Raw genomic sequence first — 72089 nt, forward strand, 5'->3', positions numbered from 1 at the left:
GTGTTCCACCTGCTCGTTCCACATTGTGCTTCAAATATTTGCAATAATTACTGATCAACAATGTACCACAGATAGACACAAAGTGCTGGAGAAACTCAGCAGGTCAGGCAGCATCTGTGGAGAACATGGGTAGGTGACATTTCACAGAGCACTGGAGTAAGTCAGTGAGTCAGGCAGCATCTGTGGAGAACATAGGTGATGTTTCACAGAGTACACAGAAGCAGGGGGATTTATTATGGGGAACAAGGAAATGGCAGACGAGTTGAACCGGTACTTTGGATCTGTCTTCACTAAGGAAGATACAGACAATCTCCCAGATGTTCTAGTGGCCAGATACCCTAGGGTGACAGAAGAACAGAAGGAAATCCACATTAGGCAGGAAATGGTGTTGGGTAGACTGATGGGACGGAAGGCTGACAAATCCCCAGGGCCTGATGGTCTGCATCCCAGAGTACTTAAGGAGGTGGCGCTAGAAATTGTGGACGCATTGGTGATCATTTTCCAATGTTCTATAGATTTAGGGTCAATTCCTGTGGATTGGAGGGTAGCAAATGTTATCCCACTTTTTAGGAAAGGAGGGAGAGAGGAAACGGGAAATTATAGACCAGTTAGTCTGACATCAGTGGTGGGGAAGATGATGGAGTCAATTATAAAAGACGAAATTGCGGAGCATTTGGATAGCAGTAACAGGATCGTTCCAAGTCAGCATGGATTTACGAAGGGGAAATCATGCTTGACTAATCTTCTGGAATTTTTTGAGGATGTAACTAGGGGGACTGACAGGGGAAAGCCGGTGGATGTGGTGTACCTCGACTTTCAGAAAGCCTTTGACAAGGTACCACATAGGAGATTAGTGGGCAAATTTACAGCACATGGTATTGGAGGTAGGGTACTGACATGGATAGAAAATTGGTTGACAGACAGAAAGTAAAGAGTGGGGATAAATGGGTCCCTTTCAGAATGGCAGGCAGTGACTAGTGGGGTACCGCAAGGCTCCGTGCTGGGACCGCAGCTATTTACAATATACATTAATGTATATTGGATGAAGGGATTAAAAGTACCGTTGGCTAATTTGCAGATGATACAAAGCTAGGTGGTAGTGTGAACTGTGAGGAAGATGCTATGAGGTTGCAGGGTGACTTGGACAGGTTGTGCGAGTGGGCGGATGCATGGCAGATGCAGTTTAATGTGGATAAGTATGAGGTTATCCACATTGGTGGTAAGAATAGGAAGGCAGATTATTATCTGAATGGTGTCAAGTTAGGAAAAGGGGACGTACAATGAGATCTGGGTGTCCTAGTGCATCAGTCACTGAAAGAAAGCATGCAGGTAGAGTAGGCAGTGAAGAAAGCCAATGGAATGTTGGCCTTCATAAAAAAAGGAGTTGAGTTTAGGAGCAAAGAGGTCCTTCCGCAGTTGTACAGGGGCCTAGTGAGACCACACCTGGAGTACTGTGTGCAGTTTTGGTCTCCATATTTGAGGAAGGATATTCTTGCTATTGAGGGTGTGCAGCGTAGGTTTACTAAGTTAATTCCTGGAATAGCGGGACTGTCATATGTTGAAAGACTGTATGCACTGGAATTTAGAAGGATGAGAGGGGATCTTATCGAAACATATAAGATTATTGAGGGGTTGGACACGTTAGAGGCAGGGAACATGTTCCCAATGTTGGGGGAGGCCAGAACCAGGGGCCACAGTTTAAGAATAAGGGGTATGTCATTTAGAACGGAGATGAGGAAAAACATTTTCACTCAGCGAGTTGTAAATTTGTGGAATTCTCTGCCTCAGAAGGCAGTGGAGGCCAATTCTCTAAAAGCTAGATAGAGCTCTTAAGGATAGCGGAGTCAGGGGGTATGGGGAGAAGGCAGGAATGGGGTACTGATTGAGAATGATCAGCCATGATCACATTGAATGGTGGTGCTGGCTCGAGGGGCCGAATGGCCTATTCCTGCACCTATTGTCTATTGTCTATTGTCTATAGTACTGGAGTAACTCAGCGGGTCAGGCAGCATCTCTGGAGAACATGGATAGGTGACATTTCACAGAGTGCTGGAGTAACTCAGCAGGTCAGGCAGCATCTGTGGAGAACATGGATAGGTGACGTTTCACAGAGTGCTGGAGTAACTCAGTGGGTCAGGCAGCATCTCTGGAGAACATGGATAGGTGACATTTCACAGAGTGCTGGAGTAACTCAGCAGGTCAGGCAGCATCTGTGGAGAACATGGATAGGTGACGTTTCACAGAGTGCTGGAGTAACTCAATGGGTCAGGCAGCATCTGTGGAGAACATGGATAGGTGACGTTTCACAGAGTGCTGGAGTAACTCAATGGGTCAGGCAGCATCTGTGGAGAACATGGATAAGTGATGTTTCACAGAGTGCTGGAGTAACTCAATGGGTCAGGCAGCATCTGTGGAGAACATGGATACGTGTTGTTTCACTTAAGGGGACGAAAGGCATTTTAAAGGCATGCTCAATTGAGATCAGATCGGGTGATTGACTTGGCCACTCAAGAATTGACCATTTTTTCATTTTGGAAAACTCCTTTGTTCTTTAGCAGTATGTTTGGGATCATTGTCTTGCTGTCGAATGAACCGCTGGCCAATGAATTTTGAGGCATTTGTTTGAACTTGAGCAGTGTATAGCAATTCATTCTTCCCTCGCACAATTAAAGCATGGATAGTTTTCACCCTACTATAGTTACTCAACCAGACGCAACTAAATGTAAGGCAGCTCTTCTTCTCCAAGAAGCTCTTCTTGCTTAAGTCCATACTCCACCACCTCCAGTTTAAATTCCATTTGGAATATTTTGGAGGACCAAGAACCAAGAACCAAGAAAGGATGTGTCTATACACTTCAGAATTCATTATGCTACTACCATCAGCAGTTGTATCATCAATGAAGATAAGTGAGCCAGTACCTTCAGCAGCCATACATGCACAGGCCATAACACCCCCACCACCGTGTTTCACAGATAAGGTGGTATGCTTTGGATCTTGGGCAGTTCCTACTCTCCTCCATACTTTGCTCTTGCCATCACTCTGATATAAGTTAACCTTCTTCTCATCTGTCCACAAGACATTTTCCAGAACTGTGGTTGCTCTTTTAATTATTTCTTGGCAAACTGTAACTTGGCCATCCCATTTTTGTGGCTAACCAGTGGTTTGCATCTTGCAGTGCAGCTTCTGTATTTCTGTTCATGAAGTCTTCTGTGGACAATGGTCATTGACAAATCCACACCTGACTCCTGGACAGTGTTTCTGATCTGTCGGACAGGTGTTTGGAGATTTTTCTTTATTATAGAGAGAATTGTTCTGTCATCAGCTGTGGAGGTCTTCCTGGGCCTGCCAGTCCCTTTGCGATTAATAAGCTCGCCAGTGCTCTCTTTCTTCTTAATGATGTTCCAAACAGTTGAATTTTGTAAGCCGAAGGTTTTGCTAATGTTTCAAACAGTTTTATTCTTGTTTCTCAGTCTCATAAGGGCTTCTTCGACTTTCATTGGCACAACTTTGGTCCTCATGTTGATAAACAACAATAAACGTTTCCAAAGGTGATGGAAAGACTCGAGGAAATATTAGGTGCGAGAGCTCTCTTATACCAGAATCAGAATTACCTTTATTTGACATCCTAAAAACAGGTCTTTTGGACGAGATTTCGTCACCCACAGTCCAACAATAGAGCAATAAAAATAAGCAAATTACACAACCCCAACCAAAACAAAACACAAAACAAAAAGAAACATCCATCACAGTGAGTCTCCTCCAGTCCCCTCCTTACTGTGATGGAAGGCCAGAATGTAATTTCTCTTCCCCTGCCGTCTTCTCCCGCGGTCAGGCTGTTGAAGTTGCCACGTTCCAGGCCGCGCCGGCCGACCCAAGCCCCGCAATCCAGTGCGGGCGAAGACGCTGCCGCTGCCGCTGCTGCTGCACGTCGGGGCGGTCGTGGCTACCGACATTGAAGCCTCCGCCGAGCGGAGAAAAATCCCGCGGCCTATTTCAGGCCGCGCCGGACGGTGAAATGTCCACGGTGGACGGTGAAATGAATACCTGCATTAAGAAGCAATTAAACACAACTGAGCAATTACAAACACCTGTGAAGCCATGTGTCCCAAACATTATGGTGCCCTGAAATGGGGGAACTATGTTTAAACACTGCTGTAATTTCTACATGGTGAAACCAAAATGTATAAAATGGCCTTTAATAAAATCTGACAATGTGCACTTTCACCACGTGTGATTTTTTTCGATTACAAATCTTAAATTGTGGAGTACAGAGGCAAATAAATAAATGATGGGTCTTTGTCCCAAACATTATGGAGGGCACTGTACCTGTCCAAGCGTCTTTTAAATGCTTTATCAGGTTTCAGAGAGGCCTCTTCTCTCTCTGGTTGCATTCTGACTGTAAAATATCTTTAGATTCTCCTTAATATTGTCTGTCAGAGCTATCTCCTGCCCACTTTTTGTTCGTCTGATTTCCTTCTTAACCATGCTCAGGGATATAATTTACTTCATCCCAGCTGCCTCTATATCTGCTCCATGCATTATTTTCTTGACCAGAGCCGCGATTCTCTCTCTCTCGGTTTCCTTGCTCTCAGCTGCCCTTCACTTTATCAGGAACATGCATGCCTGAACATCACCATCGCACTTACAAAACACTTTCCAGAGACAACCTTCTCCAATCTACTTTAGCAAATTCCTGCCTAATACCATCAATGTTCGCCTTGTCCCAATTCAGAACTGTAATTTGTGGGCCCACCCTGTCCTTATCCACAAACTATTAAAAAACTAATAGACTGTAGTCGCTGCTCACAAAAGGCCCTCCACAGACACTTGAAAAACACGACAAATTATAATCTGAAATGCTTTACCTCAAAGCGGTGGGTAAACAGATTAAACAATAACTTTCAAAGGAAGTGGATATGTGCTTGAACAAGTGAAATTGCAGGGGAGTGGAGCTGAGGAGTGGGGCTGAGGATTGGGACTGAGGAGTGGGGCAGTGGAGTAGCGCTGACGAGTGGGGCAGAGGAGTGGAGCTGCGGAGTGGAGCTGAGGAGTGGGACTGAGAAGTGGAGCTGAGGAGTGGGGCTGAGGAGTAGGGCTGAGGAGTGGGGCTGAGGAGTGGGGCTGAGGAGTAGCACTGAGGAGTGGGGCTGAGGAGTGCGGCTGAGGAGTGGGGCTGAGGATTGGGACTGAGGAGTACGGCTGAGGAGTGGGGCTGACGAGTGGTGCTGAGGAGTGGAGCTGAGGAGTAGCGCTGAGGATTGGGGCTGACGAGTGGCGCTGAGGAGTGGAGCTGAGGAGTGGAGCTGAGGAGTGGGGCCGCGGCGTGGGGCCGTGGGGTGGAGCTGAGGAGTGGAGTTGAGGAGTGGGGCTGAGGAGTGGGACTGAGGAGTGGGGCTGAGGAGTGGGACTGAGGAGTGGGACTGAGGAGTGGGACTGAGGATTGGGGCTGAGGAGTGGAGCTGAGGAGTGGGGCAGAGGAGTAGCGCTGAGGAGTGGGGCTGAGGAGTGGAGCTGAGGAGTGGGGCAGAGGAGTAGCGCTGAGGAGTGGGGCTGAGGAGTGGAGCTGAGGAGTGGGGCAGAGGAGTAGCGCTGAGGCGTGGGGCTGAGGAGTGGGGCAGAGGAGTAGCGCTGAGGAGTGGGGCTGAGGAGTGGAGCTGAGGAGTGGGGCAGAGGAGTAGCGCTGAGGAGTGGAGCTGAGGAGTGGAGGTGTGGCACGGAGCTGTGGGGTGGAGTAGTGGCATGGAGCTGCGGCGTGGGGCTGCGGCGTGGGGCTGAGGAGTGGAGCTGCGGGATGGAGCCGTAGCGTAGGGCTGCGGGGTGGAGCTGTGGCACGGAGCTGTGGCGTGGGGCTGCGGCGTGGGGCTGCGGCGTGGAGCTGCGGCGTGGGGCCGCGGCGTGGAGCTGTGTTGCTGTGTTGCTATTGAGGGCGTGCAGCATAGGTTTACTAGGTTAATTCCCGGAATGGCGGGACTGTCATATGTTGAAAGACTGGAGCGACTAGGTTTGTATACACTGGAATTTAGAAGGATGAGAGGGGATCTTATCGAAACGTATAAAATTATTAAGGGGTTGGACACGTTGGAGGCAGGAAACATGTTCCCAATGTTGGGGAGTCCAGAACCAGGGGCCACAGTTTAAGAATAAGGGGTAGGCCATTTAGAACAGAGATGAGGAAAAACTTTTTCAGTCAGAGAGTTGTGAATCTGTGGAATTCTCTGCCTCAGAGGGCAGTGGAGGCCAATTCTCTGAATACATTCAAGAGAGAGCTAGAGCTATTGGAACCTAATCAAATGTACAGCACTTTGGTCAACGTGGGTTGTTTTTAAATGTGCTATACAAATAAAATTGACTTGACTTGACTTGACTTGACTTAAGGAGAGCGGAGTCAGGGGGTATGGGGAAAAGGCAGGAACGGGGTACTGATTGAGAATGATCAGCCATGATCACATTGAATGGCGGTGCGTACAGGCTCGAAGGGCAGAATGGCCTCCTCCTGCACCTGTTGTCTATTGTCTATTGTCTATTGTCTTGGAGCTGTGGCGAGGAGCTGAGAACTTGCTTCCTTTCAGCATGATTCTGCAACTTGACCAACTCTCTGTTCCAAATAATTTTGTGTTAAATTCCATACAAATGATAACATTAAGCTTTTTAAACATTAATTATGCAATTGAGAATGAGGTTTATAATGGAACTCCCCTTCAACTGAGTAACTTCTTATTATCACAACTATAATCCCTGGGATGGCGGGACTGTCATATGAGGAAAGATTGAAAAGAGTAGGCTTGTATTCACTGGAGTTTAGAAGGATGAGAGGGGATCTTATAGAGACGTATAAAATTATAAAAGAACTAGACAAGCTAGATGCAGGAAAAATGTCCCCAATGTTGGGCGAGTCCAGAACCAGGGGCCACAGACTTAGAATAAAGGGGAGGTCATTTAAAAATGAGGTGAGAAAAAACTTTTTCACCCAGAGAGTTGTGAATTTGTGGAATTCTCTGCCACAGAGGGCAGTGGAGGCCAATTCACTGGATGGATTTGGGAGAGTTAGATAGAGCTTTAGCGGCTAGTGGAATCTAGGGATATGTGGAGAAGGCAGGCACGGGTTATTGATTGTGGACGATCAGCCATGATCACAATGAATGGCGGTGCTGGCTCGAAGGGCCGAATGGCCTCCTGCACCTATTTTCTATGTTTCTATGCTGGGTGGTTGGGAAACCTTCGCTTGGGAAACTTTTCACGGACATTCAGGAGTTTATGTCCATTGATAACATAATCTCACAAAATGGCCCGTCAGAATCCTACAAATAAAATCAATCAGTTCTCACCATTTCAAACCAAGACATGGGCCTGAATCACATAAAACATAGCACAAAAAGTAAGGACATTTGTGTTTGGTAGATTATTTCTTTGTTGTAACAATGCTTCTTGGCAATAAATCTTATACCATTGGAAAGCCTGTTTATTTCCCTTTTAAATGGTGCCACATTTGTAAGGAACATGCATTTGTGGGATGAGCAGCAGAGCTGAGTATGTGGGTTGCGCCCATGAAAAATCTGCCAAATCTTCTCTGCCAATGCCAAACAGCTTATTCTGCCATTGACTCTTGTTCGGTGTTGTTTGGTGGATTGGATGATTGAAGTCTGAAGAAACAAGACATATTGGCAATTTAACAATTTATTCATTTAATAAACAGGAGTCTCAGTAGCGTGTGGAAGAACCATACACAGCCACAACAGCCTGGCACCTCCTCCTCATGCTGGTCACCAGCCTGGTCACACACTGTTGTGGGATGGCATCCCATTCTTCAACCAGCATTTGTCGCAAGTCAGCCAACGTGGTTGTGTTGGTCACTCTGGCACGAACAGCACGCCCAGGCTGATCCCACAAGTGTTCAATGGGGTTGAGGTCAGGACTGCTGGCAGGCCATTCCATCCTCTCCACTCCCAAATTCTGGAGGTAGTCTCTGAGAAACCCTGCTCTGTGGGGGCGAGCATTGTCATCTTGGAGGATAGAGTTCGGTCCCAGACTGTGGAGATATGGGATTGCCACTGGTTGCAGAATCTCATCTCAATATCTCTCTGCATTGAGATTGCCTCCAATGATGACAAGCCTCGTTTTTCCAGTGAGGGAGATGCCGCCCTACACCATCACACTGCCTCCACCAAAAGATGTTACTCTATCGGTGCAGCAATCAGCATAGCGTTCTCCACGTCTTCTCCACACTTTGACCCTATGATCCAACTGCCGTAGGCAGAATCTGGACTCATCGCTGAACATAACATTTCTCCACATGATCAGGTTCCAGTGCACGTGTTGCCGACACCAGCGCAAACGGGCCTGATGGTGAAGGGCAGTCATGGCAGGCCTCCTGGCAGCCCTATGAGACCGGAGATCGGCTGCGTGCAGTCTGTTCCGAATTGTCTGGGCAGAGAGCCGTCGGCCATATCGTCCTGCAAACCTTGACTGCAAATCTGTAGAAGACAGCCTACGGTTCCTAAGTGCTGACAGGGTGAGGAAACGGTCTTCTTCGGGTGTCGTCTTCTTGGGACGCCCACTTGGGACGTCTGTCTCTGACATCCCCCGTTATATGGAACTTGGCCTTCACTTTGGAGATGGTACTAGGGCTCACTCAAAATAATGCCGTAACTTGGTTTTGCGGAACACCAGCTTGAAGTTGCCCTATCGCACGGGCCCTATCCAGATCAGTCAAACGTGGCATGCCGATTCTTGGAGCAGACACCTACTGACCACTGTAGCAGGGCCCATACTCACAGATGCTGCCAATCAGGTGCCAATCAGGCACCTGATTGTCAGCACCTGGGGGTACCAGAAGCTCAAAACAAGAGTCAATAGCAACAGCAGAATAAGCTGTTTGGCATTGGCAGAGAAGATTTGGCAAATTTTTCATGGACGCAACCCATATACTTAGCTCTGCTCCTCATCCCACAAATGCATGTTCCTTACAAATGTGGCACCATTTAAAAGGGAAATAAACAGGCTTTCCAACGGTATAAGATTTATTGCTAAGAAGCATTGTTACAACAAAGAAATAATCTACCAAACACAAATTTCCTTACTTTTTGTGCTATGTTTATATCAGCATGATCATAAAAAATGGTCAATAATTCCTTCTAATAAATTATTTATAGCTAATAAATTTTAAAAAATCTTTATAAAATGGTCCAGTTATCGTATGAGAAACTGTAGCCAAATACTATAAATGAACTGAATCTGATCTCACTGTGGCAACAATTGGGTTTCCACATCAATACTTTCAGAAAATAAATCAACTTCCGCCACAATGTGGGGCAACATAATAAAGATAATACTGCTGTCACAATAAGGAGGACAAGAGAATGGAGTGTGTTTAGCAGCCGCTCTGGTGAAATGGCCACCGGGCTGGGCTCAGACAGGCTGGCTATTCTGAACACACGGTTGTGAGCGAGAGCCTTGCTGGCTACCCTGCACGGAGGAGGAACATGCCTGCCATGTTGGTGGAGGACCCTGATATCGGGGCGTCAGGTAGAAAGAACGTGCAAAATTGTTGACCACACTGCGGCTGTCATGTTCCTCGATGAGCAGCAGTAGGAAGGCGATGGGTAGATTACAGAGGGGAAGACGCTGTCCCTGAGTCTGGTGCTGTGCACTTTCAAGCTTCTATACTTTCTGCCAGATTGAAGCGGGGAGAATGAATGGGAGGGTGGGACAAGTCTGCCTCATTCACCATGTCCACAGTCCAGCCAAACGTGTAATAATTTAAAAACATGAAGATGTGTAGGTAGAGTGAAGGGGAAGATACAGAGTGCAGAATATAGTTCTCAGCATTGTAGCCCATCAGTTCCACAGACAAAGTCCAATGTCTGCAATGGGGTAGAGGTGAATTGGACAGTACCCTAGCTTATGGAAGGACCATTCAGAAGCCTGATAACAGAGGGGAAGAAGCTGTTCCTGGGTCTGGTCATGCGCGCTTTCAAGCTTCTGCCAGGGAAGCTGGGAAAAGTAATGACTGGGGAGGGACAAGTCTTTGATTACGTGCAGGAAAGAAGTGCAGATGCTGGTTTATACCAAAGAAAGACACAAAATGCTGAAGTAACTCATCAGGTCATGCAGCATCTCTGGACAAAAGGAATAGGTGATGTTTTGGGTCGGAACCCTTCAGGTCTTTGATTATGTTGGCTGCTTTTCTAAGGCAGCGTGGTGTAGATGGAGTTAATGGTGTGGTATGTGTGATGGACTGGGTAACATTTACAACTCCCTGCAATTTCTTGCAGTTTTGTGTAGAGCTGTTCTCAAACCATGATGTGATGCAAACCCAATGATATATTTTCTATGGTGCATCTCTAGAAGTTTGTAAGAGTTATTGAAGACATGCTGAATTTCCTCAATCTCCTCAGGAAGTAGAGGCATTGATGCGGTACCTTGGCTATCACATGTGGTTTGTCCATGACAGATCATTGGCAATATTAACGGCCAGAAACCTGATGCTCTCAACCATATCCACAGCACCATTGGTGCTGACTGGGCCCTTTACTCTACCACACTACCTGGTCAATAACTAGCTCCTTCTCCTTACTGACATTGAAGGAGAGGTTGTTGTCCTGACACTACATTACAAGGTTCTCTATCGCCTTCCTGTACTCTGTCTTGTCATCCCTTGTGATCAAGCCCACCACCATAGTGACATCTGAAAATTATTATTGGAGTGAAAGCTGAATTATGATTGTAGAGGGAGTACAAGAGGGGACTAAGTAGCTTCCTTGCAGGGCATTGGGGTTGAGAGTTATTGTGGAGGAGGTGCTGGCTGAGGCTGAGGTCTACGGGTCAGAAAGTCATGGTCCCAGTGGCATGATTCCTAGGTCTAAGAGTTTGGAGATGAGTTTGAATCATATTATATTGTTGAAGCTATAGTCATTTCTGAAAGGTCTCTCCCTTTTCATGATCTCTCTCTTTCTCAGGAGTCAAACGACCCACTTACATTTCCATAAACCCGCTGACTCGCACAGCTACCCAGGCAAGCCACACCTCACGCCACCCCATCCTGTCTCTGGCAGCAATGCCATTCCTTTCTCCCAGTCTCCCCTTCTCTGCCGCATTTGTTGTCGAGGTAAGTTCCCACTCCAGGACATCTGAAATGTTCTCCTTTCTCCACCCACTCCGTGGCTGATGGAAAGTTGTTATATTTCTACTGTTTCTAGGACTTCTGCTCTCATGTGTCAGCTCACAGAAATTGCAGCAGAACCTTGATCAATTGGCCAGGTGGGCTGAGGAATGGTAGTTGAAATTTAATACAGAGAAATGTAAGGTGTTGTATTTTGGGAGGTCTGGCATGGGCATGACTTACACAGTGAATGGTCGGGCTTTGGGGCGTACAGGTGCATGGTTCCTTGAAGGTGGATTCCCAGTTCGATAGGGTAGTCAAAAAAGCATTTGGCACATTGGCCTTCATCAGTCAGAAACATAGAAACATAGAAACATAGAAACATAGAAAATTGGTGCAGGAGTAGGCCATTCGGCCCTTCGAGCCTGCACCGCCATTCAATATGATCATAGCTGATCATCCAACTCAGTATCCCGTACCTGCCTTCTCTCCATACCCCCTGATCCCTTTAGCCACAAGGGCCACATCTAACTCCCTCTTAAATATAGCCAATGAACTGGCCTCAACTACCTTCTGTGGCAGAGAATTCCACAGATTCACCACTCTGTGTGAAAAAAAACGTTCTCATCTCGGTCCTAAAAGACTTCCCCCTTATCCTTAAACTGTGACCCCTTGTTCTGGACTTCCCCAACATCGGGAACAATCTTCCTGCATCTAGCCTGTCCAAACCCTTAAGAATTTTGTAAGTTTCTATAAGATCCCCCCTCAATCTTCTAAATTCCAGCGAGTACAAGCCAAGTCTATCCAGTCTTTCTTCATATGAAAGTCCTGCCATCCCAGGAATCAATCTGGTGAACCTTCTCTGTACTCCCTCTATGGCAAGAATGTCTCACCAATGCCCTGTACAACTGCAGCAGAACCTCCCTGCTCCTATACTCAAATCGCTATGAATGCCAACATACCATTCGCTTTCTTCACTGCCTGCTGCACCTGCATGCCTACTTTCAATGACTGGTGCACCACGACACCCAGGTCTCGCTGCATCCCCCCTTCTCCTAATCGGCCACCATTCAGATAATAGTCTGCTTTCCTGTTCTTGCCACCAAAGTGGATAACCTCACATTTATCCACATTATACTGCATCTGCCATGCATTTGCCCACTCACCTAACCTATCCAAGTCACGTTGCAGCCTCCTAGCATCCTCCTCACAGCTAACACTGCCCCCCAGCTTCGTTGCATCCGCAAACTTGGAGATGTTGCATTAAATTCCCTCGTCCAAATCATTAATATATATTGTAAATAGCTGGGGTCCCAACATTGAGCCTTGCGGTACCCCACTAGTCACTGCCTGCCATTCTGAAAAGGACCCGTTTATTCCTACTCTTTGCTTCCTGTCTGCCAACAAATTCTCTATCCACATCAATACTGAACCCACAATACCGTGTGCTTTAAGTTTGCATACTAATCTCTTATGTGGGACCTTGTCGAAAGCCTTCTGGAAGTCCAGATATAACACATCCACTGGTCTTCTCTTATCGACTCTACTAGTTACATCCTCAAAAAATTCTATAAGATTCGTCAGACATGATTTACCTTTCATAAATCCATGCTGACTTTGTCGAATGATTTCACCACTTTCCAAATGTGCTGCTATCCCATCTTTAATAACTGACTCTAGCATTTTCCCCACTACCGATGTTAGACTAACTGGTCTGTAATTCCCCTTTTTCTCTCTCCCTCCCTTTTTGAAAAGTGGGGTTACATTAAATCCTCAGGAACTACTCCAGAATCTAAAGAGTTTTGAAAAATTATCACTAATGCATCCACTATTTCTGGGGCTACCTCCTTAAGCACTCTGGGATGCAGCCTATCTGGCCCTGGAGATTGATCGGCCTTTAATCCATTCAATTTACCTAACACCACTTCCCGACTAACCTGGATTTCACTCAGTTCCTCCATCTCATTTGACCCCCGGACCCCTGCTATTTCCGGCAGATTATTTATGTTTTCCTTAGTGAAGACAGAACCAAAGTAGTTATTCATTTGGTCTGCCATGTCCATGTTCCCCATGATCAATTCACCTGTTTCTGACTGCAAGGGACCAACATTTATTTTAACTAATCTTTTTCTCTTCACATATCTATAAAATCTTTTGCAGTCAGTTTTTATGTTCCCTGCCAGTTTTCTTTCATAATCTATTTTCCCTTTCCTAATTAAGCCCTTTGTCTTCCTCTGCTGGACTCTGAATTTCTCCCAGTCCTCTGGTAGGCTGCTGTTTCTTGCTAATTTGTACGCTTCATCTTTTGTTTTGATACTATCCTTAATCTCCCTTGTTAGCCACGGATGCACTACCTTCCCTGATTTATTCTTTTGCCAAACTGGGATGAACAATTGTTGTAGTTCATCCATGCGGTCTTTAAATGCCTTCCATTGCATATCCACCGTCAACCCTTTAAGAATCAATTGGCAGTCTATCTTGGCCAATTCACGTCTCATGCCCTCAAAGTTACCTTTCTTTAAGTTCAGAACTGTAGTTTCTGAATTAACTATGTCACTCTCCATCCTAATGAAGAACTCAACCATATTATGGTCACTCTTGCCCAAGGGGCCACGCACATCAAGACTGCTAACTAACCCTTCCTCATTACTCAATACCCAGTCTAGAATAGCCTGATCTCTCGTTGGTTCCTCGACATGTTGGTTTAGAAAACCATCTCGCAAACATTCCAAGAAATCCTCTTCCTCAGCACCTCTGCCAATTTGATTCACCCAATCTATATGTAGATTGAAGTCACCCATTATAACTGTTTTACCTTTGTTGCACGCATTTCTAATTTCCTGTTTGATGCCATCCCCAACTCTACAACTACTGTTAGGTGGCCTGTACACAACTCCCACTAGCGTTTTCTGCCCCTTAGTGTTTCGCAGCTCTACCCATATCGATTCCACATCCTCCAAGCTAATGTCCTTCCTTTCTATTGCGTTAATCTCCTCTCTACCCAGCAACGCTACCCCACCTCCTTTTCCTTTCTGTCTATCCCTTCTGAATATTGAATATCCCTGGATGATCAGCTCCCTGCCTTGGTCACCCTGGAGCCATGTCTCCGTAATCCCAACGATATCATATTCATAGAAACATAGAACATAGAAACATAGAAAATAGGTGCAGGAGTAGGCCGTTCGGCCCTTCGAGCCTGCACCGCCATTCAATATGATCATAGCTGATCATCCAGCTCAGTAGCCTGTACCTGCCTTCTCTCCATACCCCCTGATCCCTTTAGCAAAAAGGGCCACATCAAACTGAAAATCTGTCCTACAGACCTTCTATCTACCCTCATAGCCCCCTTCCTTCCCCTCACTCTTCCCTTCTCCACTCCTCTCCATTTACTCTATTCACTTCCCTTCAGAACTTCTCAACTCAGACCCTCCTCCCTCCCACACGGACCCACTTCTCATTCATCCCTCACAATTCAGACCCTCCTTGCCTCACGCCTTAGAACCTCTTCCAGCAGGCCCTCACAACTCAGACCCTCCTCACAACTCAGACCCCCGTCACAACTCAGACCCCCTCACAACTCAGACCCCCCCTCACATCTCAGACCCTCCTCACAACTCAGACCCTCCTCACAACTCAGACCCCCTCACAACTCAGACCCCCCCTCACAACTCAGACCCTCCTCACAACTCAGACCCCCCCTCACAACTCAGACCCCCTCACAACTGAGACCCTCCTCACAACTCAGACCCCCCTCACAACTGAGACCCTCCTCACAACTCAGACCCCCTCACAACTCAGACCCCCCTCACAACTGAGACCCTCCTCACAACTCGGATCTTCCTCCCCTCGGTTTCTCACGACTGAGACCCACTTCTCCTCAGCCTCTCACAGGTCTGACCTGCCTCCTCTAAATCCCTCACAACACAGTCCCTCCCTCTCTCTCCCCCTCAGGCTGAGACCCTCCCCTCTCCCCATCAAAGCCACATTCCTTCCCCTCAGTCTACCCCGCCCCTCCTCCTTTCCTCTCCATTTACTCTCCTCACTTCCCCTCAGAACTCAACTCAGTCCCTCCTCCCCCGGTCCCTCACAACTCAGTCCCTCCTCCCCTCGGTCCCTCACAACTGTCCCTCCTCCCCCGGTCCCTCACAGCTCAGTCCCTCCTCTCTCCTCCACCCCCCGCCCAGCGATCGGACGCCCCCAACCGCCCGCGCGCGGAGCCGGGATCGTTGCCCTCGCGCTGTAACGGTTGGGGGCCGCGGTGCGCAGGCGCACTGTCTCCAGCCGGCCGCGGGGCCGCTCTGCGCGTGCGCTACTTTTGCAACCGTCACTGCGCACGGGAGAGAGAGCGCGTGCGCGGGCGGTTGGCGGCGTCCGGTCGCCGGGCGGGGGAGAGAGGGAGGGGCTGAGTTGTGAGGGACCGAGGGGAGGAGGGACTGAGTTGTGAGGGACCGAGGGGAGGAGGGGCTGAGTTGTGAGGGACCGAGGGGAGGAGGGGCTGAGTTGTGAGGGACCGGGGGGGAGGAGGGACTGAGTTGTGAGGGACCGAGGGGAGGAGGGGCTGAGTTGTGAGGGACCGGGGGGGAGGAGGGACTGAGTTGTGAGGGACCGAGGGGAGGAGGGGCTGAGTTGTGAGGGACCGAGGGGAGGAGGGACTGAGTTGGGAGGGATATCGGTCAGGAGGTTCCGAAGGGAAGTGAGGAGAGTCTGAATGGAGCGGAATAGAGGAGGGACTGAGGGGCAGGATGGGACTGGGCTGAGAGGGGAAGGAGGCTTTGAGTGGGAGAGTAAAGAGGACTGACGCGCAGTATCTGAGTGAAGAGGGGCTTAAGGAGAAGAGATGGGGAGGATCTGAGTGCAAGAAGTGTTTGAGGGGCGAGAGGAGGGACATGGAAGAAGCTGCCTGAGGGAAAGGGAGGAACATCTGAGAGAGTGGGAATCTAAGACTTTCCAACATCATTAAATGCACAAAGATAAAATAGGAGGGAAGGAGCAAAATCTTGCTGCGGTATTGACTGGGCTAAGATACAAGTGTGTAAAAATCGGCAAAAAAGGAATGAATGGATAACACATTAAATTTTTTAAGCTATAATGTGAATGGGTTAAATGGACCGATAAAAAGGAAGAGAATTTTAACACAGATGAAAAAATTGGAAGTAGATATAGCTTTCTTGCAAGAAACACATCTAACGGAAAAAGAGCATCAAAAGTTAAAGAGAGATTGGGTAGGAAGTATGGTCGCATCTTCTTTTAACTCAAAAGCAAGAGGGGTTGCTATCCTATTTAGGAAAACGCTACCAATTAAGATACAAAATATTGTAAGTGACCCAGTAGGTAGATTTGTAATGGTACATTGTCAAATTTTCTCAGAATTGTGGACCTTAATGAATATATATGCACCAAATATAGATGATGAGAAGTTTGTGCAGTGTACCTTTTTAAATCTGGCGGAAGCACATGAAAATATATTGATAGGGGGAGATTTCAATTTTTGTTGAGATCCAGTAATGGATAGATCACCAAGGACAACGACAAGGACAAGAGCAGCGAAGACAACCTTGAATTTAATGGAAAATTTAAATTTAATAGATGTTTGGAGGAAAAGCCATCCCAGGGAAAGAGACTACTCCTTCTATTCCAATAGACATGATACATATTCTAGAATAGATCTATTTTTGATTTCAGCTCAATTAAGGGGTAGAATAATACAAATAGATTACAAGGCTAGATTGTTATCGGATCACTCACCATTATTAATGAAAATTACGATGCCAGATAAAGAGCAGTCAGTCTATAGATGGAGACTCAACTCTTTACTATTGAAAAGGCAAGACTTTTGTGATTTTATTCGAGGACAAATTGAATTATTTTTGGAAACAAATTTAAATTCAGTTGATGATAAATTTATTGTATGGGATGCAATGAAGGCTTATTTGAGAGGCCAAATTATAAGCTACTCATCTAAGATAAAGAAAGACTATAGGAAGGAATCTGAAAGATTAGAAAAAGAAATCACCGTATTAGAAAAAGACTTACAGAAAACTTCTTCAGATACGAAAAAAACACAACTTGCAAATAAAAAATTTCAATATAATACTTTACATACTTACAGAACAGAAAAACTAATATTACGAACTAACCAAAGATATTATGAATTAGGAGAAAGAGCGCACAAGGTATTGGCATGGCAACTGAAAGAAGAACAAATATCAAGAACAATAAATTCAATTAGAACAGATCAAAACATTATTACTTATAAACCTAGAGAAATCAATGAGGTATTTAAGCAATTCTACACTAATCTGTACCATTCTGAATCTGAAAAGGATGAAATTAAGATAAATAATTTTTTATCCAAGATACAATTACCAACAATCTCTAATGAGGAGCAGATGGGACTAAATGCCTCCTTTACTTTGAGAGAGGTGGAGGAAATATTATATTCTTTACCAAGTAATAAATCTCCAGGGGAAGATGGTTTCCTGCCTGAGTTCTATAAAAAAATTAAAGATTTGTTGTTACCAGTATTTATGGAAGTGATACATCAAGCGGAAAAAACTTCTACATTACCAGAATCCTTCTCACTGGCAATTATAACCGTAATTTTTAAAAAAGGGAAAGACCCTTTAAATGCATCTTCTTATAGACCAATATCATTGTTGAATGCAGATTATAAAATAGTTGCTAAACCTTTGGCAAGGAGATTGGCAGAATATTTACCGAAGCTGGTTAAAGAGGACCAAACTGGATTTGTCAAAAAAAGGAAAATATCTGATAATGTAGCAAGATTTATAAGTATTTTACATTTAGCACAGAAAAGAAAGGAATTGAGCATAGCAGTTGCTTTAGATGCTGAAAAGGCGTTTGACAGGTTAGAATGGGATTTTTTATTTAAAGTATTAGAGAAGTACGGATTAGGAAATGGTTTCATTAACTGGGTAAAAGCTCTTTATAAACAACCTAAAGCCAAAGTGGTGACAAATGGCCAATCTTCTCAATCATTTAATTTGGAAAGATCTAGTAGACAGGGATGTCTCTTGTCACCGGCTTTATTTGTATTGGCCATTGAACCTCTGGCAGAGCTAATAAGATCAGATTTAGACATTGAAGGATTTAAAGTGAATCAGGAAAATCACAAAATTACTTTATTTGCAGATGATGTTTTACTTTGTCTTAGTAGACCATTGGAATCCTTAAGAAAATTATATTTCAGACTGGAAGAATATGGGAAAGTATCAGGATATAAAATTAATAAAGATAAAACTGAAATAATGCCTCTTTCTGAAGGTAATTATGATCAATGTAAAAGAGAAAGTCAGTTTAAATGGCAAAAAGAAGGCATGAAGTACTTAGGGGTTAAAGTAGATAATAAGTTAAATAATCTGTATAAACTAAATTATAAACCACTAATTAAAAAAATTGAGGAGGACTTGAAGAAATGGATGAATCTTCCAATTACATTGCTAGGGAGAGTGAACTGTATTAAGATGAATATTTTTCCGAGGTTACAGTATTTATTTCAAACACTGCCTATACCTTTACCAAATAATTTTTTTCAAGAATTGAATAAAATTGTGAGAAATTTTCTTTGGAAAGGTAAAATGCCAAGAATGTCTATGGAAAAATTAACATGGAAATTTGAATTAGGTGGACTGCAATTACCAAATTTTAAAAATTACTATCTGGCAGCACAAATGAGTTTTATTTCATCCTTTTATCAAGAGGGTGGAAAAACAGCATGGGTTAAAATTGAAATGGATAAAATAAAATAACTATGCCCAGAAGAATTTATCTATAAATGGGAAGCGAAGCTATTAGTTAAGGATCAAGAGTTACCTTTGCTAAAACATTTAATTAATATATTGTTGAAAACAGTTAAAGCTAATGATAAAAGATTTTTTCTAACAGCCATGATTGAATGGCAGAGTAGACCCGATAAGCTGAATGACCCAAATTCTACTCCTATTTCTTATGACCTTATAAGGAAGAGGACAAATAAGTAAAAAGTAAGATCCATTAGGATGTTTCCAGAAATGAAAAACCTAAGCTGTAAGGAAAAATGTGATAAACTGTAAATGTTCTCTTTGGAACTGGGCAGACTGAGGATTGAATGAATTGAGATGAGGTAAATTATGAGGAGGTTAAATGTGAAAGATCTTTTTCCCCTCAGCAGAGGTGTTACAAACAAGAAGTAGATTTAAAATAATTGTTCGAAAAGATTGGGGGGAGATGCGGTTTTTCATCTAGAAGGTGGGAGGGAATCGACAATTTCCCAGTTGAAGGGGTTGTGGAGCCAGAAACTCCCAGCCAATTCACAAAACAATTGAGCGCGTTTGACTAGATCCATGACCTGCTTGGAGTATTGTCAAGGGTAAGAATGTGGCATTAGTCTGAGTAGTGTTTTCCCTAGTGGCAAGGATATGGTTGGCAGAATGACCTTAGTCTTGCCATAAATGTTCAGTGATTCTCGACATGCGGGGTGAAGATTTTGTGCGTGACAGACTGCATGGCACTGTTGATTTTTCCTTCTTTCGCCGGATATAGTACGACTGAAGGTGAAGATAGACACCGGAGCTGGAGGAAATACCCTTCCCCTTCGGGTCATACGAGACGTGTATCCACATGACAAATATAAGCAGCACCTATGACCATGCAAAGTCCGACTGACGGCATATAACGCAACAGAAATCCCTTGTTTTGGAACTATATCCATTTCATGCCGATACCAGAGATCGATGTGGTGTGCTCAAGAATTCTTCATGGTAGACGTGGCAGAATCCGCTGTCATAGGCCTAATAAGGTATTAGGCAACTTCAGGTCGTCACGATACATGCCATGGGAACAGAAGAGCACCCATCAGACGCTGGGAAGGAGCAAGACAGTTTCAACGCAGTGGCAGACCTAGTGAAGAGATGGCCTAATCAGTTTGACAGGATTGGCAACTTCAAGGAGCCTGCCACCCTTCATCTCAAGGAGAAGGCCACACTACACATTGATGCACCAAGGAAATGCAGTGTCCATATCAGAGACAAGTTGCGGGCCGAGTTGGATAAAATGGAGGAAGATGGAATCATCAGAAAAGTAACTCACCATACGGACTGGTGCAGTTCAATAACAACCTCCGTTAAGAAAGATGGATCAATCAGGGTATGCCTAGACCCAAAACGCTTGAATGCAAGTCTCAAACGCTGCCCACATAAGATCCAAACCTTTGAGGAAATCAATCCAGCTTTTGCCAATGTGAAATTTTTACCAAACTTGATGCAAAGGCGGGCTATTGGTCCGTCCGACTTGATGAGACAAGCCAGGAACTTACCACGTTCCGGACACCTTTTGGCAGATATTGCTACAGAAGGCTACCCTTCGGCTTGTAGGTGAGCCAGGATATATTCCAGCAATGTATGGACACAATCATAGAGCAGGTTCCTGGATGCATCTGCATTGCAGATGATATTGTCATAGTGGGATACACGGAACAAAAACATGACTGTAATCTGAAGAAGCTGTTGGAGACAGCTTTCCGGGAAGGACTCGCTTTCAACAGTGCAAAGTGCGTAGTGAAGGCTAAGTCCATCAACTTCTTTGGGACAGTCTATTCAGACACAGGCATCAGACCAGATCTTTGTAAGGTGAAGGACATTCATATGATGCCAACACCAAAAGACAAGGAAGATCTACAATGGTTCCTGGGGATGATTAATTTTTTATCGCCCTACATCCCAAACTATGCTGACCAGGTTGCCATCTTGAGGGATTTACTGAAGAAAGATGTCCCATTCTTGTGGCAAGAAGACCACCAGATGGCATTCCGTAACCTGAAGAGCAGCATACAAGAGAAATCTGTACTCCAGTACAATCGCCCAGATGCTCCTGTCACCCTCAAGGTAGATGCGTCATTGAAAGGAGTAGGAGCAAGTCTTTCGCAGGAAGGACGGCCTGTTGCATATGCTTCAAAAGCTCTGTCTTCGTGCCAGTCCAACTACTACAATATTGATTGCGAGACTCTTGCCTGAATCTTTGGAATCACAAGGTTTCATACGTACCTATTTGGGCGAGATTTTAAAGTGCTGACAGATCACAAGCCTCTTGTCACTATCTGGGACAAACCATTCACAAGTGCCCCACTCCGTCTGCAGCGGATGCTCATCAAGGTGCAAGGATACAACTTCACCATAGGGCACAGACCTGGGGCAGAGATGATCGTTGCTGACACTCTCAGCAAACTGCCCAATCCGGAGAAGACAGAGAGCATAGATCTTGATGTACATGTTGAGAGCATCTTTTTCGACAACGTCGAAGACACACTAGACATCGGCTTGATACACTTCGGCAAACTCAAAAAGGAGGAGCTGCAGACAGAAACTTGTCGTGCCCCTATACTGCATATGGTCATGCAGTATATTCATTCCGGATGGCCGGCGACCATACAGGAGATACCTGCTGACATGTGGCCCTACTGGCCTTTTCGAGACGAATTGGGCATGTCAAATGGGGCCATATTCAATGGAAGGCAAGTAATCATTCCTGAGTCAATGAGACAGGATATCCTGCATCAACTTCATGTTGGCCACCAGGGCATCAAAAAGACAAGACGTCTAGCAAGACAGATGGTCTATTGGCCCAACATGAACTGTCACATTGATGACCTTGTACGAAGGTGTAGTCAGTGCCAGAAGCACATGCCAGAGCAAACGAGGGAAACACTCACACCTTCGACCAAAATAGCAATGGATATTTTTGAACCTGACGACATACAATATCTTGTCATGGTAGATTACCATTCCAAGTTTCCGGTGGTGCATAAGCTGACAAGCACTACGAGTGCCATGGTTGTTAATGTGGTGACTACAACATTTGGCCTCCCAGGAGCACCAACGGAAATCATTTCCAACAACGGCCCACAATTTGTTGGAGAACCGTTCAAGTTCATGTGCAGGCAATGGGGAATCACCCATATGATGTCCTCACCTAGGTGCCCTCAGTCGAATGGACTTGTTGAGAGAATGGTGCGAACGGTGAAGTCTGTCATCAAGAAGTCCTTTACAACGGAACAGAGTGTAGCAGCAGCTTTACTCAATTTGCGTACTAGGCCGATTGATTCCAAGTTACCGTCACCAGCAGAGATGATGTTTGGAAGACAGATTTGGACACCTCTACCCACTAACCTTGACACGCAAAAGACATACCAAGGGCAGAGGAACTTTGAGCGACTTGAAGAGCGCGAGCAGCGTATGAAGGCGCATTTTGACAATTCAGTCAAGGGACAAGACTTGAAACCATTACACATTGGACAGAAGGTCCGGGTTCTGGATCAGGCAACTCATGTCTGGATACCAGCAGAAGTGATAATAATCTGTGACGAACCACAATCAAGATCTTACGTCATTGAAACACCAAATGGAAGTAGACTAAGACGGAATCGAGTGCAGTTGAGAGATGTTCCACCGTTGGAGAAACCAGGGTTTGCTCCCCACTGCGTCACTCCAGACAGCAACAGGACTGAGACCAAACATAAAGAGGCACATAATGCTGAGGGAGAATACGTGACACGTTCAGGACGTGTTAGTAAGAAACCTGCACGTTACTGTTGATAATCATTACTATTGAACACTTTTGGTGTTTATATTAAAAAAAACATTTGTGTTCCGTGTTTTGTTTGTTAAATATATTTAATTTTATATAAGACAAGGGGGATGTTGTGATATTGCAAGGACTATTTTGTTATATCACAAGGACTATTTTGTTTGCCCGCATAGCAACATGTATATATGAGAATGACGTAATATTGGCGGGCAATCTGGTTCCAGGTGGCTGTGAAATAAACTGAGCTTGGATTTATGCTCGGCTTTCAAACCCCTAAATACGTGTACTTGTGGTCATTCCAGTCATAACAACGGTATAACAGATACCGGACCACGAAGTACAACAGGGTGCTCTGTGTTTTGATTTCCAACTCTTTGATCTGTTGATTCTCAGCCCCTTCCAAGCAGCATTTGGACTGAGTTGCAAATATCTGCAGGACCTAATGCGCAGCTGCCACTAGAAGCTGTGGGTGGCAGTAACGTCCTCATTAGATAACAAGACAGGGTCAGTGATTTAGTAAAAAATAAAATTATGTTCAACACATCTAATGAAGCAAGTAACAGGTGAGCTGGAGAATGGGCTTTCTGAGCAAGTGGGTTCATGTTTTTGCACTGAAAACCACTTCCATCAGGCTCTTGAACACTGCACAACACCAACCACTACCTCACCAACTAAGCACTTACTACTGTGGACTTTTTGGTTGTACTCTGGACTTTGGTTTTGCACAGGCTTTGGTGACAGGATGTTACTGATTATTCATTTATGTATTCTTGATTATTGAATGCTTATTTGTCATATCATTGTTAATCGGCCTGTAAAGCTGCAGCATGTAAGAATTCTAATTGTTCTATTGCCGTTATATGACACAATGAAACACACCTTCATGAATTACAAATTTGATTTATAAGCAACTTATCGATGGCCCTAAGTTGTGGTCTCTCCTGCAAACAGAATTGTCTTCTCTACATCTACTTGTTTGATCATTTTGAAGATTTCCTGAGGTTGAGGAATGATAGGATGAAGAGAAAAGAACCCCAGCCTGTTCAATCATTCTTGATAGGCATAATGTTTCAGTAGGTTTTTGTTCCAGTAGACACTTTTATCTTTTAACACTTTGTTAAATCTTTGAATTTTCCTTTGACCTATCCCTCCCCACCTCTCTGCAACTTGACGCTAACTTGATTTTTTTTCCTTTTAAAGTTCTGTTTTTGACTTGAAAACTGAACAGTTTCTCTTTGCATAAATGTTTGCCGGGCCTGCTGAGCCTTTTCAGCATTTTACCTCTTCCTCCTGATCAACTCAGGAAACAAAAAGCACCCAGGTAAACCGTGCAATCTCTCCACAGACAGTACTGTGATTTGAACCTGAATCCCCCGAGCACATAAATTGCGGTGAAGGGGAGAGGGGATGTGGAGTGAGGGAGGGGACTCTGCAACACAGATGAGAATTTTAAAATGGCCGCCAGTACTGGCACAAATGGTTGTGAGTGTCAGATATCCTATCCACGCAGGTGCCGGTTAGATGAATCCTGTGTCTTCCACAGCCAAATTCTCCCAGAACTATGAGTACTCACAACATGACCAATACTGGCAAAATATTTCCTTTCAGACTTGCAGTTATTTAACCATATGCAGGCAATATTACAACACTTCCTTCTGATCAGTAAAACAACATTCAAGTCAACATGTCTAATGTTGCTATTGGATGGGAAGAGGTGAGATACATGGGAAGAGGTGGGCTGGAGAGACCCAGGGCAGCAATCGATACCCACCCTGTCTTCACTTCTCACAGAGGCATCAGCTCCCAAAATATCTTGCATTAGGAATTAGACTGAAGATAAATATTTATGGCCATTTTCCTGTTACCAGTTTCCAGAGTCTCCAGAGTATTCAATGCATTTTGACTGACGATATTTTCAGTTTCCGATGGGTTTCTCGGAACGGAAACCCGTCATAAGTTGAGAAGTACCTGTAGAGCGAAGAGAAAGATATCAGAGTGTAGAATATAATTTAACAGCATTAAAGCATAAAAAACTGCAACTTCCAATGTGTGGTTCTCCTTCCCTACTGCCCACCCTGCAATGCGACTCTCCTTTCTCACCGTCCCTCCCACAGCGTTCCACTCACCCCACACTCCCCTTCCGGATGGGGTAGCACTTCCTCCTCATTACCCCTCCGATGGTGCGGCACTCCCTCTATGCTGTCAGGCGGCGTGGCGCTCCCTTCTCACCACTTCACAGTGTGGCTCTCTCTCGCTCCCCCTTCCTCAGCACAACACTATCCTCACCAGAGTCCGTTTGACGAGGCAGTGCTGCCTCATCACCACCCCTCCTGCAGTGCACCATTCCCTCCTTGCTGTCCCCCCCCCACAGTACTGTGTTCCCTCCTCACCATCCCTCCCACAGTGCGGCACAGTGCTCCCTCCTCACTGTCCCTCCCACAGTGCGGCACTGTGCTCCCTCAACACCACCCCTCCCACATTGTGGTACTGTGCTGCCTCCTCACCATCCCTCCCACAGTGCGGCGCTGTGCTCATCCTCACCATCCCTCCCACATTGTGGTACTGTGCTGCCTCCTCACCATCCCTCCCACAGTGCGGCACTGTGCTCATCCTCACCATCCCTCCCACATTGTGGTACTGTGCTGCCTCCTCACCATCCCTCCCACAGTGCGGCACTGTGCTCCCTCCTCACTGTCCCTCCCACAGTGCGGCGCTGTGCTCATCCTCACCATCCCTCCCACATTGTGGTACTGTGCTGCCTCCTCACCATCCCTCCCACAGTGCGGCACAGTGCTCCCTCAACACCACCCCTCCCACATTGTGGTACTGTGCTCCCTCAACACCACCCCTCCCACAGTGCGGCGCTGTGCTGCCTCCTCACCATCCCTCCCACAGTGCGGCACTGTGCTCCCTCCTCACTGTCCCTCCCACAGTGCGGCACTGTGCTCCCTCAACACCACCCCTCCCACATTGTGGTACTGTGCTGCCTCCTCACCATCCCTCCCACAGTGCGGCGCTGTGCTCATCCTCACCATCCCTCCCACATTGTGGTACTGTGCTGCCTCCTCACCATCCCTCCCACAGTGCGGCACTGTGCTCCCTCCTCACTGTCCCTCCCACAGTGCGGCGCTGTGCTCATCCTCACCATCCCTCCCACAGTGTGGTACTGTGCTGCCTCCTCACCATCCCTCCCACAGTGCGGCACTGTGCTCCCTCAACACCACCCCTCCCACATTGTGGTACTGTGCTGCTTCCTCACCATCCCTCCCACAGTGCGGCACTGTGCTCATGCTCACTGTCCCTCCCACAGTGCGGTGCTGTGCTGCCTCCTCACCATCCCTCCCACAGTGCGGCACTGTGCTCCCTCCTCACTGTCCCTCCCACAGTGCGGCGCTGTGCTCATCCTCACCATCCCTCCCACATTGTGGTACTGTGCTGCCTCCTCACCATCCCTCCCACAGTGCGGCACTGTGCTCCCTCAACACCACCCCTCCCACAGTGCGGCACTGTGCTGCCTCCTCACCATCCCTCCCACAGTGCGGCACTGTGCTCCCTCAACACCACCCCTCCCACATTGTGGTACTGTGCTGCCTCCTCACCACCCCTCCCACAGTGCGGCACTGAGCTCCCTCAACACCACCCCTCCCACATTGTGGTACTGTGCTGCCTCCTCACCATCCCTCCCACAGTGCGGCACTGTGCTCATGCTCACCGTCCCTCCCACAGTGCGGTGCTGTGCTGCCTCCTCACCATCCCTCCCACAGTGCGGCACTGTGCTCCCTCCTCACTGTCTCTCCCACAGTGCGGCGCTGTGCTCATCCTCACCATCCCTCCCACATTGTGGTACTGTGCTGCCTCCTCACCATCCCTCCCACAGTGCGGCACTGTGCTCCCTCAACACCACCCCTCCCACAGTGCGGCACTGTGCTGCCTCCTCACCATCCCTCCCACAGTGCGGCACTGTGCTCCCTCAACACCACCCCTCCCACATTGTGGTACTGTGCTGCCTCCTCACCACCCCTCCCACAGTGCGGCACTGTGCTCCCTCAACACCACCCCTCCCACATTGTGGTACTGTGCTGCCTCCTCACCATCCCTCCCACAGTGCGGCACTGTGCTCATGCTCACTGTCCCTCCCACAGTGCGGTGCTGTGCTCCCTCCACGCATCGTCTCCCGTGACAGGGGCCCCATTGATGAGGTCACGGAGCTCCATTGATGAGGTCATGGGGCCGCATTGATGATGTCACGGGCAGCCCCGCTCCCGCCCGCAGTTGGTGCGACGACGAGAGAGAGAGAGGATGTGTGGACACTCGTTGCTGCTGTTGTCACTTGGCCTGTTGCCTCTACTCGGCAGCTTACCTCGTTTCCTGAGGCAGCACGGTGTCGAAGCCGATTGCTGCTCCTTGGCTTTCCTGTCTCAAACCCCGCTCATCCTGCGCTGCCCGACGGTACCCGAGGATGTAACTAGGAAAATAGACAAGGGGGAGCCAGTGGATGTAGTGTACCTGGACTTTCAGAAAGCCTTTGATAAGGTCCCACATAGGAGATTAGTGGGCAAAATTAGAGCATATGGTTTTACGGGTAGGGTGCTGACATGGATAGAAAATTGTTTGGCAGACAAGAAACAAAGAGTAGGGATTAACGGGTCCCTTTCAGAATGGCAGGCAGAGACTAGTGGGGTACCGCAAGGCTCGGTGCTGGGACCACAGCTATTTACAATACACATCAATGACTTAGATGAAGGGATTAAGAGTAGCATTAGCAAATTAGCGGATGACACAAAGCTGGGTGGCACTGTGAGGAGGATGCGATGAGGATGCAGGGTGACTTGGACAGGTTGTGCGAGTGTGCAGTTGCATGACAGATGCAGTTTAATGTGGATAGATAATAATAATAATAATAATTCATTTATTTTATATAGCGCCTTATCGGATGCTCAAAGCACTTTACAAAAACAATCAACATAAAAACAAACAGACAAACTATCCTAACGGAAAAGCGGCGAATAAACAACGCCAGCGTCCTCTCACGTCAGGGTCCGGCAGTAGACAACAAAAAGCACAGGACACACAGATACAATTTTTACACAAACAGCTATCACAGTGATTGCTCTAGGCACACCCTCACTGTGATGGAAGGCAAAGTCTTATCTCCTCCTCATTTGTCTCCCGTGGTGCCACGAGGTGATCGAGGCTCCCAACTTTTTGAAGCCCCCACCAGGCGATGGAAAGTCCCAGGGCCGAGCCGAGCAGGCCGATGAAAGTCCTGAGCCCCCACCGGGCGATGGAAAGTCCCAGGGCCGAGCCGAGCAGGCCGATGAAAGTCCTGAGCCCCCACCGGGCGATGGAAAGTGCCGCGGCCGAGCCACGCAGGGTGATGAAGGGCCTGCGAGCGGGTCAATCGTACCTCGCGCTTCGGGGCGGTCGAAGCTGCTACGGCTGGAGCTCCCAAAAACCGGTCGCCAGCCAGGGACCTGCGAGCTCCCGATGTTGCGGTCTGCAGGGCCCACGGCCGAAGCCTCCGAGATGGTAAGTCCAGGCCCTGCGACCGGAGTCTTCAAGGTCGATCCCAGCTGGAGGCCACCGACTCCACGATGTTAGGCCGTAGCGCGAACGGAGATACGACACGGTAAAGGTCGCATCTCCGTTGAGGAAGAGATTAGAAAAAAAAGGTTTCCCCCAACCCCCCCACCACCCCCCCACATACACAGAGTTAAAAATAGAACAAAACGTACATTAAACGATGACAATAGACAAAAAACAAAAAAAAGACAGAGACTGCCGGTGAGCCGCAGCTGCAGAACGCAGCCACGCCCCTTATTTGATGTGAGGTTATCCACTTTGGTGGTAAGAACAGGAAGGCATATTTTTATCTGAATGGTGTCAAGTTAGGAAATGGGGAAGTACAAAGAGATCTGGGTGTCCTTGTTTATCAGTCACTTAAAGTCAGCATGCAGGTACAGCAGGCAGTGAAGCAAGCTAATGGCATGTTGGGCTGTATGACAAAAGGAGTTGAGTATAGAATCAAATAGACAATAGGTGCAGGAGTAGGCCATTCGGCCCTTCAAGCCAGCACCACCATTCAATGTGATCATGGCTGATCATTCTCAATCAGTACCCCGTTCCTGCCTTCTCCCCATACTCCCTGACTCCGCAATCCTTAAGAGCTCTATCTAGCTCTCTCTTGAATGCATTCAGAGAATTGGCCTCCACTGCCTTCTGAGGCAGAGAATTCCACAGATTTATAACTCTCTGACTGAAAAAGCTTTTCCTCATCTCCGTTCTAAATGGCCTACCCCTTATTCTTAAACTGTGGCCCCCGGTTCTGGACTCCCCCAACATTGGGAACATGTTTCCTGCCTCTAACGTGTCCAACCCCTTAATAATCTTATATGTTTCGATAAGATCCCTTCTCATCCTTCTAAATTCCAGTGTATACAAGCCTAGCCGCTCCAGTTTTTCAATATATGACAGTCCCGCCATTCCGGGGATTAACGTAGTAAAGCTACGCTGCACACCCTCAATAGCAAGAATATTCTTCCACAAATTTGGAGACCAAAACTGCACACAGTACTCCTTTTGCAGTTGTAGACCCCACCTGGAGTACTGTGTGCAGTTTTGGTCTCCAAATTTGAAGAAGGACATTCTTGCTATTGAGGGAATGCAGCATAGATTCACTAGATTAATTCCCGGAATGTCGGGACTGTCGTATATTGAAAGACTGGAGCAACTAGGCTTGTATACACTGGCATTTCGAAGTACGAGAGGGGATCTTATTGAAACATATAAGATTATTAAGAGATTGGACACGTTAGAGGCAGGAAACATGTTCCCAATGTTGTGGGAGTCCAGGACCTGGGGCCACAGTTGAAAAATAAGGGGTAGGCCATTTAGAACGGAGATGAGGAAAAACTTTTTCACTCAGAGAGTTTGAAATCTGTGGAATTCTCTGCCTCAGAAGGCATAGGAAGCCAATTCTCTGGATGCTTTCAAGAGAGAGAATAGAGCTCTTCATGATAGCGGAGTCAGGGGGTATGGGGAGAAGCCAGGAACGGGGTAATGATTGTGAATGATCATCATGATCACATTGAATGGCGGTGCTGGCTCAAAGGGCCGAATGGCCTACTCCTGCACCTATTGTCTATTGTGTACCCGAAGCAGAGGAAGGCACTCTGACCCTCCGCAGCCGAGGTCCCTGGCAGGACAGCGATCAATGGGAGAGGGTCGCTCCAGGCCGCATTTGGGAGAAGCAGGACCCCCCCTGTGAGGCGGTAATATTATAGAGGTGTATAAAATCACGAGGGGAATTAATTTGGTGAATGCACAGAGTCTTTTACACAGGGTAGGGAAGTCAAGAACAAGACCTAGCTTTACGGTGCGAGGGGAAGGATGGAAGAAAACTGAGGGGCAACATTCACTCGAAAATAAACGGACTGAGCTCTTCAGGCATCTATGGTAGAGGCATTTAAATGACACTTGATGGTGAAACCTCACTTGCACTGAGCTTAAAAGTGGAGGGGCAAAGTTTATGGGAGATGCGCAGGGCAAGATGTTTACACAGAATGTGGTGGGTGCCTGGGATGCACTGCCAGTGATGGCGGTGGATGCAGATATATTAATGGTGCTTGAGACTTTAGAATAGGCATATGGATATGCAGGGAAAGGAAGGATATTACTTGTTTGCAGGCGTTTAAGAGTTGGACTTGGCACCATGTTTGGCACAGGCGTTGTGGGCCAAAGCGCCTGTTGCTATGCTGTACTCTTCAATGTTGGATGAATACTGCGTGTAGTGTTGGACGCCATGCTATCGGAAGGAAGTAATTAAGCTGGAGAGGGTACGGATGGATTGACGAGCCTATCACTGGGACTTGAGATACAAGGGGAGACTGGTACTATCTCCGGTATCCTTGTCAACACAGACACATTGGACTGTGTAGACCTGATTTAATGGCTGCATGCATGTGGAGTAATCCCATTTCAGAATATTGGCCTGTTGCATTCACCGGCTTGGTGATTCAAATGTGCACCTGCACGCTTTTCATGTTTTTAGAGACCTTAACTCAATCTCCTACTCCTCCTCCTCCTCCTCCTCCTCCTCCTCCTCCTCCGAAGATGCAGCCCAGTCCATCCCCCAGACCAGTCTACTCACCACGGACTCCATGTACACTTCACAATGCCTTGGGAAAGCAGCCGACATAATCAAACACTCATCCCACCCCAAGCATTCTTACTTTCTCCCTGCTCCTAGCCAGCCCGCATGAGTGCCGCAGGTTGGACGGGCCCGCGGTGGGTGCTGGAGGTCGGGCAGGATGTGCTGCTGAGAAAACAAAGAGCCACACAGCGTGGGGAGGGATGCCTAGAACAAAGAGGGACCAGGCGAGGGGGGGGGGGGGGGGGGGGGGGAGGTGGCGACAAGAACAAAGGACGATCCCATCTGCTCAAGTACTGTCTGACTCACCTCAACCATACTGTGGACATTGGTCTTAGTCTATGGAACTGGTGCGCTACAATGCTGAGAACTATATTCTGCACCAAATATCTCCCCCTTTGCTCTACCTATTGTACTTGTGTTTGACTCGATTGCATTAATGTACATTATTAGATCTGATTGGATAGCAAGTAAAGCTTTCATTGTACCTCTGTAGACAAGACAATAATGAACAAAAACCTAAACCAATGAGTTCCAGATTTCAACCAGTCTCTGGGGAAAACCTCCCTTCATATCAGCATTGTAGCGCAGCTGGTAGCGCTTCTACCTCACTGTACCTGAGACCTAGGTTCAATCCTGGCCTCAGGTGCTATGGGTGTGGAATTTACACGTTCCCTGTGAGAACGTTGATTTTCTCCCGGTGCTCTATCAATTTGTGTAGGAAGTGGATGAGAAAGTGGGCTGACAGAAATTGTGTGAACAGTAATCGATGATCAGTTGGACTCGGTGGGACAAAGGACCTGTTTGCATGTTGTGTCTCTACAATAAACATGTCCTCCAAACCTCCAATCGCGTTTGTTCAAACTGTCCTGTCCTCATATTTTAACCACCGTTGCTTTTGTGAAGTTCACGGCTATCTGCTCGACCAATTACCCTCATAATATTGAATCCCTCTGTTTATTACCCATTAGTTTCCTCTGCCCCACAGGGGAAGCATATCCCAGTCTTTGTCTCTCACTCTTTCTGATACCCACTGCATCTGTACCATCCTGGTGAATCTGCTGTGCCCTCAGTCGTGTGGTGACCAGACCTGCTCGCAGTTCACCAGCTGAGGTCTGACCAAGCTTTCTAAAGTTGTACCAACGTGGAACTAGTTGCATTCTACCCCGCCGCCCATGAAGGCGAGTATCCCACCTGCCTTCTTCACAGCCCCAGAGCCCATAACTCCCAGACGTGGCCTTGCCCGTGTTTTACACTGTTCTGTGTGGGCGGCACGATAGCGCAGCGGTAGAGTTGCTGCTTTACAGCGAATGCAGCGCCGGAGACTCAGGTTCGATCCTGACTACGGGTGCTGCACTGTAAGGAGTTTGTACGTTCTCCCCGTGACCTGCGTGGGTTTTCTCCGAGATCTTCGGTTTCCTCCCACACTCCAAAGACGTACAGGTATGTAGGTTAATTGGCTGGGTAAATGTAAAAATTGTCCCTAGTGGGTGTAGGATAGTGTTAATGTACGGGGATCACTGGGCGGCACGGACTTGGTGGGCTGAAAAGGCCTGTTTCCGGCTGTATATATATGATGATGATGATATATGATATGATGATGAATATGTTTCCCCTCTCACCTGGAACCTATGTCCCTGTTTCTTGATTACCTTATCCGGGTAGATTTTGTTGCGTTCACCCTATCTATTCCCTTGTTGTTCCTGTGCTGTACTGTTCTATCTCTGCACCTTGTTATTGTACCCGCCTCACCTCCCTCCTCTGGCACCGAACACCCACCTATTATTCAGATGATAAAGGAAGACCACGCTCTCAGAAACTTGCTGTCAAGCGGTTCCAGGTTTATTTAACAAAAGCAATATAAATCATCGGCTGTACAGTAAATAATATTCAAGTACTAAAACGTGTTGTGGATGGTCTTAGTATTCTGGCATTTAAACCCGTGCAGTCTGAGCTGCCGTTCCGGACTCTGCTTTCTTCTGCCCCAGTCCGTCGTTAGCTCACCGGATTATCTCTCCTTCCTCACGGACTCGGCTCCACATCAGTGTGTCACCGCGCTGGCAATGATTCCACAACACTCTCCACTGACTGAGGCCAGCGCCGTCCCACATATTCCATATCCCTCAATTCCCTGCATAGCCATGTACCCACCTAAAGTCAATTAAATGCCACCGCCTTATCTGTCTCCAACACCAGCCTTGGTAGCAGTTCCAGGTACTCAACCTCATTGTAAAAAAAATAGCCGCATACATCTCTTTTAAACATTCCTCATCGAACCTTAAAGCTATGCTCTCTAGTATCTGTTATTTGCACCCTGGGAAAAAGTTCCAACTACCCTATCCATGCCACACTTATTAACGTGGTGGGTCGTCGAAGGAGAGGGTGATTGGAGAGAGGGTTAGGGAGGGAAGAGATTGAGGTGCTGGTTGGTGAGGGGGGGGGGGGGGGGTGAGGAGACCCAGTACAACTGTAGAGCAAGCAATGCAGTAGGGAGAAGACTGGAGTAAAAGGGACAATGTCTGGATTTCGTGATGGAGGAGAGAGTGAGAGAATACTTGGGAAAACGGCCTGTGGGGAGAAGTGTAGAAGAGAAGAAGTGGCTGGGGCGGGAGATGTGACGGATGATGGAGCAGAGGGAAGAAGGGGCATAGATGGAGGATGATCTGTGGTAGAATTAATGTGTTCCTGATCGTCTATTTGTGCATATCCGTTGTGTGGTCAAAATACATTGGCACATTGTTAGCGTTTGTGTGTGTCCGACTCCAAGAGTGCGTGGTTACAGTGCATCTGTGTGTGGTCAGTAGTGAGGTGTGTGTGTGTTGGGTTATACTGTGTCTGTGTGTGGTCAGCAGTGAGAGACAGTGTGTGTTGTTCCAGTACATCTGTGTGAGTGGGTGTGGATAGAGTGTATCTGTGTGCAGTCAGGATTGTTTGTACTGAGTGTCGGTATGTTTGTTCTCAGTTATTTGTGTGTTGTGTGTATGTGTGTTTGTCAGGCATGTGTGTGTGTCTGTGTGGATAAAGAGTTGTCGAGTAACACAGAAGTCAAACAGACACTTTGCCCCTACCCGTCCATGCTGACCTGAATGCCCATCCAAGCTCGCCCCATTTGACCATAATTAGCCCATCTAAACCTTTCCTTTCTATGTAGCTGTCTCAACGTCTTTTAGTTGCTATTGTATCCGCCTCAACCATTTCCATTGGCAACTCGTCCCATGTACCCACCACTGTCTGAGAAAAAGAAGTTGCATATCTGGTGAGTGCACAAAGATGGGGAGAGAGAGTGTCAGAAGTGGGGAGAGGGGGCGTGGGAAGTGGGGCGAGGACGTGAAAAGTGAGAGGGGAGGCAGGGACAGGGGACGTGCGGCGGGGAGAGGGGGTGGGAGGTGGAGTGTGTGTGTGGGATGGAGTGTGTGAGAGATGGAGGTGTGTGTGAGTTGGAGGGTGTGTGAGGTGGAGAGTGATGGTGTGAGTGTGAGGTGGAGAGTGAATGCGATGGAGATTGTGTTAGGTGGAGGGAGTACGAGTTGGAGTATGAATGGTTGTGAGATGGGGAGTAAGAGTTGGATGCTGTGAAAATGACAGAGTGAGTGTGGGTGATGGAGACACTGAGGTGCAGGATGTGTGAGATGGAGAGACTGGAGAGAAGGATGTGTCAAAGGGCAGGAAGTGGCGGTGGTCGATGTGACAGTGAGATACGAGAGCAATAACATGGAACAGGAGCGTGCTTGGACGGAAAAGACCAAGAAGTATGAGCATCTGAGGGGACAGATTGCTGAAATGACCAAGGGGACAGCGGTCCAATTCTTTGGATTCGTAATGGGTGCTCGTGAGAAATGGCATGAGTTGAACAACACCCTAATGCAATACCTCAAGATCGAAAGGAACAAATCCTTCTCGAAAAATTTGTCAGATCTGACAATAGCCCTAACATTGGACATATTACAGATCTTTAACGATCAATAGAAATGGGCATGCGGTTTGTGTAAATAGTTTGTACACCACGTTTATTTGATGTTGATATTTGTAATTGCATGATTTATTGTACATAAAATAAAATACTAGCCTGACGACTTGACAGACCAGCTCCGGGGGAGGGAGGGGGGGAGAGAGGGGGGAAGAGTGTGAGATGGACACTAACTGCAATGAATGCGAAGAGTGCAGCTGGGCTGGACGGAATGAAGGTCGAGCACCTTGAAAACATCATGGGTCAGGATGAGACACTAATACCTCGACTCTTCCCTTTATGGCAAAAATTGGCATTCATACCGACGGCCTTGAAAAAGAGTCGAACAGTGCTAATTCCGAAAACAGAGGATACAGAACTCCTCAGAGACATCGATAACTGGAGGCCTATCACGATCGGGCCGATGTTGCTCCGGCTCTTTACGAAAATCATTGCGAAAAGACTGTCTGAGGCAGTGAAGCTTAATCCTAGGCAGAAAGGATTTATAGCAGCCACCCCTGGATGCAATGAGAAAATTGCAATCCTACAGAACATTATGAAGGGGGCAAAGAGCAACAGAAAGGAATTGGCGGTAGTCTTTGTAGACATTGCAAAGGCATTTGACTTCATTGGCCACAAAATGCTCACCGCTGGACTTAAGAGGATGGGTGTACCGAATAGGTTTGTTCACCTAGTGGAGAGCCTCTATACGGACAACACAACGGTGATAGAAGGTGACAAGACCGTTACAGAGCCCATACTCATCAACATGTGAGTCAAGCAAGGCAACCCACTATCACCACTATTATTCAACATTGTCATGGACAACACGTGATGACGTAGGCACAGGTCATGATCTTCCAGCTCCTCCGAACAAAATTTAGAAAAGTGCCGAGTAAGTTAAAAAAAAATTGAATAAAAGTTTCTTAAAAAGTCTATAATTCTCTACAAATATCGGGGGATAATTTAAACATGTCTCCTAAAAATAAATTGAAAAAACCTAACGGTTTAAAGAGATCGGGTGAGAAGAAGGAAGGAGGCCCTGTGGAGATGGAGAATCCTCGTGCTCAAGTTGAGATGACTGGTCCCGAAGAACGGCAAGCAGGAGCGGCGGCACCCGGGAGGAAGAAGCATACCCCGCGCGAATACGGGAAGAGATCTTACAACAATTATGTGAACAATTAAAATCACTTGAATTGAGTCCGTAATAATACCATTGCTATCAACAGAAGTTTAAAAAAAATGGATAAATTGGATAAAAAAGTTTAAAAATTGGAAGTTATAACTGAAGATACTACTGAGTGAATAAGATCGAAGACAACGTAACTGCTTGGATAACAGAAAGGAAACAGATATTTGAAAAACTGGACTTGTTGGAGAATACTAGTAGACGAAACAATATAAAGATTGTTGGTCTTGAAGAAGGCGCAGAGGGAGAAGATTCAATAGAATTCTTTCAAAAATGGATTCCGAATACTTTGGGAATGGAAAAAAGTGAAATCGAAATTGAAAGGGCACATAGGGCATTAAGACCAAGTCCAAAACAGGGTCAGTATCCGAGATCAATTCTCATAAAATGTTTAAGATATCAAGATAAAGAAAGAATATTGAAGGCGGCTGCACAAAGCAAAAAGAATTCTACTCCACTGAAAAGTGGAGAGAATAAAAAAAAATTCTATCCTGATATAAGTTATGAGCTTTTGAAGAGAAGGAAGGAATTCAACCCTGCGAAAAAAGCCCTGTGGGAAAAAGGCTATCGATTTTACCTGCGATACCCTGCAACACTGAAAAAAAATTTAGAAAGAGAAAGAAACAATTTTTTTACTGATTACCAGGAAGCTGAGGAATTTGCTTTAAAACTTCCAAAGGCTCACCAGATACAAGATGAATGAGAATGAGACATGGATTGAAACGGATATGAACGGAGAGAAGATAAAGGATATGAAATGTAAAGATTTAATGAATAATGATTGGGAGAAAAAGTTATGTTAGTTCGGGGGGGCTGGAGAACCACCAATAGATGACTGCGGGATTCATGTGTGTATTCATGGCGTGTGCCATGACCCGTAAAATGGAGGGAGGTAATGCTGTTTTCTTTTTTATAAACAGCATTAGTAGGGGGTTATTTTGGGTTTCTTTAACTATTTCTTTTCCTTTTTCTTCTTTTAGCCTGGATGTTGGGGGGGGGGGGGGGGGGGGTGTACAGCAACATGGTGAATTTTAAGGAAACTCCCCAAGGGACCATGAGAAACGAGGTGTTAAGTAATGTTATAGATAGGAGTAATTTTGTTAAGAATAATGGTTAAATTACTGAACTTTTTTGAGTTTTAATGTTAACTAGCACAAGTGTGCCCGTTGGGCCCGTCCTCGTAGGGTTTCCATTGTAACCGGGAGGGGAGTGGGGGGGAGGGAAGGGGGAGGGAGGGAGGAAGGGAGGGGGAGGGAGGGGGGGGAGGGGGAGGGAGGGAGGAGGGGAGGGGAGGGGGGAGGGGAGGGGGGAGGGGGGAGGGGAGGGGGGAGGGAGAGAGGATGGAGGGGGTAGGGAGGGGGGAAAGGGGGAGGGAGGGGGACCTCCCCTTTTCCCAGTACCCCGCTTTTCCCGTTGGGCCCGTCCTCGTAGGGTTTCCATTGTTACCGGGAGGAGGGGAGGGAGGGAAGGGGGAGGGAGGGAGGAGGGAGGTGTGGAGGGAGGAGGGGAGGGGGAGGGGAGGGTTGGAGAGGGGAAGGGGGGGGAGGGAGAGGGGAGGGAGGGGGGTAGGGGGGGAGGGAGGGGGAGGGGAGGGGAGAAGGGGGAGGGAGGGGGACCTCCCCTTTTCCCAGTACCCCTCTTTCCCCGTTGGGCCCGTCCTCGTAGGGTTTCCATTGTAACCGGGAGGGGAGTGGGGGGGAGGGAAGGGAGGAGGGAGGGGGGAGGGGAGGGGGAGGGAGTGGGGGAGGGGAGGGGGGGAGGGGGGAGGGAGAGTGGATGGAGGGGTTATGGGGAGGGGGAGGGAGGGAGGGAGGGGGACCACCCGTTTTCCCAGTACCCCTCTTTCCCCGTTGGGCCCGTCCTCGTAGGGTTTCCATTGTAACCGGGAGGCGGGGAGGGAGGGGGGAGGGAGGGAGGAGGGAGGAGGGGAGGGAAGGGGGGAGGGGAGGGGGGAAGGGGAGGGGGGAAGAGGGGGAGGTGGAGGGAGAGGGGAGGGAGGGGGGAAGGGAGGAGGGAGGGGACCTCCCCTTTTCCCAGTACCCCTCTTTCCCCGTTGGGCCCGTCCTCGTAGGGTTTCCATTGTAACCGGGAGGTGGGGAGGGAGGGGGGAGGGATGGAGGAGGGGAGGGGGATGGAGGGGGGGAGGGGAGGGGGGAAGGGGTGGGAGGGGAAGGGGGGGAGGGGGGAAGGGGGGGAGGTGGAGGGAGGGGGAGGGAGGGGGGAGGGAGGGGGAAGGGGGGAGGGGGGAGGGAGGGGGACCTCTCCTTTTCCCAGTACCCCTCTTTCCCCGTTGGGCCCGTCCCCGAGGGGTGAGGGAGGTGGGGAGGGATGGGGAGGGAGTTGGGGAGGAGGGGGGGAGGGAGTGGGGATGGAGGTGGGAAGGAGTGGGGAGGAAGGGGTTGAGGGGGGAAGGGGGACCTCCCCTTTCTTTTTTCGTAACACTTGCCCCGGTGGCCCACGAGCATAGGGGCCCCATGCTGATCTGTGTATGTTAAGTGACTTGCAATTAAAAACACAACTTTAAAAAACAACCATTTGCTGGCGGGGAGGGAGGGGGGAGGGAGGGAGGAGGGAGGAGGGGAGGGAAGGGGGGAGGGGAGGGGGGAAGGGGAGGGGGGAAGAGGGGGAGGTGGAGGGAGAGGGGAGGGAGGGGGGAAGGGAGGAGGGAGGGGACCTCCCCTTTTCCCAGTACCCCTCTTTCCCCGTTGGGCCCGTCCTCGTAGGGTTTCCATTGTAACCGGGAGGTGGGGAGGGAGGGGGGAGGGATGGAGGAGGGGAGGGGGATGGAGGGGGGGAGGGGAGGGGGGAAGGGGTGGGAGGGGAAGGGGGGGAGGGGGGAAGGGGGGGAGGTGGAGGGAGGGGGAGGGAGGGGGGAGGGAGGGGGAAGGGGGGAGGGGGGAGGGAGGGGGACCTCTCCTTTTCCCAGTACCCCTCTTTCCCCGTTGGGCCCGTCCCCGAGGGGTGAGGGAGGTGGGGAGGGATGGGGAGGGAGTTGGGGAGGAGGGGGGGAGGGAGTGGGGATGGAGGTGGGAAGGAGTGGGGAGGAAGGGGTTGAGGGGGGAAGGGGGACCTCCCCTTTCTTTTTTCGTAACACTTGCCCCGGTGGCCCACGAGCATAGGGGCCCCATGCTGATCTGTGTATGTTAAGTGACTTGCAATTAAAAACACAACTTTAAAAAACAACCATTTGCTTTTCGCAACAATGTAGCACAAGCATTGTGACGTCACAAGCTGAAGACCTTGGAAAAAAAAGGTTAAAAATTAAAAAATGTAAATTTGTAAAGAGCAGACACCCAATAGCAGCTGCTTGGCACAGGGGCATTGTGACATCACAATGAAGATTAATCCGCACCGCAGCGCCCCCCTTCTGTCAAAACTTCGATAAATCAGGGGGGGCAGCGCTTTAAAACCTCTGTAACTTAAAAAATATATGACCAAATTAAATGAAAATATCGCGGCCGGTCAGATGGGAGGTTGGTGATCAAGGCGGTGCAAAAACCGTGACGCGACGGTTTACAGTTTTGCCGCAATCAGTGATACATACACAAACCCAGGATACAAACATATTTATAAACAAGAAGTGAGTTTTAATAGTATATAGATAGATGGGTTAAATGGGCCGGTAAAAAGAAAAATAATTTTAACATATATTAAAAAAATGAAGATAGATATAGCTTTCTTGCAGGAAACTCATTTAACAGAGATAGAACATCAGAAATTAAAAAGAGACTGGGTGGGAATGATTATTGCAGCTTCATTTAATTCAAAAGCGAGGGGAGTTGCAATTTTGATCAATAAAACATTACCAATCAAAATACAAAATGCAATTATTGATCCTGCGGGAAGATATGTGATTATACATTGCCAACTCTTTTCAGAATTATGGACCTTGATGAATATTTATGCACCAAATGAAAATGATATAAAATTTATACAAGAAACTTTTTTGAACCTGGCCGATGCCCACGATAAAATACTAATAGGTGGAGACTTTAATTTTTGTTTAGACCCAGTTTTAGATAGATCAGTTAGGACAGTTACAAAAACGAAAATAGCAAAATTAACTTTGTCATTGATGAAAGATTTAAATCTAACTGATATATGGAGAAGACTTAACCCAAGAGAAAGAGATTATTCTTTTTACTCATATAGACATAAAACTTATTCGAGGATTGATCTCTTTTTATTATCAACAAACATACAGGACAGAGTGAATTTTTTTGAATATAAAGCAAGAATATTATCAGATCACTCCCCTTTAACAATGTCAATGGTAATGATGGATAAAGAGGAAATGACTTATAGATGGAGATTTAATTCAACATTATTAAATCGAGAAGATTTTTGTGAGTTTATGAGAAGACATATTCAATTTTTTTAAATACAAATTCCAACTCAGTTGATGATAAATTTGTTATATGGGATGCAATGAAAGCATATTTGAGAGGACAGATAATAAGTTATACTTCCAAAATTAAGAAAGAATATATGGCCGAAGTAGAGCAATTGGAGAAAGAAATTACAAAATTAGAAAAATAATCTCAAAGGTATGTAATGGAAGAGAAACGAAGACAACTTATCAATAAGAAGTTACAATATAATACATTACAGACATACCGAACAGAAAAAGCAATTATGAGAACTAAACAGAGGTACTATGAGTTAGGAGAGAGATCACATAAGGTCCTTGCCTGGCAGTTGAAAGCCGAACAGTCTTCGAGAACGATTAACGCCATTAGAATAAATACAAATAAAATTACTTATAAAGCTTTAGAAATTAATGAAACCTTTAAAAAAAAATATTCTGAACTATATCAGTCAGAATCACAAAAAGATACTAATGAGATAGATTTTTTTTTAAGCACAAATAAACCTTCCTAAATTTAGAAGAACAGATGTCAAAGAAGTTTTAATATCACTACAGAGTAATAAATCCCCAGGAGAAGATGGGTTCCCACCAGAATTTTATAAAAAATTAAAAGAATTATTAATTCCTCCTTTTATGGAGGTAATACAGCAGGCGGAAAGAACACATAACCTCCCAGAGTCTTTTACGACAGCGATTTTAACAGTAATACCAAAAAAAGATAGGGACCCTTTAAAACCAACATCATATAGACCTATATCTTTGCTGAATACAGATTATAAAATAGTAGCAAAAATTTTATCTAATAGATTGTCTAAGTATTTACCAAAATTAGTACATATGGATCAAACTGGATTTATTAAAAATAGACATTCTGCAGATAACGTAACTAGGTTACTTAGTATAATGCATTTGGCACAAAAGAGGAATGAAATAAGTGTAGCAGTAGCTTTGGATGCAGAAAAAGCATTTGACAGGTTAGAGTGGGATTTTTTATATAAAGTATTGGAAAAATATGGGTTAGGAACAACTTTTATAAACTGGATTAAAACTCTAAATGTGAATCCCAAAGCTAAAGTAGCGACAAATGGCCAAATTTCAACACCGTTTCAATTAAAAAGGTCAACTAGACAAGGATGCCCATTATCACCTGCTTTATTTGTCCTGGCGATAGAACCGTTAGCTGAACTAATTAGAACTGACCCAGATATTAAGGGTTTTAAAGTCAATCAGGAAGAATTTAAGATTAACTTATTTGCAGATGATGTTTTGATATACTTAACAAAACCATTAGATTCGTTACGCAAACTATCTTTTAGATTAGAAGAATATGGAAAAATATCAGGTTACAAAATAAATTGGGATAAAAGTGAAATTCTACCCCTTACTAAAGGAGATTACACTCAATGTCGATTACTAACCCAATTTAGATGGCCATTAATTGGTATAAAGTATTTAGGTATAAGAATTGATAATGATATGAAGAACTTATATAAATTAAATTATTTATTATTACTAATTGTCTATTGTCTATTGTCTATTGTAAAAAAAATAAAAGAAGACCTTGATAAATGGATGACATTACCAATAACATTAATAGGAAGAGTTAATGCCGTTAAAATGAATATATTTCCGAAGTTACAATATTTATTCCAAACATTACCAATACAAGTACCACAGAAGTTTTTTCAAGAGTTAAATATGTGCGGAAATTTCTCTGGAAAGGTAAGATGTCAAGAATATCGTTGGAAAAATTGACATGGAAGTTTGATTCAGGAGGATTACAACTTCCGAACTTTAAGAATTATTATAAAGCAAACCAACTGAGATTTATTGCATCTCTTTTTGAAGAAAAAAACCCGGCATGGACAAGAATAGAACTAGACAAAATAGGAGAAAATATACCAGAAGACTTTATATATAAATGGGAACCTAAATTGATACGGGTACTGAAAGAATCTCCATTATTAAAATACTTGATCGGATTATGGAATAAGGTAAATTTTGAGGATGAAACAAAAAAATCTTTATTAGGAAAGACTACTTTGATTCAAAATAGATTGATACCTTTTACAATGGATAATCAGCTTCTATATAGGTGGCATCAAAAAGGGATTAGATATATAGGTGATTGTTTTGAAAAAGGTATATTGATGTCATTTGAACAATTGAAAAATAAATATCATATATCAAATAATTCTCTTTTCTGTTACTTTCAATTAAGAGCTTATTTAAAAGATAAATTGGGTCAAACAATGTTATTGCCGAAATCTAAGGAAATTGAAAACCTAATTCAAAAAGGACAAGTTAAAAAATGTACTTCTATTATATATAATCTAATTCAAAAAAAGGCCCCTAAACAAGGAATTCATATATCAAGGCGAAAATGGGAGACAGATTTGAATATTAATATTGATGGAACAAATTGGTCAAAACTATGCCTTGACAGTATGAAAAATACAATAAATGTTCGGTTTAGACAAGTACAATATAACTTTCTGCATCAATTATATATCACACCACAAAAATTAAAGAGAATAAATTCAAGTTTATCTGACCAATGTTTTCGGTGCAATCAAGAAATTGGTACTTTTTTTCATTCTACTTGGTCCTGTTCAAAAATACAACCTTTTTGGACAAATTTAAGAAGTTTTCTAGAACAGATTATCGGAATACAACTTCCATACAACCCAAGATTTTTGTTATTGGGTGATGTTGAAGGAATAAGACCACAACTTAAAATGAATAAATATCAGAAAGAATTTATAAAAATTGCATTAGCAGTAGCCAAAAAAACTATCGCAGTTACTTGGAAATCAGATTCCTATTTAAGTATGGACCTTTGGAATAACGAAATTTCTAACTGCATCCCACTTGAAAAAATTACTTATAACTTAATTGTTCATATTCTCAATGGTTCTTTTGGGAGAGATGTACATATATATACAGTTTATTCTGTTTGGAATTCCATGGGGCGTGTGCAGGACCCCCAACACCCAGGCAATCTTTAATCTTTTTTTCTTTTTTCTTATTTGGGGTTAGTATAAGGGGGGTGGGGGGAAGGGTGGGAGGGCTTGTTTTCTAAAAAGTTCTGTAAAAATAACAATAAATAAATAAATAAATAAATAAATATATTTTTTTAAAGATCGAAAGGCACAAATCCTTCTCGGAAAATTTGTCAGATCTGACAATAGCCCTAACATTGGACATATTACAGATGTTTAACGATCAATAGAAATGGGCATGCGGTCTGTGTAAATAGTTTGTACACAGGGCAGGGCAGTCAGCTGTTCCTCACTGGCATTTGCCCACGATATTGCCATCCTCAGTGACTCCTACGCGGGAATGGCGGCGAACATGAAAATCTTGCAGGAGTTCTGCAAGAACACAGGTCTACAATGTAACATCAATAAAACGGCCGGCTTCCACTGTAGACCCTTTAGGAAAACGTTTCTATTCAACACCCTAGAAAAGTGGAAGATCAACGGTGAACTACATCGAACCGGGTGAGCTCGAAAAATACTTGGGAGCTCGAATAGACCCATGGGCAGGAGTGACCGAGGACAGCTGGTCGGCAAAACTCAATACGTGGATTACGAGTCTGACAGCGGCAGAACTTAAGCCGACGCAGAAAATCGAAATCCTAAAAACACACATGATTCCGAGGGTATATTACCACCTTAACCTTACGGAAGCATCCCAAAACACTGTAATAAAACTGGACAATATCATCAAGAAAGCAGTGAAGGAGATATTACACCTCCCTGCGGACACTACAGACGGAATACTTGATTCCAAAAACAAGGACGGTGGCCTCGGACTACCAATGCTTGAAGTGCAAATTCCATCGGCAATCATCCGGAAACTCGAATCTCTAGGAAAATCTGAAGATGCAGACATCTTGGCCTCATTCCAGTTCAGAGGAAACAACAACGTAGAGCACATAACGAAACGTAAAAATCTAAGAGTGCTAAGAGAAATAAGAGAATTTCTCGAGCCTGCCCAATCAAGTAACAACGAGGAGGCGGGTCTCTATACCATACGGGAAGAGGAGGAGAGTATACCCGGTACCCCACTGAACATAAGGCTGCGAAACATAACGGGGATTGATGGAAAAGCCAAGCCTGTGAATGAATATGCGGGATGGCGACAATGGGAATTCGAGAAATGGACTAAGCTTTTGGCCCAGGGCCCCGGCATTCATTATTATAAGAACGACAAGACATCAAATACATGGCTTAACGGATTCCATAAAATGAAACAATCACAATTCATTAAAAGACTACAGCTCAGGTGCAATCTATACCCGACTAGATGTACCCTTTCATACGGCCGCCCCAACATGGCCAAACTGTGCAGAAGATGTGCACTGGCGAACAAAACATCGGCACACATCTCCGGACAACGTCCCGCGGTCAAGAACGCACGCATTAAACACCACAACAAGATCGTGGATAAACTTAAAACACGTGTTGGAAAGTACGCATGGTGTGTCCACATCGAACCAAGGTTTAGAACGGAGGACGGAAAACTGTGGAAGCCCGATTTGATATTTGTCAAAGGGCAGGAAGTGGCGGTGGTCAATGTGACAGTGAGATACGAGAGCAATGACATGGAACTGGAGCGTGCTTGGATGGAAAAGACCAAGAAGTATGAGCATCTGAGGGGACAGATTGCTGTAATGATCAAGGGGACAGCGGTCCAATTCTTTGGATTCGTAATGGGTGCTCGTGGGAAATGGCATGAGTTGAACGACACCCTAATGCAATACCTCAAGATCGAAAGGAACAAATCCTTCTCGAAAAATTTGTCAGATCTGACAATAGCCCTAACATTGGACATATTACAGATCTTTAACGATCAATAGAAATGGGCATGCGGTCTGTGTAAATAGTTTGTACACCACGTTTATTTGATGTTGATATTTGTAATTGCATGATTTATTGTACATAAAATAAAATATTAGCCTGACGACTTGACAGACCAGCTCTGGGGTAGGGAGGGGGGGAGAGAGGGGGGAAGAGAGAGAGGGGAAGAGTGTGAGATGGACACTAAGTGCAATGAATGCGAAGAGTGCAGCTGGGCTGGACGGAATGAAGGTCGAGCACCTTGAAAACATCATGGGTCAGGATGAGACACTAATACCTCGACTCTTCCCTTTATGGCAAAAATTGGCATTCATACCGACGGCCTTGAAAAAGAGTCGAACAGTGCTAATTCCGAAAACTGAGGATACAGAACTCCTCAGAGACATCGATAACTGGAGGCCTATCACGATCGGGCCGATGTTGCTCCGGCTCTTTACGAAAATCATTGCGAAAAGACTGTCTGAGGCAGTGAAGCTTAATCCTAGGCAGAAAGGATTTATAGCAGCCACCCCTGGATGCAATGAGAACATTGCAATCCTACAGAACATTATGAAGGGGGCAAAGAGCAACAGAAAGGAATTGGCGGTGGTCTTTGTAGACCTCGCAAAGGCATTTGACTCCATTGGCCACAAAATGCTCACCGCTGGACTTAAGAGGATGGGTGTACCGAATAGGTTTGTTCACCTAGTGGAGAGCCTCTATACGGACAACACAACGGTGATAGAAGGTGACAAGACCGTTACAGAGCCCATACTCATCAACATGGGAGTCAAGCAAGGCGACCCACTATCACCACTATTATTCAACATTGTCATGGACCCCCTGTTGTGTACGCTGGAATAGGCACGGATGGGTGTCGTGATGAAACATAAGAACAGGGCAGTCAGCTGTTCCTCACTGGCATTTGCCCACGATATTGCCATCCTCAGTGACTCCTACACGGGAATGGCGGCGAACATGAAAATCTTGCAGGAGTTCTGCAAGAACACAGGTCTACAATGTAACATCAATAAAACGGCCGGCTTCCACTGTAGACCCTTTAGGAAAACGTTTCTATTCAACACCCTAGAAAAGTGGAAGATCAACGGTGAACTACATCGAACCGGGTGAGCTCGAAAAATACTTGGGAGCTCGAATAGACCCATGGGCAGGAGTGACCGAGGACAGCTGGTCGGCAAAACTCAATCCGGTGGCGCCATGTTGGACTAGACAATCTAAAAAGTTAGCTCTCAAAGAAACCAATTAAAACTAGCTCTTTTAAACATTAGTAACAACAGGAAGCGGGCCAATCGCAAGTTATATCGACAACGAAAGTTAACGATAAATAAAAATATGGAGACAAGGTTAAACAAAAAGGATAATGCGGATACTAAAGCTACGGACTCGGCAAAGAGAGCCACGCCAGATAAGGGAACCAGCTGTGGGGAACAAGACTCCGTAATATTGGCGGAGCTACGCAAGTTAAGACAAGAGCACACAGAAGCGGTAAATGACAACAAAAAAGCTCTGGTGAGACTAGAAACTAATTTAAAGGAGCTTTTGGAGAGAACCGCTTCACTGGAGCGACGAACAGTGAACATAGAAGAAAGGTTGGGGGAGACGGAAGACAGGGCAGCGCGGCTGGAAAGATCAGTCGCCTTTCTTCTTCAAAGAGAGGCGGCGTTAGCCGCAAAATGTGACGACTTGGAAGCAAGAGCGAGACGTAATAACATACGGATACATGGGATCCCGGAGGGCGCTGAGAAAGGCGACACCATAGGATTTGTGACTGATTTCATCCGAACAACGTTACAAATCTCGGCGGCCGTCGATATCCGCATCGAAAGAGCGCACCGCTCGCTGACTACCAAACCGAAAGAGAGTGCGGCTCCCCCGCGAGCCATCATCGCCCGCTTCATTGACCACCAGGTGAAAGACCGCATCATACAACAAGCATGGAAACAAAAAATAACATATGAGGAACGGACCATTTACTTCAACCATGACTACACTACCGAGATACAGAAGAAGAGGAAACAAGTGCGGGATGTAATAAAAAAGTTGAAGGAGAAAAACATAAAGGCACAGTCCCCATATCCTGCAAGACTGAAGGTGTTTCTGGGAACAGAGACGAAGACATTCAATACACTGATGGAGGCTGCCCCCATGCTGAAGGACATGGGGATCCATGTGGAGGAGGACGAGTGGGAGAAACTACAGAGAGTGAGGATGGAGGGCAGCTGGACTACGGGGACAGGACAGAAGGGAAAGAGGAGACAGCCACCCATCACAGAGGCGGACATACAAGCCCTCGGTCTGTGAACTCTGAGGTTCACAGTGGTAAGGACTAAAAAAAAAAAAAAAAACAGCCTGGAACTAAGGGTAAAAAAATAATGACAATCCTGAAGTATATATAATGCGGACAATCTGAATTTATGTTTAATGTTCAAAGAATTGAAAAGGAGCTAGTTATGGGATTTAAGTAACACTTATACTGAATAATGTCAAAATTGGTTGAAGGAGCAAAGCTGGATCTCAATTTGAGCAAGGAGCAACTTAATTCTGAGAAGTTGCAGGTGCACATTGTGCTATTTCCCCAGAGAGATTGCCACACTCTCTGATGACGGGACTTTTGGGAGTCACATGTTATTTTTGTATAGTAGTTCAGAGGGAGATGTGTATTGTTTGTTTGTTTTTTCGCTGTGTATCGTTTTGCACAGTTGTTTTGATTTATAGGAGGAACCGAGTTTATGGCCTACATCTTAAAATGTCATGAATAAGTTGAACCTTGTTTCTTATAATGTGCACGGTCTAAATCACCCTATTAAGAGAAAGAAAATATTGAGTCAGTTGAAGAAACTACAATGTGCCATTGCACTAATCCAAGAAACTCACTTGAGTGAAAATGAACATAAAAAACTGAAAAGGGAATGGGTAAACCAAGTATTCCATGCTTCATATGGCAAGAAAAGGGGGGTGGCCATACTAATTAATAAATCCCTACCATTTTCTGTAGAGAAAGTGATTAAAGGTGATATGGGAAGATATATCATGGTGGTTGGCACAATAGGAGATATGAGTATTTCAATATTAAACATCTATGCCCCAAATGAAGAAAATGAAACATTCTTTAAAAACATAGCCAATATACTTACCAGTAACGGACGAGGGATGATAATTTTGGGAGGGGATTTTAATACCATACAGAATGGTAACTTAGACAGGTTGCCATCTGAGAGGGGACCAAAAACAAAAAAATCCAGAGTCCTAAATAATGTTATAAAAGAATTAGGTCTGGTTGATCCATGGAGACATAATAATCCTAAAGGAAGAGATTTTACCTTTTATTCTAACCCACATGGGAGTTATTCGAGAATAGACTTTTTTTGTGTGTCAAAACAACAGATACATACAGTCAGGGACTGCAGTATAGAATCCATAACTATAAGTGACCACGCCCCTGTCATACTATCCATTGAGCTGGGCAGGGAATCCTTCTTTAAGTACTGGAGACTTAATGTGTCAATCCTATCAGATGAAAAGGTTGTCAAAGAACTAAAACTAAACTTAAAGGAATATTTTCAAATAAATGACAATGGCGAGGTCTCACCATCGACATTATGGGAGGGAGGAAAAGCAGTCATGAGAGGGAAAATAATAGAGATAACTTCCAGATTGAAAAAAACCCGAATGGAAAGGCAAGGAAAGCTAGAAAGTAAAATCAGAGAGTTGGAGTTAGAACATAAAAGAACAAGAAACAACTCTATTCTCGTCGAATTAAAAAAAATGAGACAAGAGTTAGACGAACTTTTAACATATAAAGCAGAAGGAGCTCTTCGTTTTATAAATCAAAGATATTATGAGATGGGTAACAGAGCAAGCCGGTTACTGGCATTCCAACTGCGAAAAGCTCAAACAAATAGAATAGTTACAAAAATAAGACATCCCACTTCCAATTTTATTATGGCTAAGCCAAAAGAGATAGCAAAGGCCTTTGCAGAATATTATAAAAACTTATACAGTGACTCAGAATCTAATCTCACTGAGACCAAAACACAAGAATTTTTCAAAAAACTACATTTACCAGCATTAAAGGTAGAAGAAGCATCTGAAATGATAAAACCAATTTCGTCACAAGAAATAGCCGATACTATAAAAACCCTTAAAAGTAACAAATCCCCAGGTACAGATGGCTTCTCAGGGGAGTATTATAAATGTTTTGCAGAAGACATAACACCAGAATTATGTAAAGTTTTTAATTATGCGCTATCAACAGGAAACCGCCCAGATACTTGGTCAGAAGCCATAATTTCCGTATTACATAAGGAGGGCAAAGATCTGACTTCATGTGAGGGATATAGACCGGTCAGCTTGCTCTGTAATGATTTAAAAATATTAACAAGCATACTAGCACAGAGAATGCAACAACATATAACTAAATTAATCAAGCCAGATCAAACGGGGTTTATCCCGGGGAGACAGGGGGCTAACAATATCAGGAGAACACTAAATCTTATATCATGTGCTAAAAATAATCCCAGACCTACCATGCTGCTTAGCCTAGATGCACAAAAAGCGTTTGACCGTGTGAAATGGAACTTTTTATATCAAACATTGAAGGTTTTTGGGTTTCACTCAACGTTTATAGACTGGGTAAGAATTGTTTATAAAAATCCCAAATCACGGATCAGAATTAATGGCTGCTGCTCAGACTTCTTCTACCTCAAAAGAGGAGTCAGGCAAGGAGATTGCCTGAGCCCGCTACTGTTTGCTGCAAGTATTGAACCGTTAGCAGAGTCAATAAGACAAAATAAAAACATTAAAGGAATAAAAGATGAAGGGGGCATAGAACACAAGACGTCATTATTTGCGGACGATTTATTAACATACATAGTGGAGCCCTCCACGTCTATACCAGCTCTACTAGATAACCTAAAAGAATATGGTGAAATATCAGGATATTTGACAAATGAAGCCAAATCAATAGCAATGATGCTCTCAGGAGATTGTCCAGTGGAACTTAAAGAAAAAGTCCATTTTAAATGGACCAAAAAAGGGTTTAGATACCTTGGTATAATTATCACTTCGAATACAGCACAGCTATTTGAAGCTAATTATGGGAAACTGATATCTGAGATAAAGGATGATTTGGCTGGATGGGAGATTTTACCGTTGACTCTGGTGGGAAGAGTAGAAACAGTCAGAATGAATATATTGCCAAGACTGTTGTTTTTGTTCCAATCGTTGCCTATTATGATCTCGGGAGCTTTTCTAAAAAAACTGGATAAAATTATATCGAAATTCTTATGGCAAAGTAAAAAAGCAAGAATTAAATACAAGACGCTTCTTAGCAAAAAAGAAAAGGGAGGGTTTAACTTGCCTAATTTAAGAAATTATTATTGGGCAACGCAACTCAGAGCCTTAATCATGTGGACCACTAAAGAGAAAGATTCAATGTGGGTGGAGATGGAGCAAAACGCTTGTAAAAATTTGCCTTTAGAATCACTCCCATTTTTAAACGAGAAGGCCCTGAAGAGGCTCAGGATGGGCAACGAGTGGATTAGGGTAACAATGAAAATCTGGTCAGCAGTAAGAAAGAAGCTGAAGCTGTCAAATTCGGTAAGCAGGGCTACTAGAATAGCAAAAACCCCAGACTTTGTACCATCTACCATGGACTCAGGATTTGACAGATGGGCTGACAAAGGGCTAATATACATAGATCAAATGTTTCAGGGACAAACAATGAAAATATTCACACAACTTCAAAAAGAATTCAATTTACCTGCTCATGACTTTTACAAATTCTTACAGCTAAGAGATTACCTACAGAAACATCAGGAATGGGAGAACATCTGCAAGACTCCATCTAAATTAGAGGAAGTGTTGTGGGGGTTCTCGGAAGACAAGTCAAAAAAAGGGATTATATCAAAAATTTATGAAGCACTACAACATGAATCCAAAGAGAACAACTTACATATCAAAGAAAAATGGGAACTGGAAGCGAATATCATAATATCAGAAGAAGGGTGGGAGGAATCATTTAAAGAGGGACATAAACTAACTAAGAGCCCAACATGGAGGGAATTTGACTGGAAAGTTAAAATGCGTTACTTTTATACTCCATTCATTACATCGAAATATAGTAATACAACTGATTTATGTTGGAGGGAGTGTGGAGAAGTTGGGGACTCCACTCATATATTCTGGGATTGCCCAAAAATACAGGATTTCTGGAAGAATATTCAAAAGGAAATTAAACAGATTATGGGCATTAACTTCCCTCTGGAACCAGCACTTTACATTTTGGGTATAATTCCTGACAGTATGACAGATAAGAGTTCGAAACATTTACTGACAATCCTGCTGCTGATAGCAAAGAAGACGATAACAACTTCGTGGTTGAAACCACAGCCTCCAAGCATAATGCAATGGAGAGATAGGGTAAAAAATGTGTATATAATGGAAAAAATCACAGCAAGGTTACAGTTGACAACAGACATGTTTGATAAAAGATGGTCATTATTAATACAGGCAATGCCGGGACTCGAGTCTCTTCCGTTTTTGGGAACTTAAAGTAAGGGTATTTACATTCAATATGCATCTCCTATGTTTGTTTAGTTTGTGTTTGTATGTATGTAAAAAAAAAAATAATAAAAATAAAGTTAAAAAAAAATTTAAAAAAAATCTAAGAGTGCTAAGAGAAATAAGAGAATTTCTCGAGCCTGCCCAATCAAGTAACAACGAGGAGGCGGGTCTCTATACCATACGGGAAGAGGAGGAGAGTATACCCGGTACCCCACTGAACATAAGGCTGCGAAACATAACGGGGATTGATGGAAAAGCCAAGCCTGTGAATGAATATGCGGGATGGCGACAATGGGAATTCGAGAAATGGACTAAGCTTTTGGCCCAGGGCCCCGGCATTCATTATTATAAGAACGACAAGACATCAAATACATGGCTTAACGGATTCCATAAAATGAAACAATCACAATTCATTAAAAGACTACAGCTCAGGTGCAATCTATACCCGACTAGATGTACCCTTTCATACGGCCGCCCCAACATGGCCAAACTGTGCAGAAGATGTGCACTGGCGAACAAAACATCGGCACACATCTCCGGACAACGTCCCGCGGTCAAGAACGCACGCATTAAACACCACAACAAGATCGTGGATAAACTTAAAACACGTGTTGGAAAGTACGCATGGTGTGTCCACATCGAACCAAGGTTTAGAACGGAGGACGGAAAACTGTGGAAGCCCGATTTGATATTTGTCAAAGGGCAGGAAGTGGCGGTGGTCAATGTGACAGTGAGATACGAGAGCAATGACATGGAACTGGAGCGTGCTTGGATGGAAAAGACCAAGAAGTATGAGCATCTGAGGGGACAGATTGCTGAAATGACCAAGGGGACAGCGGTCCAATTCTTTGGATTCGTAATGGGTGCTCGTGGGAAATGGCATGAGTTGAACGACACCCTAATGCAATACCTCAAGATCGAAAGGAACAAATCCTTCTCGAAAAATTTGTCAGATCTGACAATAGCCCTAACATTGGACATATTACAGATCTTTAACGATCAATAGAAATGGGCATGCGGTCTGTGTAAATAGTTTGTACACCACGTTTATTTGATGTTGATATTTGTAATTGCATGATTTATTGTACATAAAATAAAATATTAGCCTGACGACTTGACAGACCAGCTCTGGGGGAGGGAGGGGGGGAGAGAGGGGGGAAGAGAGAGAGGGGAAGAGTGTGAGATGGACACTAAGTGCAATGAATGCGAAGAGTGCAGCTGGGCTGGACGGAATGAAGGTCGAGCACCTTGAAAACATCATGGGTCAGGATGAGACACTAATACCTCGACTCTTCCCTTTATGGCAAAAATTGGCATTCATACCGACGGCCTTGAAAAAGAGTCGAACAGTGCTAATTCCGAAAACTGAGGATACAGAACTCCTCAGAGACATCGATAACTGGAGGCCTATCACGATCGGGCCGATGTTGCTCCGGCTCTTTACGAAAATCATTGAGAAAAGACTGTCTGAGGCAGTGAAGCTTAATCCTAGGCAGAAAGGATTTATAGCAGCCACCCCTGGATGCAATGAGAACATTGCAATCCTACAGAACATTATGAAGGGGGCAAAGAGCAACAGAAAGGAATTGGCGGTAGTCTTTGTAGACCTCGCAAAGGCATTTGACTCCATTGGCCACAAAATGCTCACCGCTGGACTTAAGAGGATGGGTGTACCGAATAGGTTTGTTCACCTAGTGGAGAGCCTCTATACGGACAACACAACGGTGATAGAAGGTGACAAGACCGTTACAGAGCCCATACTCATCAACATGGGAGTCAAGCAAGGCGACCCACTATCACCACTATTATTCAACATTGTCATGGACCCCCTGTTGTGTACGCTGGAACAGGCACGGATGGGTGTCGTGATGAAACATAAGAACAGGGCAGTCAGCTGTTCCTCACTGGCATTTGCCGACGATATTGCCATCCTCAGTGACTCCTACGCGGGAATGGCGGCGAACATGAAAATCTTGCAGGAGTTCTGCAAGAACACAGGTCTACAATGTAACATCAATAAAACGGCCGGCTTCCACTGTAGACCCTTTAGGAAAACGTTTCTATTCAACACCCTAGAAAAGTGGAAGATCAACGGTGAACTACATCGAACCGGGTGAGCTCGAAAAATACTTGGGAGCTCGAATAGACCCATGGGCAGGAGTGACCGAGGACAGCTGGTCGGCAAAACTCAATACGTGGATTACGAGTCTGACAGCGGCAGAACTTAAGCCGACGCAGAAAATCGAAATCCTAAAAACACACATGATGCCGAGGGTATATTACCACCTTATCCTTACGGAAGCATCCCAAAACACTGTAATAAAACTGGACAATATCATCAAGAAAGCAGTGAAGGAGATATTACACCTCCCTGCAGACACTACAGACGGAATACTTGATTCCAAAAACAAGGACGGTGGCCTCGGACTACCAAAGCTTGAAGTGCAAATTCCATCGGCAATCATCCGGAAACTCGAATCTCTAGGAAAATCTGAAGATGCAGTCATCTTGGCCTCATTCCAGTTCAGAGGAAACAACAACGTAGAGCACATAACGAAACGTAAAAATCTAAGAGTGCTAAGAGAAATAAAAGAATTTCTCGAGCCTGCCCAATCAAGTAACAACGAGGAGGCGGGTCTCTATACCATACGGGAAGAGGAGGAGAGTATACCCGGTACCCCACTGAACATAAGGCTGCGAAACATAACGGGGATTGAAGGAAAAGCCAAGCCTGTGAATGAATATGCGGGATGGCGACAATGGGAATTCGAGAAATGGACTAAGCTTTTGGCCCAGGGCCCCGGCATTCATTATTATAAGAACGACAAGACATCAAATACATGGCTTAACGGATTCCATAAAATGAAACAATCACAATTCATTAAAAGACTACAGCTCAGGTGCAATCTATACCCGACTAGATGTACCCTTTCATACGGCCGCCCCAACATGGCCAAACTGTGCAGAAGATGTGCACTGGCGAACCAAACATCGGCACACATCTCCGGACAACGTCCCGCGGTCAAGAACGCACGCATTAAACACCACAACAAGATCGTGGATAAACTTAAAGCACGTGTTGGAAAGTACGGATGGTGTGTCCACATCGAACCAAGGTTTAGAACGGAGGACGGAAAACTGTGGAAGCCCGATTTGATTTTGTCAAAGGGCAGGAAGTGGCGGTGGTCAATGTGACAGTGAGATACGAGAGCAATGACATGGAACTGGAGCGTGCTTGGACGGAAAAGACCAAGAAGTATGAGCATCTGAGGGGACAGATTGCTGAAATGACCAAGGGGACAGCGGTCCAATTCTTTGGATTCGTAATGGGTGCTTGTGGGAAATGGAATGAGTTGAACGACACCCTAATGCAATACCTCAAGATCGAAAGGAACAAATCCTTCTCGAAAAATTTGTCAGATCTGACAATAGCCCTAACATTGGACATATTACAGATCTTTAACGATCAATAGAAATGGGCATGCGGTCTGTGTAAATAGTTTGTACACCACGTTTATTTGATGTTGATATTTGTAATTGCATGATTTATTGTACATAAAATAAAATATTAGCCTGACGACTTGACAGACCAGCTCTGGGGGAGGGAGGGGGGGAGAGAGGGGGGAAGAGAGAGAGGGGAAGAGTGTGAGATGGACACTAAGTGCAATGAATGCGAAGAGTGCAGCTGGGCTGGACGGAATGAAGGTCGAGCACCTTGAAAACATCATGGGTCAGGATGAGACACTAATACCTCGACTCTTCCCTTTATGGCAAAAATTGGCATTCATACCGACGGCCTTGAAAAAGAGTCGAACAGTGCTAATTCCGAAAACTGAGGATACAGAACTCCTCAGAGACATCGATAACTGGAGGCCTATCACGATCGGGCCGATGTTGCTCCGGCTCTTTACGAAAATCATTGCGAAAAGACTGTCTGAGGCAGTGAAGCTTAATCCTAGGCAGAAAGGATTTATAGCAGCCACCCCTGGATGCAATGAGAACATTGCAATCCTACAGAACATTATGAAGGGGGCAAAGAGCAACAGAAAGGAATTGGCGGTAGTCTTTGTAGACCTCGCAAAGGCATTTGACTCCATTGGCCACAAAATGCTCACCGCTGGACTTAAGAGGATGGGTGTACCGAATAGGTTTGTTCACCTAGTGGAGAGCCTCTATACGGACAACACAACGGTGATAGAAGGTGACAAGACCGTTACAGAGCCCATACTCATCAACATGGGAGTCAAGCAAGGCGACCCACTATCACCACTATTATTCAACATTGTCATGGACCCCCTGTTGTGTACGCTGGAACAGGCACGGATGGGTGTCATGATGAAACATAAGAACGGTGCAGTCAGCTGTTCCTCACTGGCATTTGCCCACGATATTGCCATCCTCAGAGACTCCTACGCGGGAATGGCGGCGAACATGAAAATCTTGCAGGAGTTCTGCAAGAACACAGGTCTACAATGTAACATCAATAAAACGGCCGGCTTCCACTGTAGACCCTTTAGGAAAACGTTTCTATTCAACACCCTAGAAAAGTGGAAGATCAACGGTGAACTACATCGAACCGGGTGAGCTCGAAAAATACTTGGGAGCTCGAATAGACCCATGGGCAGGAGTGACCGAGGACAGCTGGTCGGCAAAACTCAATACGTGGATTACGAGTCTGACAGCGGCAGAACTTAAGCCGACGCAGAAAATCGAAATCCTAAAAACACACATGATTCCGAGGGTATATTACCACCTTATCCTTACGGAAGCATCCCAAAACACTGTAATAAAACTGGACAATATCATCAAGAAAGCAGTGAAGGAGATATTACACCTCCCTGCAGACACTACAGACGGAATACTTGATTCCAAAAACAAGGACGGTGGCCTCGGACTACCAAAGCTTGAAGTGCAAATTCCATCGGCAATCATCCGGAAACTCGAATCTCTAGGAAAATCTGAAGATGCAGTCATCTTGGCCTCATTCCAGTTCAGAGGAAACAACAACGTAGAGCACATAACGAAACGTAAAAATCTAAGAGTGCTAAGAGAAATAAAAGAATTTCTCGAGCCTGCCCAATCAAGTAACAACGAGGAGGCGGGTCTCTATACCATACGGGAAGAGGAGGAGAGTATACCCGGTACCCCACTGAACATAAGGCTGCGAAACATAACGGGGATTGAAGGAAAAGCCAAGCCTGTGAATCAATATGCGGGATGGCGACAATGGGAATTCGAGAAATGGACTAAGCTTTTGGCCCAGGGCCCCGGCATTCATTATTATAAGAACGACAAGACATCAAATACATGGCTTAACGGATTCCATAAAATGAAACAATCACAATTCATTAAAAGACTACAGCTCAGGTGCAATCTATACCCGACTAGATGTACCCTTTCATACGGCCGCCCCAACATGGCCAAACTGTGCAGAAGATGTGCACTGGCGAACCAAACATCGGCACACATCTCCGGACAACGTCCCGCGGTCAAGAACGCACGCATTAAACACCACAACAAGATCGTGGATAAACTTAAAGCACGTGTTGGAAAGTACGGATGGTGTGTCCACATCGAACCAAGGTTTAGAACGGAGGACGGAAAACTGTGGAAGCCCGATTTGATATTTGTCAAAGGGCAGGAAGTGGCGGTGGTCAATGTGACAGTGAGATACGAGAGCAATGACATGGAACTGGAGCGTGCTTGGACGGAAAAGACCAAGAAGTATGAGCATCTGAGGGGACAGATTGCTGAAATGACCAAGGGGACAGCGGTCCAATTCTTTGGATTCGTAATGGGTGCTTGTGGGAAATGGAATGAGTTGAACGACACCCTAATGCAATACCTCAAGATCGAAAGGAACAAATCCTTCTCGAAAAATTTGTCAGATCTGACAATAGCCCTAACATTGGACATATTACAGATCTTTAACGATCAATAGAAATGGGCATGCGGTCTGTGTAAATAGTTTGTACACCACGTTTATTTGATGTTGATATTTGTAATTGCATGATTTATTGTACATAAAATAAAATATTAGCCTGACGACTTGACAGACCAGCTCTGGGGGAGGGAGGGGGGGAGAGAGGGGGGAAGAGAGAGAGGGGAAGAGTGTGAGATGGACACTAAGTGCAATGAATGCGAAGAGTGCAGCTGGGCTGGACGGAATGAAGGTCGAGCACCTTGAAAACATCATGGGTCAGGATGAGACACTAATACCTCGACTCTTCCCTTTATGGCAAAAATTGGCATTCATACCAACGGCCTTGAAAAAGAGTCGAACAGTGCTAATTCCGAAAACTGAGGATACAGAACTCCTCAGAGACATCGATAACTGGAGGCCTATCACGATCGGGCCGATGTTGCTCCGGCTCTTTACGAAAATCATTGCGAAAAGACTGTCTGAGGCAGTGAAGCTTAATCCTAGGCAGAAAGGATTTATAGCAGCCACCCCTGGATGCAATGAGAACATTGCAATCCTACAGAACATTATGAAGGGGGCAAAGAGCAACAGAAAGGAATTGGCGGTAGTCTTTGTAGACCTCGCAAAGGCATTTGACTCCATTGGCCACAAAATGCTCACCGCTGGACTTAAGAGGATGGGTGTACCGAATAGGTTTGTTCACCTAGTGGAGAGCCTCTATACGGACAACACAACGGTGATAGAAGGTGACAAGACCGTTACAGAGCCCATACTCATCAACATGGGAGTCAAGCAAGGCGACCCACTATCACCACTATTATTCAACATTGTCATGGACCCCCTGTTGTGTACGCTGGAACAGGCACGGATGGGTGTCGTGATGAAACATAAGAACAGGGCAGTCAGCTGTTCCTCACTGGCATTTGCCCACGATATTGCCATCCTCAGAGACTCCTACGCGGGAATGGCGGCGAACATGAAAATCTTGCAGGAGTTCTGCAAGAACACAGGTCTACAATGTAACATCAATAAAACGGCCGGCTTCCACTGTAGACCCTTTAGGAAAACGTTTCTATTCAACACCCTAGAAAAGTGGAAGATCAACGGTGAACTACATCGAACCGGGTGAGCTCGAAAAATACTTGGGAGCTCGAATAGACCCATGGGCAGGAGTGACCGAGGACAGCTGGTCGGCAAAACTCAATACGTGGATTACGAGTCTGACAGCGGCAGAACTTAAGCCGACGCAGAAAATCGAAATCCTAAAAACACACATGATTCCGAGGGTATATTACCACCTTATCCTTACGGAAGCATCCCAAAACACTGTAATAAAACTGGACAATATCATCAAGAAAGCAGTGAAGGAGATATTACACCTCCCTGCAGACACTACAGACGGAATACTTGATTCCAAAAACAAGGACGGTGGCCTCGGACTACCAAAGCTTGAAGTGCAAATTCCATCGGCAATCATCCGGAAACTCGAATCTCTAGGAAAATCTGAAGATGCAGTCATCTTGGCCTCATTCCAGTTCAGAGGAAACAACAACGTAGAGCACATAACGAAACGTAAAAATCTAAGAGTGCTAAGAGAAATAAAAGAATTTCTCGAGCCTGCCCAATCAAGTAACAACGAGGAGGCGGGTCTCTATACCATACGGGAAGAGGAGGAGAGTATACCCGGTACCCCACTGAACATAAGGCTGCGAAACATAACGGGGATTGAAGGAAAAGCCAAGCCTGTGAATCAATATGCGGGATGGCGACAATGGGAATTCGAGAAATGGACTAAGCTTTTGGCCCAGGGCCCCGGCATTCATTATTATAAGAACGACAAGACATCAAATACATGGCTTAACGGATTCCATAAAATGAAACAATCACAATTCATTAAAAGACTACAGCTCAGGTGCAATCTATACCCGACTAGATGTACCCTTTCATACGGCCGCCCCAACATGGCCAAACTGTGCAGAAGATGTGCACTGGCGAACCAAACATCGGCACACATCTCCGGACAACGTCCCGCGGTCAAGAACGCACGCATTAAACACCACAACAAGATCGTGGATAAACTTAAAGCACGTGTTGGAAAGTACGGATGGTGTGTCCACATCGAACCAAGGTTTAGAACGGAGGACGGAAAACTGTGGAAGCCCGATTTGATTTTGTCAAAGGGCAGGAAGTGGCGGTGGTCAATGTGACAGTGAGATACGAGAGCAATGACATGGAACTGGAGCGTGCTTGGACGGAAAAGACCAAGAAGTATGAGCATCTGAGGGGACAGATTGCTGAAATGACCAAGGGGACAGCGGTCCAATTCTTTGGATTCGTAATGGGTGCTTGTGGGAAATGGAATGAGTTGAACGACACCCTAATGCAATACCTCAAGATCGAAAGGAACAAATCCTTCTCGAAAAATTTGTCAGATCTGACAATAGCCCTAACATTGGACATATTACAGATCTTTAACGATCAATAGAAATGGGCATGCGGTCTGTGTAAATAGTTTGTACACCACGTTTATTTGATGTTGATATTTGTAATTGCATGATTTATTGTACATAAAATAAAATATTAGCCTGACGACTTGACAGACCAGCTCTGGGGGAGGGAGGGGGGGAGAGAGGGGGGAAGAGAGAGAGGGGAAGAGTGTGAGATGGACACTAAGTGCAATGAATGCGAAGAGTGCAGCTGGGCTGGACGGAATGAAGGTCGAGCACCTTGAAAACATCATGGGTCAGGATGAGACACTAATACCTCGACTCTTCCCTTTATGGCAAAAATTGGCATTCATACCGACGGCCTTGAAAAAGAGTCGAACAGTGCTAATTCCGAAAACTGAGGATACAGAACTCCTCAGAGACATCGATAACTGGAGGCCTATCACGATCGGGCCGATGTTGCTCCGGCTCTTTACGAAAATCATTGCGAAAAGACTGTCTGAGGCAGTGAAGCTTAATCCTAGGCAGAAAGGATTTATAGCAGCCACCCCTGGATGCAATGAGAACATTGCAATCCTACAGAACATTATGAAGGGGGCAAAGAGCAACAGAAAGGAATTGGCGGTAGTCTTTGTAGACCTCGCAAAGGCATTTGACTCCATTGGCCACAAAATGCTCACCGCTGGACTTAAGAGGATGGGTGTACCGAATAGGTTTGTTCACCTAGTGGAGAGCCTCTATACGGACAACACAACGGTGATAGAAGGTGACAAGACCGTTACAGAGCCCATACTCATCAACATGGGAGTCAAGCAAGGCGACCCACTATCACCACTATTATTCAACATTGTCATGGACCCCCTGTTGTGTACGCTGGAACAGGCACGGATGGGTGTCGTGATGAAACATAAGAACAGGGCAGTCAGCTGTTCCTCACTGGCATTTGCCCACGATATTGCCATCCTCAGAGACTCCTACGCGGGAATGGCGGCGAACATGAAAATCTTGCAGGAGTTCTGCAAGAACACAGGTCTACAATGTAACATCAATAAAACGGCCGGCTTCCACTGTAGACCCTTTAGGAAAACGTTTCTATTCAACACCCTAGAAAAGTGGAAGATCAACGGTGAACTACATCGAACCGGGTGAGCTCGAAAAATACTTGGGAGCTCGAATAGACCCATGGGCAGGAGTGACCGAGGACAGCTGGTCGGCAAAACTCAATACGTGGATTACGAGTCTGACAGCGGCAGAACTTAAGCCGACGCAGAAAATCGAAATCCTAAAAACACACATGATTCCGAGGGTATATTACCACCTTATCCTTACGGAAGCATCCCAAAACACTGTAATAAAACTGGACAATATCATCAAGAAAGCAGTGAAGGAGATATTACACCTCCCTGCAGACACTACAGACGGAATACTTGATTCCAAAAACAAGGACGGTGGCCTCGGACTACCAAAGCTTGAAGTGCAAATTCCATCGGCAATCATCCGGAAACTCGAATCTCTAGGAAAATCTGAAGATGCAGTCATCTTGGCCTCATTCCAGTTCAGAGGAAACAACAACGTAGAGCACATAACGAAACGTAAAAATCTAAGAGTGCTAAGAGAAATAAAAGAATTTCTCGAGCCTGCCCAATCAAGTAACAACGAGGAGGCGGGTCTCTATACCATACGGGAAGAGGAGGAGAGTATACCCGGTACCCCACTGAACATAAGGCTGCGAAACATAACGGGGATTGAAGGAAAAGCCAAGCCTGTGAATCAATATGCGGGATGGCGACAATGGGAATTCGAGAAATGGACTAAGCTTTTGGCCCAGGGCCCCGGCATTCATTATTATAAGAACGACAAGACATCAAATACATGGCTTAACGGATTCCATAAAATGAAACAATCACAATTCATTAAAAGACTACAGCTCAGGTGCAATCTATACCCGACTAGATGTACCCTTTCATACGGCCGCCCCAACATGGCCAAACTGTGCAGAAGATGTGCACTGGCGAACCAAACATCGGCACACATCTCCGGACAACGTCCCGCGGTCAAGAACGCACGCATTAAACACCACAACAAGATCGTGGATAAACTTAAAGCACGTGTTGGAAAGTACGGATGGTGTGTCCACATCGAACCAAGGTTTAGAACGGAGGACGGAAAACTGTGGAAGCCCGATTTGATATTTGTCAAAGGGCAGGAAGTGGCGGTGGTCAATGTGACAGTGAGATACGAGAGCAATGACATGGAACTGGAGCGTGCTTGGACGGAAAAGACCAAGAAGTATGAGCATCTGAGGGGACAGATTGCTGAAATGACCAAGGGGACAGCGGTCCAATTCTTTGGATTCGTAATGGGTGCTTGTGGGAAATGGAATGAGTTGAACGACACCCTAATGCAATACCTCAAGATCGAAAGGAACAAATCCTTCTCGAAAAATTTGTCAGATCTGACAATAGCCCTAACATTGGACATATTACAGATCTTTAACGATCAATAGAAATGGGCATGCGGTCTGTGTAAATAGTTTGTACACCACGTTTATTTGATGTTGATATTTGTAATTGCATGATTTATTGTACATAAAATAAAATATTAGCCTGACGACTTGACAGACCAGCTCTGGGGGAGGGAGGGGGGGAGAGAGGGGGGAAGAGAGAGAGGGGAAGAGTGTGAGATGGACACTAAGTGCAATGAATGCGAAGAGTGCAGCTGGGCTGGACGGAATGAAGGTCGAGCACCTTGAAAACATCATGGGTCAGGATGAGACACTAATACCTCGACTCTTCCCTTTATGGCAAAAATTGGCATTCATACCAACGGCCTTGAAAAAGAGTCGAACAGTGCTAATTCCGAAAACTGAGGATACAGAACTCCTCAGAGACATCGATAACTGGAGGCCTATCACGATCAGGCCGATGTTGCTCCGGCTCTTTACGAAAATCATTGCGAAAAGACTGTCTGAGGCAGTGAAGCTTAATCCTAGGCAGAAAGGATTTATAGCAGCCACCCCTGGATGCAATGAGAACATTGCAATCCTACAGAACATTATGAAGGGGGCAAAGAGCAACAGAAAGGAATTGGCGGTAGTCTTTGTAGACCTCGCAAAGGCATTTGACTCCATTGGCCACAAAATGCTCACCGCTGGACTTAAGAGGATGGGTGTACCGAATAGGTTTGTTCACCTAGTGGAGAGCCTCTATACGGACAACACAACGGTGATAGAAGGTGACAAGACCGTTACAGAGCCCATACTCATCAACATGGGAGTCAAGCAAGGCGACCCACTATCACCACTATTATTCAACATTGTCATGGACCCCCTGTTGTGTACGCTGGAACAGGCACGGATGGGTGTCGTGATGAAACATAAGAACAGGGCAGTCAGCTGTTCCTCACTGGCATTTGCCCACGATATTGCCATCCTCAGAGACTCCTACGCGGGAATGGCGGCGAACATGAAAATCTTGCAGGAGTTCTGCAAGAACACAGGTCTACAATGTAACATCAATAAAACGGCCGGCTTCCACTGTAGACCCTTTAGGAAAACGTTTCTATTCAACACCCTAGAAAAGTGGAAGATCAACGGTGAACGGTGGACTACATCGAACCGGGTGAGCTCGAAAAATACTTGGGAGCTCGAATAGACCCATGGGCAGGAGTGACCGAGGACAGCTGGTCGGCAAAACTCAATACGTGGATTACGAGTCTGAAAGCGGCAGAACTTAAGCCGACGCAGAAAATCGAAATCCTAAAAACACATGATTCCGAGGGTATATTACCACCTTATCCTTACGGAAGCATCCCAAAACACTGTAATAAAACTGGACAATATCATCAAGAAAGCAGTGAAGGAGATATTACACCTCCCTGCAGACACTACAGACGGAATACTTGATTCCAAAAACAAGGACGGTGGCCTCGGACTACCAAAGCTTGAAGTGCAAATTCCATCGGCAATCATCCGGAAACTCGAATCTCTAGGAAAATCTGAAGATGCAGTCATCTTGGCCTCATTCCAGTTCAGAGGAAACAACAACGCAGAGCACATAACGAAACGTAAAAATCTAAGAGTGCTAAGAGAAATAAGAGAATTTCTCGAGCCTGCCCAATCAAGTAACAACGAGGAGGCGGGTCTCTATACCATACGGGAAGAGGAGGAGAGTATACCCGGTACCCCACTGAACATAAGGCTGCGAAACATAACGGGGATTGAATGAAAAGCCAAGCCTGTGAATGAATATGCGGGATGGCGACAATGGGAATTCGAGAAATGGACTAAGCTTTTGGCCCAGGGCCCCGGCATTCATTATTATAAGAACGACAAGACATCAAATACATGGCTTAACGGATTCCATAAAATGAAATAATCACAATTCATTAAAAGACAACAGCTCAGGTACAATCTATACCCGACTAGATGTACCCTTTCATACGGCCGCCCCAACATGGCCAAACTGTGCAGAAGATGTGCACTGGCGAACAAAACATTAGCACACATCTCCGGACAACGTCCCGCGGTCAAGAACACACGCATTCTAGCCTGACGATTTGACAGACCAGCTCCGTCACCTTTACGGTGGTGAACTCCTCGCTTGGTGACTAAAGAGCCGTCCTATTCATACTGACATCTTCGATCAAGTCTGTCCCCCATACATCTAGACATTATAGATCGAGCCAGTCCCCCCCAAACATCTAGAACCCGGCCATTTCTTTTGGACCTGTGGATTCTCGCTAGAATGACCAACGTGGACGAGCCACTTAAAGACTCGAAAAATACACTCATTTAATGGGATGCGTCCCAAGGGTGTGTGAGATGGAGAGTGTGAAATCGACGGAGTGAGATGGAGAGTGTGTGAGAATAAAGGTGTGTGTGAGCTTTGTGGTCTGGAGAATCTCTAGGTAGATTGTTCTGTGAGAGAACTCGATCCTCACCACGGACTCTGCTGCTCCTCTCCCACCCTCTCTAACCAGCCCCTCTGGTCCCACTCACCATCACCCCTCCCCTCCACTGCTCCCACTACCTGTCCAGGCACCTTCCTCACTACCTCAAATACCTTTCGCCACTAACCAGCGAGAGCAGAACTCCTTTCCAATAACCAGCTGAGCCCAAAAGGCTTTCCTTATTTCTGCATTTGTCAAAAATAAATAGATTCAGTCACTCAGAATTGGAGTCCAGTGAAACAATTTTTTTTAAAAATCGTGTCTTGAGTGATGTTGAATCGTTGGAGACACAAAACCCATCTCCAGTGACTCTTATAAAGTTCTCCAGGTGTATCATGGAAAGCGAACTGTTGGGTTGCATAACAGCTTAATTTGGGAACAGCTCTGCCCAAGACTATTAGAAATCGCAAAGTTGTGGATGTTGCCCAGTCCATCACACAGACCAGACTTCCCTTCATTGACTCCATCCACACTTCACGCTGCCTTCGAAAAGCAGCCAACATGATCAAAGACTAGTCCCACCGGGTCATTCCTTCTCCGACCCAGCAGATGATACTAAAAGTGCGGACCACCAGACTCAGGAACAGCATCTTCCCCACCATTCTCATGTTTCTGAATGGTCCTTCCACAAGCTCGATCACTGTTCGATTCACCTCTACACCATTGGGGACATTGGAGTCTGTCTACAGAACTTGTTTGCTACAATGCTGAGAAATATACTCTGCAATTGGTACCTTCCCTTTGCACTATTCGTTGTACTTGAGTGTGAACTGATTATATCTATATCTAGCATTATAGTATTTATATATAGCATGCACAACAAAGCTTTTCACTGTACCTCAGTACACGTGACAATAATAAACCCAAACGCAGCAGCAGCGTCCCCACTCCCTGCTGCAGAGGCAGAAGCAGCAACAATGCAGCTCACCCCCAGGATGGACTCGCTGTGGACAAGGCGAGCGAGAGGCGAGGCTGTGAGGGACGGGGCGTTGACAGCTGTGTCCACGTCAGTCCACCGCAGGTTCCTCCCTCACGGCACCCGCTCAATCTCAGGGTCCGGGTCATCAAACATCTCCTTCAGCTGAAGCCCAGAGAAGAGCAAAGGTGAGTAACTGCAAGAGTGGGGATGAAGGGAGAGAGGGGGGATGGAGTGAGAGAAAGGAGAGAGGGGGAGGGGGGAGGAGAGAGGGGGGGAGAGAGAGAGAGGGGGAAGAGAGAGAGGGGGGAAGAGAGAGAGGGGGGGAAGAGAGAGGGGGGGGGAAGAGAGAGGGGGGAGGAGAGAGAGGGGGGAGGAGAGAGAGGGGGGAGGAGAGAGAGGGGGAAGAGAGAGGGGGGAAGAGAGAGGGGGAAGAGAGGGGGAAGAGAGAGGGGGAAGAGAGAGGGGGAGAGAGAGAGGGGAGAGGGGGAAGAAGAGAGAGGGAGGTAGAGAGAGGGGGAGGAGAGAGGGGGTGAGGAGAGGGGGGGAGAGAGGGGGGGGAAGAGAGGGGGGAGAGAGAGGGGGGGAGAGAGAGGGGGGGAGAGAGAGGGGGAGGAGAGGGGGGGAGGAGAGGGGGGGAAGAGAGGGGGGAGAGGGGGGAGAGGGGGGAAGAGAGGAGGGGGAAGGGAGGGGGGGGAGAGAGGGGGGGAGAGAGAGAGAGAGAGGGAAGAGAGAGAGGGGGAAGAGAGAGAGGGGGGAAGAGAGAGAGGGGGGGAAGAGAGAGAGGGGGGGAAGAGAGAGAGGGGGGGAAGAGAGAGAGGGAGGAAGAGAGAGGGGGGAGGAGAGAGGGGGGAAGAGAGAGGGGGGAAGAGAGAGGGGGGAAGAGAGAGGGGGAAGAGAGGGGGGAAGAGAGAGGGGGGAAGAGAGAGGGGGGAAGAGAGAGGGGAGAGAGAGAGGGGAGAGGGGGAGGAAGAGAGAGGGAGGTAGAGAGAGGGGGAGGAGAGAGGGGGTGAGGAGAGGGGGGGAGAGGGGGGGGGAGAGAGGGGGGGGAGAGAGAGGGGGGAGGAGAGGGGGGGAGAGAGAGGGGGGGAGAGAGAGGGGGGGAGAGAGAGGGGGGGAGAGAGAGGGGGGGAGAGAGAGGGGGGGAGAGAGAGGGGGGAGAGAGAGGGGGGGAGAGAGAGGGGGGGAGAGAGAGGGGGGGAGAGAGAGGGGGGAGGAGAGGGGGGGGAAGAGAGGTGGGGGAGAGGGGGGAAGAGAGGAGGGGGAAGGGAGGGGGGGGAGAGAGGGGGGCAGAGAGAGGGGGAAGAGAGAGGGGGGGAAGAGAGAGGGGGGGAAGAGAGAGGGGGGAAGAGAGAGGGGGAAGAGAGGGGGGGAGAGAGAGGGGGGGAGAGAGAGGGGGGGAAGAGAGGGGGGGAAGAGAGAGGGGGGAAGAGAGGGGAGTGGAGTGGGGAACTGAGAGGGGGAGAGGGAGACAGGGGGGAGAGAGAGGGGAGGAGGCAGGGGGAGAGAGGGTGACGGGGATAGTGAAGGGGACGAGGGGAATGAAAATACTGAGAGGAAATATTGAGGGTAAGGGATCTGCTCCCCTTCAGTGAGGGCAGACAGTGAGAGGGAGATCTGTCCCTCTCTCCCTCCACCTCATAGTTTTCTCACCTTTGCACGGAGGGCTTCCATCACATTTTCCTCTCTCATCACTCCTTCCACTGTCACCTTTATCCCAATCCACTGGTCCTCTTCATCTGAATACAACAGCCCAACATCAATAAGATCAGAATCAGGTTGAATGTGGCTGAGACGATGTCTTTCCTGCTCTCTCTTTTCTAATGTATGTTCCCTTCCCAAGTCACAGTCATTCACCATGGAAACAGGCCCTTGCACCCGCCCTGCCCGTGAGAATCAAGGTGCCCCCTTCTCCGGCCCCCATTTTTGCTCTCCTTATTTCCTTCTTAAGTATGCTCCTCAATTCCCGAAACTCCTCCAGGGATACACTTGATCCCAACTACCACCACCTGCCCCCTGCCTCCTTTTACCTGACCAGAACCTCAATTTCCCTCGTTATCAAAGCTTCCTTACTCCCACCTGCCATGCCCTTCACTCTAACAGGAACACGCAAGTCTTGAAGTCTTGTCATCACACTTTTAAGCATCCCACATTCCAGACATTTCCTTTGCCTGCACACACGAGGACTGCACCAGAGAGTGCAGCAAATGGTCATTAGGGTTTAACTGGACTTTCTGTTGTGCCAAGCCAATTAACCTGCAAACCTGTACGTCTTTGGAGTGTGGGAGGAAACTGAAGATCTTGGAGTAAAACCCACACAAGTTACGGGGAGAATAAACAAACTTCGTACAGACAAACACCGGTAGTCAGGGTGGAACCCAGGTTTCTGTCGCTGTAAGGCAGTAGCTCTACCGCTGCGCCACCGTGCCATCCTGCTGGATATTTCCAGCATTTATGGGTTTTCTACATCACAGTATTTCTGTCTATCTCCATTCATTTAGTTCAGTTCTGTTACACAATTGCACCATCTGCACCACTGTCACTCTCCATTAGTCTATGTTACTTTGTCTCCCGAATGTCTTGTGTGTGTGTGTGTGTATTCTCTCTCACTCACTCTCTTGTATTCCTTACCTTCCTTTAACATTCTGCTATATTTTTATTTTCTTTCTTGTGCTCTCCTACTCTCTCGCTCCGTTTGCCATTTCGCCAACAGCAGAGGAACAGACCCGTCGGCTCACCATCTCCACACTGACTTACAAGTTCCTGATATTTCTCATTCATTTGGCACATTTACATCATCGATTTCTATGCTTGACAATCACATGCCCCAGACAATTGTTTTCCTCAGAGTTGGTCAGGCTAGGACATTTTTCCTCAGAGCACAGGTATCTGAAAGGTGATCTTATAGAGGCCATCTCTCTGGCTCTTCACACTGTCCTGACTCACCTGGAGAGACAGGGCACGTACGTAAGGATGCTATTCATTGACTATAGCTCTGCCTTCAACACGGTCATCCCCACCAAGCTCATCACCAAACTCCACCAGCTAGGCCTCAGCTCGTCATTATGCGACTGGATCCTGGACTTCCTGCTGGAGCGACCGCAAGCAGTGAGAATGGGCCCGCACCTGTCCTACACTATCACCCTGAGTACCGGCACACCACAGGGCTGTGTTCTGAGCCCCATGCTCTACTCCCTCTTCACACACAACTATGTTCCTGCATTCGACACAAACACCATTGTCAAGATTGCAGACGACACAACGGTGTTCGGGCTGATCACCAACGGTGATGAAACAAAATACAGAGCGGAGGTGCAGAACCTGGCGGACTGGTGCTCTGATAACAACCTGTCCCTAAATACCACCAAGACCAAGGAGCTGATCATCAACTTCCGTAGGTCACATAACGGGGAATATGCCCCGATCTTCATCAACGGGGACAGTGTGGAGAGAGTGTCCAGCTTCAAGTTTCTGGGCACTCACATTTCGGAGGACCTAACATGGTCCAACAACACTGCTGCGCTGGTCAAGAAGGCACAGCAACGACTGTTCTACCCAAGAACACTGAAGAAGTCTAGTCTACCCCAACAGCTGCTGACGACATTCTACTGCTGCACCATAGATAGCATCCTAACACATGGCATCTCTGTGTGGTATCTCAACTGCACGGAGGCAGAGAGGAAAGCTCTTCAGATGGTAGTCCATAGAGCTCAGAGGACCATCAGAACACAGCTACCAGCCTTGGATTTCAATGAAACTTCTTCCATTAGCACCGAAGGGACGACGGTGAGTAAGGTGGGCCTACAATTGTTGCTCTATAGTGTACCGTTTTGACTGTAGCTCAGGAACAAACAAACAAACAAACGAGAGTTGTAGTATATAGATTGTAAATAATTGGGATCCCAGCACTGAGACTTGCGACACCCCATGAGTCACTGCCTGCCATTCTGAAAATGACCCTTTAATTCCTACTCTGTTTCCTGTCTACCAACCAGTTCTCTTTCTATGTCAATACCCTTCCCCCAATACCATGTCCTCTAATTTTGTGCACAAATGCAACGATCTGCCAGAGGTAGTTGAGGTATGGATTATTGCACGTTCAAGAAACAATTAGACAGATATATGGCTAAGATAGGTTGGGAGGGATATGGGACACACATTGGCAGATGGAACTCATGTAGGTGGGATATGTTGGTTGCTGTGGTCAGGATCGGTCGAATGGCCGTTTCCACTCTAAACCTCTATGACTCTGGGCCATTTCTAAGAATACATTGAAAGGCCACATGGAGTTAGTGTTCGAAGTAACTGGCAACTTATTTAAACTGGTGCACACCAGGAGACCAGACAAAGCTGATCTGAGCGCGACTTTGGTACAGCTTTTATATTCTCCGCAAACAAGATTACACTGAAACCTGATTAACAGTTAAATTAGGTCTTGATTACAGAATGAAGGTTACAGAAAGACTTAATTAGGTGACAAACTAGGTTGATTACATGTTGGAGGTTACAGAAATACTTAATTAGATAATTGGAAATTATAAGGAACAGGTGTAGGTTATAGTCTATTGAATCCCAGAATTCACATAATGGGGAAGGATGATGGGAAAAATGGTCATCAGAGGAAGTTAGGAAGGAAATAAATAGCTATTTAAAAGTTTTTAGCTTTCACAGCACAGCTTAGTTATAATAGCGAAAACTAATACACTCTGCTCAAAAGCAGGCTTGCTTATCTATGGGGCGGTGTGTGTGTGGGGGTGGGGGGTAGTTGTCCGCTGTTCTGTTTAGGTTCTTATCTGTTGCACATTTCAGATTACAGCTGCTCTTTGTCATTGAACCCAGCTATTAATAGTCTTTTTTTAATCATCTGACCCCATCAATTCTGCATACAGGGATAATTACATTTTTGGTACAAATGGGGAGAGTGGCACACTAAATTACAGGAAACATAAGTTATAGATAACTTTAGGGTCAGACAAAGATGAAGGGTTAGAGAGGCATTGATTAATGATGACTTATTTCAAATCATCAAGCAAATGCAGTAGGTGCTGTGAATTTTTGGGTTCTCTCAGAGTGTTTCCCAGTGCGACTTGTTCGATTGACTCACCACTAATCTACGAGTTGTTTTATTTTGTTTTTCCGTCTATCTGAGTAAAGCCAGATATAGGATACAGCACACAAAAAAACAAAGTTCCCTCCGACAATAACAAACTAGGATTACAGAATAAAATGATTATCCACAAATCCAATTTAGTTGAGAATAGATTCAATTTTCTGTTACAACGATGGGTGCAAGCTGTAACATCTATCTATATTCTAAAACTCTTGTTTGCTTGTTCGTGAACTACAGCCAAAACGGTACACGAGAGCACGACAATTTTAGGCCCACCTAACTTACCGTCGTCCTTTTGGTGCTAATGGAAGAAGTTTCATTGAAATTGGTGTTATATTTTTTAACTTATTCACATTTTAAAGTTTAAATCTATCTCCTAGGGAGAGAGGGGGGAGAAAGGGAGGTGTGAGAAAGAGAGGATAAGGGGGTGAGGGGGATGGAGTGGTGGGGAGGGGGAGGGAGGGTGGGGAGGAGGGAGGGTGGGGAGGAGGGAATGGGGGAGGGAGTGGAGGAGGAGAGGGTGTTAGCAGACGGAGTAGTCGTATTATTAACACTGCCAGTGGGCTGTGTATTGGAAATGTAATGGACAGTGCGGGCTAGAGAGGATGTAGCCCCAGAATAAATCCCAGCCACATTAGTACTGGGTCAGTATGTGACACTGAGCTGTGTATATGGGCACTGGAACAGAGAGGAAATTGCAGAGAATTTTATCTGATTTATCATCCACTCCAGCATCATCCCACATGGCAGCATTGAGCTGTGTGGTGGATCTACAGTGAACAGAGAGGGCTGCAAAAGGAAACTGGCAGGATCATTCCTGTTGTACTAAAACATGTTGCATCAGATATTGGTGTCTGTGCTCCGGTCCCAGAAAAGGCAGACGGTAAACACGACATTGACAGCTGAAGCACAACTATGGCCTGCAAACAGGCTCTTTGGCCCAACTACTGTTTGCCTCTGCCTGACCGTAATTATCCCTCTAA

Source organism: Rhinoraja longicauda, unplaced genomic scaffold, assembly GCF_053455715.1.
Source record: "Rhinoraja longicauda isolate Sanriku21f unplaced genomic scaffold, sRhiLon1.1 Scf000058, whole genome shotgun sequence".
NCBI classification, from domain to species: Eukaryota; Metazoa; Chordata; class Chondrichthyes; order Rajiformes; family Arhynchobatidae; genus Rhinoraja; species Rhinoraja longicauda.